This window comes from Nilaparvata lugens, chromosome 3 (genome assembly GCF_014356525.2).
Source record: "Nilaparvata lugens isolate BPH chromosome 3, ASM1435652v1, whole genome shotgun sequence".
In the NCBI taxonomy this organism is placed as follows: Eukaryota; Metazoa; Arthropoda; class Insecta; order Hemiptera; family Delphacidae; genus Nilaparvata; species Nilaparvata lugens.
The window spans coordinates 17,080,090-17,141,260 of record NC_052506.1 but is presented as its reverse complement, the minus strand read 5'-3'; the positions used below and the strand labels follow the sequence as shown (position 1 = coordinate 17,141,260).

At 33.3% G+C, this 61,171-nt stretch overlaps 2 protein-coding genes across 2 annotated transcripts; one reads left to right on the top strand and one right to left on the bottom strand.

The window, feature by feature from the left end:
* Positions 1 to 11,573: 11,573 nt before the first annotated feature.
* LOC111049887 (asparagine synthetase [glutamine-hydrolyzing]) lies at positions 11,574 to 28,829 on the bottom strand. Its single transcript, XM_039422719.1, is given in 11 exon segments — positions 11,574 to 12,254; positions 13,499 to 13,642; positions 14,271 to 14,460; positions 17,966 to 18,073; positions 18,076 to 18,142; positions 19,262 to 19,440; positions 20,358 to 20,534; positions 21,559 to 21,796; positions 23,231 to 23,356; positions 24,277 to 24,411; positions 28,586 to 28,829. Coding segments are annotated over 10 exon segments (1,491 nt in total). The 5' UTR covers positions 24,403 to 24,411; positions 28,586 to 28,829; the 3' UTR covers positions 11,574 to 12,118.
* Positions 28,830 to 29,076: 247 nt separating this feature from the next.
* Positions 29,077 to 56,416, top strand: LOC111053249 (sorting nexin-13). The gene is made up of 20 exons (XM_039423116.1): positions 29,077 to 29,327; positions 32,519 to 32,646; positions 32,995 to 33,094; positions 33,850 to 33,977; positions 34,809 to 34,892; positions 37,339 to 37,634; positions 38,531 to 38,703; positions 39,273 to 39,386; positions 40,109 to 40,238; positions 41,678 to 41,845; positions 42,718 to 42,899; positions 43,701 to 43,823; positions 44,201 to 44,393; positions 45,533 to 45,667; positions 46,250 to 46,392; positions 46,779 to 47,000; positions 48,730 to 48,933; positions 49,799 to 50,013; positions 54,087 to 54,199; positions 55,666 to 56,416. The coding sequence occupies exons 1-20, from the start codon at positions 29,301 to 29,303 to the stop codon at positions 55,890 to 55,892; spliced, it is 3,105 nt and encodes a 1,034-aa protein (XP_039279050.1). The 5' UTR covers positions 29,077 to 29,300; the 3' UTR covers positions 55,893 to 56,416.
* Positions 56,417 to 61,171: the final 4,755 nt, after the last annotated feature.

Below are 61,171 nucleotides of genomic sequence, written 5' to 3'. Positions count from 1 at the left end.
CAGAGCTCTAGCGAACGCTGCATGGGACATTTTCAAAAATCCTCAAACACCCCTTGCCGAGAAAGCACTTTAAAAAAAAACGACTGCCATGTTTGTACAGCAAAGAGCTCAATTTTTTACACATTCATAATCAGTTTGATTGAACTCTTGACTGTCGTTGGAAAGCGAACATAATATGACCCATTATAAAACTTATACTAGATTCCTTACTCGCCTTCGTAATGCTGGTGAGAAACGTTTCACTTTAATCTGACAGTATAGGAACGATCGATCAAAATGGAACCTGATCCTTATCTCATTTACTCCCTTTCGTAATAGCAAAAAAGGAATTTAGAAGGTGCGGGAAAGAGATGGAGCGAGTAAAAAAGGGAAAGCAGTAATGCTGGTTGTGAGAAGCGAGGGGCCGTATCCTCCTCTCTCTTGACCTGTCAATGTAGTATATCTTAGAGCGAAATGGATTCACTTCATCTGTCAGTAGCATTAGATGTAGAAATATGAATTCACTTTATCTGACACAAAGGAATTTCTCAAAGTGAGTCTGGCATCATAGTATAGCATTAGAGCGAATGGATTCACTTCAATCTGTCAGTATAGCATTAGATGTAGAAAATGGATTCACTTCAATCTGTCAGTAGAGAATTTTTCCCTCTCAAAGAGATTTTTTCCCTCATCTAGCATTCACCTCAATCTGTCAGTATAGCATTAGATGTAGAAATATGGATTCACTTCAATCTGTCACTATAGAGAGGAATTTTTCCTCCTAAAGGGAATTTTTTTTTTCCCCTCACCTGGGCAAGGAGAGAGAGAGAAAGATATATCTCTCTCTTTTCATCCCCCTCACCTCCACTGGGCAGGGGAAGGGGAAATCTATTTTTAGAAAAGAGAGAGAAAGATTATCTCTCTCTCTCCCCCTCACCTCCACTGGCAGGGGGAAGGGGAAATCTATTTTTAGAACCCCCCCCACCCTACAGGCGGGGGTAAGGGGAGGAGGGATGGACGAGGGGAGAGAGGGGGAGGGGTTTTCGAGCAAAAAAGTCTGTCATCTCTCCCAATCTTACTCTACTATATGCTGCCTCCCTCTCTCTCTCATGGGGTCTCCGCTGCGTTGTCTGGGGTGGTTGGTCGGCCGGTGTCATAGCTACATAGTTTTGGGGTGGTCGCTGAAGTAGGAAATTGCGAGTTAGCCGCGACTGGTTCATGGTGACGTTATTATGGATTACTTCGAGTAAATAGCCAAGTGTACTACCAAATTACCGGAATATTAAAATGGACTCTCTGCTAGTGCCTATTCTGGATAATTGTTGTGGTGTTAAAAGTTTCAAGTGTCATGTACATATATTACGAAAAGAACGTCAATGTGTCGGTATGATCTCCAACATGTACAAATTACATTAATATAACTCTTTAAAAGTTAGGTTTAATAACTATTTCCATATTGTATTCGATTTTTTTTACAATAGTGAGTTTCAAATTTTATAAATATATTATGTTTAATACTGATGCTTAGACTTCCAGTCAATACAAAATTCTGCAAATAAAAACCTGTTTGGTCTATAAGTTTGATATGATATACTTTGTTCAATTAACAAAATTAATAATTAACCAATTATTATTCAAACATGAGATCTCAGGGATTTATATGAGTTTGGGCTGTGCATGGAAGTAAGCCTCCTACATATATCAAATAAATTTATAAAATGTTCTTATGACCTATGTGATATCACTCAACACGTTGTGACTTTTTCTTTATTTAAGTTAATTTGAATAGCGCTTTTAATTAATTTCCCCACTATACGTAGAAAACCTAAAATGAGCTCGTTTGACTTATCACTCACATTCATGAAGTTCTTGACGGTCTCGTGGATTGAATTAATTATTTCCAATAATTAATTAGGCAGGCTCCTTTCGTCTCTGCTGGGCTAGCGCGTGGTCCAGATTCTTATAGATTTCTTTCTGAATTAAAGGTATATTATGGGAATTGATTATAAATTACGAACTCTTCAACAACACTGAGTTCACAGATAATTTAACATTCAATACAAATATTTCACATTTAAAAAAGGGGTTGGCTTGGCAATTTTTAAATTTAAAGGAAGAAAGAACCCTAAACTCTATGTGCGTCCTCTCAGGTCGAGATCTTAAGCCAGAAGAAAAAGGTTTTCAGAAAAATTTGTCTCTTCCTAGAATAATTTTGTAAGCTGCTCTCCGATTGGCCTTCAATTTAATAAACTCAATACAATTGGTCGCCTCAGAATCAGGGCTTCCTCAACTCTATAATAGAAAAATAAATTAAATAAAAAGTTTTTATATAATCTGACGTTATTCTTTATATTTAAATAACGATTAGCCTCCTGCTTGGCATCAGTCGGTAAAGCATGAGATTTGATATAATTATATAATTAGGTCGTAGTTTTTTAATAGGATTCAGTCTCAAAATCTTGATAGGCCTAGATATGGGCTTCTCCTATAACTCTTGTAATTCAATAAAAATAAATATATAAATATGATACTTATACTATAGTGTTGAGGAATAAAAATAAATTGCACACCATAAACGTTTCATACATATATTAACAATAATGCAAAAAATAAATCGAGGCAAAAAATATATAAAGAGCGATAAAGATATAATATAAAAAATAGAACAATAATTGAAATCAGTAAAATATCACAGGCTAAACTTTATATTCTAGATTTATGGCACGAATCATTACCAAATAGCTTTTACAATAGTGAGTTTCAAATTTTATAAATATATTATGTTTAATACTGATGCTTAGACTTCCAGTCAATACAAAATTCTGCAAATAAAAACCTGTTTGGTCTATAAGTTTGATATGATATACTTTGTTCAATTAACAAAATTAATAATTAACCAATTATTATTCAAACATGAGATCTCAGGGATTTATATGAGTTTGGGCTGTGCATGGAAGTAAGCCTCCTACATATATCAAATAAATTTATAAAATGTTCTTATGACCTATGTGATATCACTCAACACGTTGTGACTTTTTCTTAATTTAAGTTAATTTGAATAGCGCTTTTAATTAATTTCCCCACTATACGTAGAAAACCTAAAATGAGCTCGTTTGACTTATCACTCACATTCATGAAGTTCTTGACGGTCTCGTGGATTGAATTAATTATTTCCAATAATTAATTAGGCAGGCTCCTTTCGTCTCTGCTGGGCTAGCGCGTGGTCCAGATTCTTATAGATTTCTTTCTGAATTAAAGATATACTTATGGGAATTGATTATAAATTACGAACTCTTCAACAACACTGAGTTCACAGATAATTTAACATTCAATACAAATATTTCACATTTAAAAAAGGGGTTGGCTTGGCAATTTTAAAATTTAAAGGAAGAAAGAACCCTAAACTCTATGTGCGTCCTCTCAGGTCGAGATCTTAAGCCAGAAGAAAAAGGTTTTCAGAAAAATTTGTCTCTTCCTAGAATAATTTTGTAAGCTGCTCTCCGATTGGCCTTCAATTTAATAAACTCAATACAATTGGTCGCCTCAGAATCAGGGCTTCCTCAACTCTATAATAGAAAAATAAATTAAATAAAAAGTTTTTATATAATCTGACGTTATTCTTTATATTTAAATAACGATTAGCCTCCTGCTTGGCATCAGTCGGTAAAGCATGAGATTGATATAATTATATAATTAGGTCGTAGTTTTTAATAGGATTCAGTCTCAAAAATCTTGATAGGCCTAGATATGGGCTTCTCCTATAACTCTTGTAATTCAATAAAAAATAAATATATATAAATATGATACTTATACTATAGTGTTGAGGAATAAAAAATAAATTGCACACCATAAACGTTTCATACATATATTAAACAAATAATGCAAAAAATAAATCGAGGCAAAAAATATATATCAAGAGCGATAAAAAATATAATATAAAAATAGAACAATAATTGAAATCAGTAAAATATCACAGGCTAAACTTTATATTCTAGATTTATGGCACGAATCATTACCATGTGCCTTTATCTTAAAATCATATGCATTCTTTTGCATGTAGCTGCGATATGCGCTTGCTAATACTTGTCGACTTGGACAATTCAATTAAAAAATATGTGCTTTAAGATCAGCTTGATAAATTAGCCACTAATAATCCAAATATATATATATATATATTAAAATCTCCAGTACTTAGTAGATCTCTTTATATCGAATATATATTTTTTATCTCAGGGTGCAAGATTCGGCACCTGACGGAATAGGTAGAGCCATTCATCTAGTGAATTAGAGCTATAACAAACTATCGCAAATTATATTGCAAAAATTAAATATCATATGCATATGTTTTAATAGCCTAGATTTTATACTTCTTTGATTCAATAGAAATTTCTGAAATGTATTGATCTATCTTTTTCCTTTTAATAAAATACCTTTAATACTAATTTTTTACTTGCGCAAGTATTACTCTTATTAATTTCTTAATTTATAATAAAAACCCTTTCGGCGAGCTAGCTTTGATTATTAGATTAATTCGAAGCACTAGGGCGCCCATCACTAATTCAATATTTATCACTCACGTGTCGAAAATCTTCTTGTAAGCCGCTGATGTCGATCCAACTCCATGTGGTCCGGGAATATGGTAGCCGGAATCGTCTCTTCCAAGGGGTTATAAATTTATTTAAAAATGAAAATGACTTCTGCTTTACAATAGCATCACGAAGTCCTTTAAGAAATTTAATAATGTGATTTAACTTTAACTTTTACAAATTCATTAGCAAGGTACTACGCTCTAAAATATTTGGGGTCCTCTATGGTGGCATTTGGTTGGCGAGTGCTGGTTCTCCTTTCTCAATTTTTACAAATCTCATTTCCGACTTTCAAATTAACATAAAATTTGAATATCTTAGTCCTCCGCCATTTAGGGTCAAATAGATCTTACAAAAAATATCAAAATATTACTTAGATTGTACGATTAATAATTTCTTTGCTTTCGAGCCATATCGATAACATAAACTATACAAAGTTTTAACACAAAATCCAGTACATTTATATAAATATATAGATATATTTTGTATGATAGCTTTTCCAATAAAGCCTTGGAGTTAGCATATAGAGTTTGAAAATTAAAAAGTGGAGGATGTATTACAGGATTAATGTTATTATATGAAATTCAGAATAATAATAATTATTATATTCATATAAGATTTCATCAATTTGTTGAAATTGTATGTTCCACCGAGACTTATACTATACCAAATAGAATTTGTCAGAACCAATCATCATTTCATGCTAACTTTTTTCAACTTCTTGTTTCTTTGTATATACATATTTATTATCCTATACCCTTTCACTCAATTTCCTGAATTAGATTTACTCAAATATGTAATCTAATTATATTTTTTTAAGGTCACCTTCGCCGAGGCGTAGCAAGCACATCTTCTAACAACAATATTAGAATGGTACCGCCAGAGCTGTTTGACTCCTTTGAAACTTGGTATAACAACCAATTTCCTAAGTTGGGAACATGGATGGGAGTTATTCAGCAGCGACATCAGATCTCAGACAGCGGCCGCCCTACTACAGACTGCACTCCCCTTCCCTCCGATAGTGGTCGCCCAACTACAGACTACGCCCCCATTCCCTCCAACAGTGGCTGCCCTACTACCGACTGCACCTGTCATATGGCAGACCCCTGCAGGACCCTGTCACCAGATGTGCAGGTCGAGATTACTGATTCTGATGATGGGGCAAGGCTGGCAGCCAGTCGCTAAAAGGAGGAGGACCTTCAAGACTCGCTCAAATTCAGCTAGCAGCAGTAGTGAAAGTGACGGGGAGAAATTTAATTTAAACAAATTCAATTGCCCCCATCACAAATAGGAGCCCTCTACCACTGTTAGAGATTTGAGTAAGTCTGTGACTTAAAGGGTGTTGGAATCAAATTAGTTATTTGCCATGTATGGGGAAAGAGTTCTTCTCACCCTTGAATCAGGGAGAGAAGAACTCACAGTTTTCCTCCCACAATATCATTACACATATGTTATAACACAACAAAATATATCTTCCTTTAATAAAGGAAGATATATTTTGAAAGTTTAACATGTATTCAAAAATATTGTGGGAGGAACAGAAATGGTATGTGAGTACAAAAATAAAATTGTTGGAGGAGGGGAGGGGGGTTTAGAATGATGATAAATTTCGGTCTGAATGATTAAATAAATAAATATATGATATAAATGATAATTGTTGAAATAAGTATTTGAATGAAAAAATAAATAGGTAAATAATATAAATGATAATTGTTGAAATGAGTATTTGAATGTGTTGACTTACCTTATTCCTTGATTCGCTTGATGGGTAGTTCTGTATGAATCTCATGTTGAACACTGAGTGAAGACTGAAGGCTAAGTGGGAAAAGCTGGTCTATTTTATATTAGGCTACTCACAAAAAGTAAAAAAATTAGTTTTCATGTTTGAACCTGCATAAGTTTGCAAACCTGTTTTCTCCACACTGATTGTGGGTTAGTCTACTACTAGTAGTTCTGTGAACAGTAGACCTCACACAGTATTCTCATCTACAAGTATCTGATTGAAACTATAGACCTTATGAAAATAGAGCAATAGACTGGCTTCTCCACACATCTGTGTAATCACTTGTCAGCTGATTTATCTATAGCCTATATATAAAAGCGAAATGGCACTCACACACTCACTGACTGACTGACTGACTCACTCACTCACTCACTCGCAGAACTAAAAATCTACTGGACCAAAACGTTCAAAATGATAGGTATGTTCAGTTGGCCCATTAGAGGCGCACTAAGAAATCTTTTGGCGATATTTTAACTCTAAGGGTGGTTTTTAAGGGTTTAAAGTTTGTCTTTTAGCATGTATATTCTTCTTATTCCAATATCTTAAAATTATAATTTAAATGCCAATACCATATGTTAATATAGAACTAAACTAGAGAGAGTACCTCTTCAAAATTGTTGTTCTGGTAACTAAATTAAAAATGTTGTCAGGTTGGCATTAAGTTGAGTTGACTTTGTTAGGTTGGAACCAAGTTGAAGATTGAAATGCATTTATCCAGGACTTCCTAAATACCAATTTATCCAGTACCTCCTAAATGCCTATTTAGGAGGTCCTGATTTATCACGGAAAAATTGATTGGGTACTGCTACTTCAATCAGAGCTATTCCTGGGAATATTATATTACTAGCCGTCAGGCTTGCTTCACTTGCCATATCCTTTTAACCAGACATTTAGACTGGACCCCCGACTGGATCGTCCCAACATATGATAAAAATATGACATAACATTTCAAATTTGGTAGGTGTGTTCAGTTGGCCCTTTAGAGGCACAATAAGAACGGATTTGGAAAAATTTCCAAAGATACGCCCAAAATCTGCATTTTTAGTGTTTTCTCAGCTTTATCAAGAACAAATAAACATAAAATGTTCAAATTTACTACAGAAGCTCAGCTGGGGTGCAATAATGTTGTGTTAGAAGGAATTTGAAATAACGCCAAAGATACGCCCAAAATCTGCGTTTTCCAGCATTTGTTTGCGCTTTCTCAGCTATATCGAGAACAAATGAACAGAAAATGTTCAAATTTACTACAGAAGCTCAGCTGGGGTGCAATAATGTTGTGTTAGAAGGAATTTGAAATAATGCCAAAGATGCACCCAAAATTAGCGTTTTCTCATCTTTTCTGTGTTTCCTCACCTGTTTCTATAATTGATGGAAATATATTTTAAAAAATTCAGTATATACAGGTTAGCTGAGGTGGTAGAATTTTGTTCACCAAAGATACGCCTATATAGATGTTTTTCGAGATCAAATTGACATAATATGTTCAAATTCGGTACAGAGGTTCCGCTGAGGTCTACATGCAGGCGAGCAAAGCGAGCCCGCTGATCTCATTTTTGGACAATCCAGTCGGGGGTCCAGGAGGCGGAGCCCCCTGGCTAGACGGATATGGCGAGCAAAGCGAGCCTGACTGCTTGTTATGTATAATTCTATAGACTGATTTTTACTCTTATATTGGCGTATGAAGAAGGCTCCTTTTTCCTTTTATATTATCCTTGAAATGCAAAATTTCCAAAAACCTTGTATATACATCAACGTGCAATTAAAAAAGGAACATACCTGTCAAATTTCATGAAAATCTATTACCGCGTTTTGCCATAAATGTGGAACATTTAAACATTAAGAGAAATGCCAAACCATTGACTTGAATCTTAGACCTCACTTCGCTCGGTCAATGAACTGTTGCAGGGAGAGAATGGAGAGAGGTGTACAGAGGGTATCAGAAAGTTTGATATGGTTGATTATATATTCAATTACAGTTTTTGGATTCTGGTCTTATTACATTCGACTTATAGTCCATCAAAAGGGAACTATACTATTATTTTGACAGCTTCTAATTCATGTTCTGATAATGATAATTACACCTATACTTTTAAAAGAGTGTACATCAATTCTACATTACAAAAAAAATACTAATATTATTCCAATTACTCTAAATGAGAGTGTTGAAAATGGGTTTCCATTTGAAAAGTGAATTGTAAATTCAAATCACAAACAGAGTGGGATATCTTGAATAATGATAATTACACCTATGCTTTTAAGAAAGTTGATATAAATTCTACATTACAAAAGAATGCTAATGCTAAGACTCTCAATCAGAGTGTAGAAAATGATTTTTCATTTGAAGAGGAAATTGTAAATTCAGTTGAAAAAGATAATTCAGATTCAGATGCATATATTCCAATCAATTATCACAAACAGAGCAGGATATCACATTTTTTATATTTGTTTCCTGTTTAAAATCAGCTCTGAATTATAATTACAATAACTCATTGGAACTTGAAACAAGAAAATGGTTGAATAGTTTAAATTTCTTACATGATAATGTTTGCAATTTTTATAAATCTTATAGAATATTAGATAATATTGTGTTAGTGATTCCTTCAGCAATAGTAATTTGTTTGATTTGATAAATGCTACTAAAGTATTATGTCAGTATGTTGGTGCAGTATAGTATAAGAAGGTATACTGTTTATAACCAATTATGCAACAGCTTGGGATCTCCGCCACTAGATGGAGGCACTCACCGGGTGAAGCTTCAACACCTTTGGAACGACTCCTAACAGTTGAAGGGAGAGGGGAATGACTGGTCTGACTATATCATCAGCAAAATGGAGGATCAGACGGATTTTGGGGAGAAGGGGAGTAGTGTCCCCTTGATGAGGGGAACTGGTTTAGCCCCACCCCCTGGAGGGGGGGGATTTGGCCTTGGCGCTGGTCCCCGATGGCAAAGTCATGCCCATGTCTGGGTAGGCTGTTCCTGTAATATGTAACTACTTCGTCGACATAACTAATTCTGATGACATGTAGGCTGGCAGTCGGTGGCTAAAAAAAGGAGGACCGTCAAGACTTGCTCAAATTCTAGCAGCGGTACTGACAGTGACAGGGAGAAATTTAATTTGAATAAATTCAATTTGTCCCCGTCGCAAATACCGACCGTCTATTGTACCCGCTTTTAGAGATTTGTGCGAGTCGGTAACATACAAGGTTTTGAAGGCCAACTACCTTTTCACAGTATATGGAGAGAGAGTTCTTCTCACCCTAAAATCAGGGACAGAAGAACTCACAGTTTTCCTCCCACAATATTACACAGATGTAATAGCTCAACAAAATGTATCTTCCTTTAATAAAGGAAGATATATTTTTAAAAGTTAAACACATATTCAGGAATATTGTAGGAAGAGGACAGAGGAGATATGTTAGCACAAGAATAAAATTGATGGAAGAGGGAAAGGGGACTTTAGAATGATAAATAAAATTGTGAAATAAGTATTTAAATGTGTTGACTTACCTTATTCCTTGAATCGCTTGATAGGTACAGTAGTTCTGTATGAATCTCACGTTGAACATTGAGTGAAGACTGAAGGCTAAGTGAGAAAAGCTGGTCTATTTTATAGTAGGCTACTTACAAAAAGTAAAATAAAATTTAGTTTTCATGTTTGAACCTGAAAAGTTTCGTAAACCTGTTTTCTCCACTCTGGTTGTGGATTAGTCTACTATGAACTGTTGCAGAGAGAGAATGGAGAGAGGTGTATGGAGGGTATCAGAAAGTTTGATATGGCTAATTATACCGGTATTCAATTGCAGTTTTGGATTCTGGTCTTATTACATTTGACTATACCGTAATCCATCAAAAGGAACCAAGTAAGCCATGATTGCTCTCTGCTGCTACAATTGACTCTCCGTGCGTACTCTGTGGTCACACGACCATTGGATTTCAAACTGCAATCTGCTCGGTTGAGGAAGGGAACTCAGTTCCCGAAAATTTCCCCATTTCTAATGTAAGTTTTTAAGTGTTTTCAATCTATTTGTGTCTTATGTCTCCTTTTTTAATTTATATTACAAACTTTGAAGTGTCTTCTGTTACATATATATATGGAGTATTTCAGAGTATGGAGGAATTACATTTCTTTTCATATTATCCTTAGAATGCAAAATTTCAAAAAACCTTGTGTATACATCGACGCGCAGTTAAAAAAGGAATATTCCTGCCAAATCTCATCGAATTCTATCAAAGCGTTGGGCCGTAATTGCGTTACATACAGACAGACAAAAGCAAATCGAGTCGAAACATAGACCTCACTACGTTCGGTCAATAAAACTCCAAGTCCATTAGATATTTCTCAAAATGTTTTACTGATGGCAAAACATACAATAATTGTTTCATCACAATATTCGATGTTTAAGATATCACTTCAGCATCAGGTAATATATCGGATATTGCTTCCATGAAGCTCTCTGCAGATCCGAATGGTTCAGACAGGTGTTTGTCTCAAAATTGTAGGAATGGTTGCACTAGCCATTGGGTGCTCGACAATTATTTGTTGAAACACCGCCGATTTATGAATTTACATCACAATATTATATTATCGTTATTCTAATTGCATTCAATATTTATTCTCATTGATTAAATTTTCATATTATGTAAAATTTGTTGAATAATTAGCAATACCGTAATTCAATGTAAATTAGTGTATTTTAGCCAGTAATAATATTGTAGCATACATAAATAAAGAAATCTAATCTAATCCTTTTGCAAGGAGGATTGCCGGAATCTTGTACTATTTATCAAATACTTTGAATTCATCATTCCTATTTGTCTCCAAGCATTCATGTTAATTTATCAAAATTAATTTTGAATATGAATTGAACTTCATAAATAGAATAATTAAACTTATTAAGTTTCCATTATAATGGTTTTCTTCATAATCCTCTATTTTCATCACACAGTGTACCTGTTGAACGGTATGCAATACCTGTCAGATTGAAATCAATGTTTTGTATTTGTTGTAATCATCAACCTTTTTTATTTAATTAATTGATGTTCTCTTCAAATAATTCAAAGAAATTCAATAGTTTTTCTCAATAAGGGCCAGACCACATTAAGCGTTTTTCAGGGGCAAACCCAATCAACCAATCGGAGAGCTTCTTGTCCGGCTGACTCTAGAAACGCTTAATATGGTCTAGTCCTAAAGGTGGAGTGGAATGCAGAAAATAAGCATATCACATTCAGCAATCAACATTTTATTGCACATACGGCTACTGAAGCAAACACATTTTATCTTCATCTGTTGTGTTTTACAGCGTTTTTAATTGAGGTTTGAAAATTAATATTTCAAATAAAAACGTAATAATATTTTCAATCAGATGAATTTTATTCTTACAAATTCCATGTTCTAAGAACACTAAAATCAATTTTGCATCATGAACTGGATTATGATGATAAAGCAAGTTGTACAAAAGTACAATGAAAGTCATCATTATTATAAGACGTCATTTAAACTCTCTTCTTAAGAAAAGTTTCGAAATCGGAAATCACAGATTTTTAAAGCTTAATCACTTTTAATTCAATGTTATTGAATTGATCGACTTATTAGATTAGTGTAACTACGAGTTATTATTTTATAATCTCTCGCTATGAAAATGCAACATAACTTAATTGAACACAACTTGGATTCAAGTTATGGAAACTCTGTTAGCACCATATATGAAGAAATAGTACAGTATGAGTTGATGTGCACAGAGTTGATCGTGTAAAGCTTTTTCCTGATGCTTAACTGCCATCGTCTTTGGCAGCGTAGTGCTTAATGAAGCGCGCCGATGGGTCTGAGACATTGGTCCATTTCGGCATCCAATAGTAGGGCACCAGCCAACCAGCCTGGTCGTGGTAGAACTTTTCAAATACTTTCCTGTCAAAAAGATAAACACTTACGATTCGTAACACGTAATGATTCAAAGGTAATGGCTGTAAACAACATCAGCTACAACAATCAATAGTGTAATATTCGGTAGCCCATTTGATTCATAGTTCTTTAAACACGTAGAAGTATTTTTTAAATTTTAAAATTATTTTTGTGTATTTTGAATAATTGTAAATTGAGTGTGTAATAGAAGAATGTTAAGTGACACATAGCTTAGCTACATTGGACTGTTGTATAAATTAGAATTGGAACCGTTTTGGGCGTAAGCCTATGGTACTTTTCTGTAAGTTGTGTAATTCTGAATAATTTAATAGATAGTTTTAAAATGTTGCAAAGACAATCCACAACGACGCGGAATGATTGCGGCACAATTCTGTTAAGTTGCATACAGACTTGCGCTCTTCATCCTCTGATTATACCTGTATCGGTAAAGACTAAAGATACAGTAAGATAGAGAAAATATAATAATCATATGATGAAAAGCGCAAGGCGAGCGTTTTCGACGCATAAGGGCCAATTGATATGAAGCGTTTATGCACTGGCGGAGGACGAGCCAGCAGCTCTCCGATTGGCTGATTATCAGCTGAGTCTCGAACGGCAACCCTGCATCGGTGTGCGCAAGAATATACTCATTTTTGGCATACACAACTCTGTCACATAGCATTTTTATTGGTTTTAAACCAGCTCAATTCCTGGGGACTAATCTTGATTTAGGGCTAGGTCCTTGAGATATGCTTTACTTATCAACAATCATTTTAGTAACGATATAGATATAGTGAGGTCCACGTTATAATGGCAGTGGATAAAGATAGAAGAATAGCGATGCCGATTCTCTGCATTAATTAATTATATTTCTACACTATCAAAAACATAATTGGCATCGTTGTGGACCTAGAAAAGGATAGTACCACCGGTTATGTCGAATGATAGACAAGGATAGCAAAACCAAAGTTGATCAAATACTGTCATTATAACGTGGACCTCACTATAGTATTGAGCTATCGCCAATTACATTATTCTGTTTATGGCCTTCCTATGATGAATGAATTTATTTTCAAATCAGAAGTTGGTCATGCACCACAGAGAAACAGAAAAAAGAGGCAAAGAATGAATGGCGAAAGTTGCACATCGACATATAAAACCGTTTCGAAGTTATTCAATTATATCAATAGATAAAGCAACATTTTATACAATAAAATGTATACAAGAATTTAATCAATAAAACTACCCACCTGTAATAGAAAGATTCTTTCGTTTTTGGAGTACAATGCGGGTACAACTTTTCAGCAGAATTGAGAGCATCATTTGGCACCTTGGGATCTACGAACTCTTGGATAACCTGGAATAGCGACTTCTTTATGCTCGCCACTCCATCACTGTGACAAAAAAAAATATTTATTCATTATTACAAAATAATCCATCATTGTAATGATGTTGGAAAATCATAAACAGACAAACCCTTTAATATTCCTCTCCCAAATCATACAAATGAAATAACTTACAAACCACTGCATTCATATTGAATCCTCATTTTTGCCTGTATAAAAGACAAAATCATCAATCAATTATTTGGTCTTCGTGAAAAATCAATCAGAAAGTAGATTCAAATGCAAGAAATCGGAAGTTCCTAAATGTAAAATTTCTAAAACCATATCTAAATTCTAGAGATATTGCATTTTAATTTAGATACAGTAAGGATACAAACATTACTTACGTTAATATGGAGGTCAATAAGTTGAATGGTTATAACTATAGACTAAATTATTGTCAATGTGAATTTTAACCAAGTTTCCGACCTCCTTAAGAAATTGATAAACTTACTGTAAGAGTGTAAGTTATATAATATGAATCATTTATGTCAAAAACATGAATTGTAATAACAACGTCAAATTATTCAAAATTACAAATCATTCAATTCCAAATCATGAATTCCACGCATAACTTGTAAATTCATTATACATTTTGTATTACCACAAAAGAATCACATGTCGAGTGAAAAATTACCTGAATGCTTCCTTGTGTCGCCATAGAATAGAGTCTGGAATGAGATTCATTTTATCAAAAGCAGACCTCAACAGGAATTTCTCAACGCCATCGCGGGGCTGTCTTACTTCTGCTGGTAGATTCAGATAGTAGTGTGTGAATTCTTGGTCGAGGAAGGGGACTCGAAGTTCTAAACTGTAAGTTGTAGAAACATTTCAGCCACTAGAGTATCGTTAATAACTTTATTTTTTTATTAGTTTTAAGCAATACATGAATACCTGTGAAATGGAGTATAGTTATTACTTGTACGGTATATTGTACAATTAAGACAGAATTATTGGTTGACAAAAACTATTATCAAATGATTTTTAATTTTCGATAACTCATTTCCAGTTTTGAAAAAACTTTATTCGTTCACTCATTTGAAGTAAGTGAAATTTGACTGAATATCATGATCGTACTAACGTTTTTAATACAATCAATTTTATTGCTGAATTCAAGTTTCATGATTGTTCGTGAGTTGCAGAATTATTTGTAAGCATAAGATTTGTCTATTCAATATTTGTCTATGAATCATATACTATATAATATATCATATCATGTAGGCCCAATGTCATGCCGACTTAAAAAACGCCTCGTTTGGCTTGGCCCTTGTTGTTTGACACAGACCCATATTGAAAATCAAAGGGTCATTTTATTTCTTATAACATGTTACGACTTATGTATGTCATTTTCGAGTGAGTCACTCAAAAGAAATGTAATAAATTGAAAAAAAGGTATTCGGATTTTTAATTTGTATGCATTTTATCAATAATTATTTGTTAGTTGTTTATTTACTCACAATAAATATTGACCCATACAAATTCAGGAAAATTTTCAATGAGCTGCTAAAACTAACAAGAGTCAAATAGGAGACAAACCAGTCAAAGAGGGTAACTTATTAATCAAGAGAAAGCACCTACTCCCTCATAGAACACAAGATATCAAAAACCATGGTAGATACGCAAGCTTTAACGAAAGTAAAATCTGTTTTATCCTTGTTATTAACAAGATATTGTTATCAATATATTGACTGCCATATGATTTCATTTAACGAGACGAGTATTCTTCATATGATATACAGTTGGAATAAAATGTGTGATCATTAACATAATGATCTTCATCACTGATCTAATGTAAATAACTTATAATGCGTTTACACCAGAATTTAAAACAAAAGTTTTCAACATAAGTTAATAATATTTTCTTTTGGCTGCTAGTTTTGTTATCAACAAAAGTTAATAATAATAACTCTGTGACGTGTTTCGTCTGCAGCTGTAGTTATTAGGGAACAGCTGTATAGTTGTAGGGTAGGGATTGCTGGCGAGGGGGTTGCGGGGAAGATAGTTACCTGTTATTAACAAAAGTTAATGCGATAAAAAGGCTTTTGTTATTAACATAGCACATTTCCTTTGATCTTTACCGACTCTAGATGGATAACATAAATCTTGTTAATAACAAGGAATTTACTGTTAAAAACACGAGTTATCAACTTTTCTTAAGAAATTTTTTGCGATTCAGTCAAGTTGACAACTTTTTATTAATAACTCATGTTATCAACGCAAACTTAACATGATGTTATTGACTTTTGTAATTAACATCAGTTAATAACAAAAATGTTAAAACTTGTGTTATTATAACTCCGGTGTAAACGCAGCTTTTTATTTTGCTTTAATCTAAAACAATCTTGAGTCACTAAATTTAGTAATAACTTAATTGAAACACACAGTGCGCAGGTAAACTGAGATATGGATAAGAGTTTTTGATGAGATTTTGTAATAAGCTTGGTGTAAGCGCAGCTTTAGTATGCAAAATGTACCAAAATGTTTGTCAAATGTCTCTCAAATGGATATAATTTTTATCTTGTCTAGATGTGATTCTAATTATAATGATAAATGAAACAATAAAATTCAATCATTAGAGCTTTGAGGATGCAATTTTTATGTCAACAAAGAGAAGCAAAAATGTATTAGGCCTACTTACTATTTTAGTATCCCAAATAACAAGCATCAATGCATGCGGCTTCTACAAGAGTGAAATTTGAAACAAAGCATTAACTGGATTTAAAGACTCATGATAATGCCCAATGCAGAATATGATCACGTGTTTAAACGTGGCTTATCACTAATGATTGAATAATTTTTTATCAATGTTTAAACATTTTTCTAACCTAAAAACAAATGCTGGCTCCAGCTGTACAAAATTCAGAGACACATGGAAGTTGCCGTCTTTGCCACCACATTTTCGAAGCATAAATAAACAAGAGTACCAACCTCTAAACAATCTTCTCTTATTTATTGTGATATAACTATTGGAAACTGTTCATTTCAAGGCGATATGAAGATTTTTTATTTTCGATTTTTACAGCTCTTATTCGAGGGAATGATACGATTATCAATAATTAGTTCTGTTCATTAAGTAAACTAATTCTACAATTATCATTGGTAGCACTGTTTAATCAGCTGTTTTGTGTTGAATGTTGATCGCAGGTGGTAGAAGAGACAAGAGATCACAACTCAGTTCTGTTTGTCTTTTAAATTATAGAATTCTAATTTTAAAAAACTAATTCTATTCTCACGTCGTTTTGAAAAAAGGTGCTATAAGCCAGGGGGTGATTCCTCACATCAAAAGAAGAAAAAAAAGTTAAAATTAAACATAGGTCCGAAAATGCTTGGTTACCAAGTTATACAGAGTGAAGATTTCGTCTGAATTTCAGTTCCCTGCCCTACGGGTATTTGTTGACTGTTAATTAAGATGTTGAATTTAGCATACTTTATGTAAAATGAACTGAGAAATTGAATATAACCATTTCCAGACCTGTAGCTACAATATTTTTTTAGATATGTGACAAAATCAGCGAAACTTGGCCCCGAAAAAAATTCTTAATGTTTGAAGCAGATTTACTATGTTAAATGTACAATAAACACAACATTTTTTCACAGAACTTGAAAAAATTTAATTTTGAAGAGAAAGATGTAAAATAAGTCTATAATAACAAACGGAACCCTTCAAAAATAATAATTAATTACATACAAATCGCATGAAAAGAAAGCTCACAGATTTTGTCTATTTCTGATTCGTTTTGTATGTAAATAAGGATTATTTTTTAAGGTTACGTTTGTCTATTATAGACTTATTCTACATATTTCTCTTTCGGACCTATGTTAATTAGAACTTTTTTCTTCTTTTGATGTGGGGAATCACCCCCTGGCTTATGGGCAACTTTTTTCAGAACACTGTGTATACATTGAAATTCTGATGATGATGACACAAATACTTGAAGCAAACAATATTTTACTTCTCACAAAAAAGCTAGAAGCTTTTATATACGTGACCAGGAAATCTTTACAAATCTTTTATCATTCGGAACTGAATTAATTTAGTTATATAAATTTTTCTAATAAAAATTATTATTTATCGATATTTTATTGACCATTATTGAAGGTCCTATTAATGTATCATTATTTATCGATAAATTAATAGGACCATGCAATAATCTCTTTCTCCAACTCACATATTATTAACTTAGAATAGAATAATAATCAACCAATACTGATACTTCAAACTGTCAGCATTTTCTATCAATATAACCAATGCTTCCCATTCAAATAATGCTGTCAGTTTAAAGTAGATCCCACAATAGTATATCAGTGGTTATCTATAATGATGTTGCTTACCAACAGAAGCCCTAATTGTTGTGATATCAGCAGTTTCCAAGTGGAAGATGACCTCATCCAGAACACTGGCCACATCTTCGGCCGAGAAGCTGATCTCATGATGCTCATGCCCAGATGAGCGGCTACCTGCCGCGCCGCCAAAATGTCTGGACTTTCACCCATTCCGATAGCGAATGTCTGCAAAAAAAGACAAAGGAAATACAAGGTTATACAAGAAACGGTGTTGTTTTGCTCTTAACAATAATTCATTCTCTTTGAACTCTGCATTTCAAAACGCGCTGATAGAACTCGGGAAATCGGAAAACTTGGAATGATTTTACACCAAGAGGACACTGACATCATGGCCGCTCCAACAGAGTGGGAAGGTTTCAGCGTTGGAATAGATGAGAGCACGTCACAGTCACACCAGACGCAACCGGACATTTTGTACATGAACAGAGCTTTTTTTCTTCAATTGTGTTCTGTCCGGCCTGATGTTACATCACCCTTACGAGGCCAACATTGGAAATCTTTTATAATGTACATTTGAAAATATCAACTCAGTTTTTTTTATTGACACGGAAAGGTTATCTTTTGACGGCATCATCATCCATTGTGATAGACAAAAGGAGAGAACAGTTTCTATGATTGCTATTGGCAACTAGATTAAGGCGAAGTCCCCCTTATACACAGACCTGTAGTCTTGTAGGGGTTTCCTTTATATCATTGTACTGTAACTCATTTCTGTAAGTAAAATTCTGGGAAATAAATTTATTTGATTTGAATTTTGTGTAGGTTTTCAGGAAGTTGAGGTCCTTTTTATAATAGTATATTTTTCAATATAATATATTCTACATCTAATTAATAAAACAATATTGAAACTCGAAGTACCCTTTATTATTTAAAATATTACAACGACTCGTTTCGACCATAACTTAGGTCATTTTCAAGTTGAAACATTTCAAATATTTTAAATAATAAAGGGTACTTCAAGTTTCAATATTGTTTTATTAATTTGTAAAAGTAGCCCATTCAAGTGAAGTGTTTTCATTCTACATATATTAGATCTTATAGAAAAATCATTTTTAAGATCTCATCATTTTTTTATTATCATGATTTATAACATGAATGATTTTTATCATTTTTTTCAACCATATCATGATTTCATGATCTCATCATTTTTTGATCTTATAGAAAATATAGACGGGACATAGCTGACTCTATCAGAGTTACCTCCAGTGTTATTTGAACATAGTGGCATCATCAATGAGCGACGATTATCTTGGGAATAATTTATTACGGAAATGTATGATTCACCTGTATTTTGTATGGGATGCCAGCTGCTTTTGATTCTTGAACAAGAATGCCGGCGATTAAGCTAGAATCAAGACCACCAGACAACAAGCAGCCGATACGTCTCTCCGACATCAGGCGTTTCCTCACTGAAGCGCAAAGGAGAGTTCTGATGTTCTGGCAAATATCATTTGGCACCAAACCTGAAATAAATTCATCATTTTAAATATACGTACGACGTTTCAAGGTCCCCGAAGGGAAATAAATCCTGGTTGTTTTAATGAATTCTATAAGAAAAATAGTAAAACTATTGAGCTGAATTATTTGATCTTAACTCATCTTTTAAAGTATAGATATATATTCAATTTCCAATAATAATCCCAAGGTTATAACTGTTCAATTTGAAAAATATATGATAGTTCGAAGGCCAATGAGTACTTCATGGAAACTTTAATTTATTTAAATATTATTCTTCTTGGTAAAATAAAATTAATGCAAAATTTGAAAGAGTAGTAAAACTTGAAAACAGAACGCAAAAAATTATATTTGAGAGCATCAACGTTTCAATATTAGATAAGTATATATAATATATAATATATTTCATAAAAGAACATTAAGAGCTTGAAAAACAATAAAATATTATCAAAATTGATTTTTTTATGTCAAAAGTTTTTAAAAATATATTTCATTTCATAATTTGAAAACTAGTTCAGCTTGAAATAACATGAGACAAATTCAAGTTCGTGAAAATGAAATCATTGAAACAAAAGAAAACGTGTCAATTTCACTGACCTTGATCATCAACGGCAACTTGGAAATTTTCTATATTGTTGCATGAGAACAGATTATCAGTTTCGCTAGACTGATTAATCATTGAACAATGGAATTTTTCCACTAATTGGCTCTAATTCATGAGTCAAAAGAAACCGTTTTGTCTAGCACTGGTTGATAGGGATTTTTTCTGATTTATTTTCTCATTAGTATTTAAAAAATACTTTAATAACACAAAAAGAATCTAATGAATTACCGATTGCTAAAAAATTATATAATTCAAATAACAACTAGTAAGTTAACTTGTTAGATATTATATCTGTATATATACTTGAAAATGGTAACTTACTTGAAGGATTAGTGTACAACTGGAACTTCGGCTTCATTCCGACGGTGTAATACCTCTTCTCACTGACCAGAGTGCATTTTCCATCTGGGTTGATTTTGTATTCTGAGTAATGACCTGGTGGATACTGCTCGACTTTGAATTTACTTTTTGGGATCATATTTTCCAAGTTGATAAGACCTGAAAAATAAAAAACAATAGTAGTCAAGAGATTGTTACTTCAATAGTAATTGGTACTTTTGTAATTTTAGAATAGACACACTAATTAAGAATCAAAGTACCCTTTTTTAAACTTTTTTTTATTTCTCATAACATGTTTCGACTTATAATGTGATTTTTAAATTAGTCATTATCATGTCGAAACATGTTGTGAGAAATGGAACAAAGTTGAAATACTGCATTTTTATGTTTAATTTTTTATTACTCAAACAAACTAAGATAAACCTTCAGTGATTCGTTTTGTTTTTTCTGTGGTCGGAAGATGTATCAGGGACCGAAATTCGTAAACAGTACATTGTAATAAAACACTATTCCTGTAAATTTGCCCAAGATTTTGGCCCCTGAGCACAATCAAGTCTTCAAACCTTTCGACCACAAGAAACTCTTCAATGAACGATGCTTTATTTAGTTGCAAGTAGAAAGTGAAGCGGCATTGACAAACAGCATTACAGTCATGTAACAAAACTAGCAGCTTGAAACTTGCACAGGTTTCAACACAAATAAACATCAGTACGAACAACATGGGATAAAAATGTACAAGGTACCTATATTTATTTTGTCACATTGAGTTCAATAATAATAATATTTGTGGGAAGGAGCAACAGGCTTTATTTAGCCTGAGGATGTGATCACATTGGATGCGTATACATGCAAGTGCACGCTTGGTTATGCATGACCAAGCGCGCAGATGAGAAACAAACAATGCAAAGAGCAATAGGAACATTCACACTGAACGCATGCAAGTACTGGTTGCGTTCAGTGTGAGCAGCTGCATGTTGTGAGTCACATCGTGTTTGTATGGCTCTTTCCAGATTTTGTTTTCCGGCTTATGCACATTCTGACGCGCACTTGAACATACAGACAATCAAATATGATCACACCCTAAAACTGTAAAACCTAAACCTAACCCCAATTCACACAACACAGTAAAGCTGGAAATCATATTGACTTAGCCTCGTATTATTAAAGGCCATTATTACTTTACCTTTGGCTTCTGATGAGAATCCGAGCACTCCGTCGTCAGCGACCAACCGGAAGAGCGGCCTGACGCCGTACGGGTCTCTGCCCGCGTACACTTTCTGCGCTCGCTTGTCCACCAACACAAACGCAAACACACCATCCAAATTCTCCACCACCTTCTCGATCCCATAAGCATTGTACAACTGTAGAATGCATTCTATGTCACCTTTTGTCTCATAGTCGAAGCCGAACTGCTCTCCCAGCTGAAAATATTCAATAAACAACAATAGAGTTACTTGTTTTGAACATTTAAAAAAGTGTTCAACATTAATGAATCAGGAAGTGTTTTTGTCTGTGGTGGACCCCTGCGAAAGGTCCAACATACCGTGAGATTCACTTCTTACTGACAGTATTCTTCTTTTAATAAGTATTATTAATGCTGCTCATTCAACCAACACTGAAGTTTAAAGTGAACCTCACATTAGTTTCGCAGTGAATGGCATCAAGGCTGTGTTCAGATGGACCGATTTATTTAATGTGCCGATATGAAAACGGAAGTGACTAGGCTAAAAACGTTTTGTCATAACTGGGATCAAACAAATCTCTAGGCTAATACACAAGCGCTTTATACACTACCCTACGGTCAATCCAACATTGTTAGAGATCTATGTTGTAGTATAGTATATATTTTCTGACCAATCTAATAATTTTTAGGAGAAAAATATGAATATAATATATAAATATCATTCATTGATAATAAGTTGATAATTTTATTTTCACCACCATTCAAATAAATATGTGTTCTTCAACAGAGAATCGACTAAGTCAAAACAAATATAGAAAAATATATATAATAAATGAATAAAATATAAATATCATTCATTGGTTATAAGTTAATAATTTTAGTTTCACCACCATTCAAATAAATATGTGTTCTTCAACAGAAAATCGACTTGATGGACGGTTCGGTCAAAACAAATATATAAAAATATAAATATAATATAAATATCATTCATTGATAATACGTTGATAATTTTAGTTTCACCACCATTCAAATAAATATGTGTTCTTCAACAGAAAATCGACTTGATGGACGGTTCGGTCGAAACAAAACTCAATGTGAGGTTGTCCGGGCTAAATAATGACACGATTAACCACCCATCTTCGATGTATTTAGTTGAAAATAACAATTTCACGGTAACATCTATTTCAGTTAGTGTTCGATTATTATGTAATGTAGGAGTGATCCGTGGTCTAGTGGCTTGCGTAGGCGTAGCAGCCTTGGTGTCCAGGGTTCAAACCCGGAAATAAACAAAAAATTTTAACCAGACCACTCTTGGTGGACCATTCAATCGGATGGGCTCGTTAAACTGTCGGTACAAGATAATATTAAAACCGTCGTAAGGCCCATTGACGATATAAATTATATATTTAGGCGAAGTTGTACTTCCGTCAGGGACTCCCCACCATTAAATACATACTGTTATTATTATAGTTGTGTAAGTTGATCAAGAGAACTCAAACCAAACTTGTTCTGCAGCTGTTTCTTCATGTACCGTGACAAGTGGTGTTGGTAAACAAATTCCAACACAAAGAATGCATTTGATGTACCTATGAATTTATTTTAACCATTTTGTCTCAAAACAAGAGTATCATAATTACAAAATATCATGCACTAATTTTTAATTTCAACTTACAGCTTTGTGGTTGTACAGCTCTCCGTTGCAAATTACAGACAAATGCGGGGCTTGATGCAGAACCAGTGGCTGCATGCCATATGTGCTGTCAATAATTGTCAACCTAACAAACCCAAGGAAGCCGTCCTGCAAATTCATAAACATTTGATAAAACCATTGCAATGTACAGAGAAAACCCCACAATAATGACGTTTATTCTTAATTTACTCTCAGAAATTTTTTTAGAATATTACTTCTATACAACTATTGTTGTGGATTGAAGTTTCTATTTCGTTTTAATAATTGTACACTATAATACTGTAATTGTTGAGGGGACTCATAAGAAGTAACCGTGAGTTGTCTCAGTAGATAAAATTGAATAGTGGCAGATTCCTCGACATGTTTTATTATTTGTAAGTTCAAGTCAATCAATTGTATCATGGTATCTGAAAAGGCTCCATACTATGAGACTCCATACTTCTAAGTGTTATGTGGCAATAGCCTTTACACAAATGTGCAATAATGACCATATTTAATGCATCCAAACTGATTGAATTAAATAAAATATTTAAAAAATGAATAATCGAGAATAAAAAGTGATACATTTACCAATCGTAAATATACGTAACGCTAGACTTCACAATATTAAATTTTTTTAACGATACCATGGAGAAGTAGATTAGTATTGTAAATTAATTTGAACAATTAGTAAAGACATGTAATCAGGATTCACAGCACTTTATTGGACAGTTAAAATTATCATTTTAGCTACTGAAATGTGATATAACAATACAGAATGAGATGTGATAGATCTACACTGCTTTACATCTTTTTATATTTGAGACCATTACCCACCTATGGAGCATATCTAGGAACCGTCTTCGTGAGAAGATTGTTCGTAGCCGTCATATCTCCCAATGTTAAATCTACGCTAATTTGGTGTGACAGATTGACCAACATTAGGGGATACGTCGGCTATGTCTTCCGAAGACGTATTTCTAGCTATGCTACGCTTGGTGTGTGATGGCCTTAATTGGGTGTTAGTTGGATAAATGAAAGAGAGTTACCTTAACTTCTTGATCATGCTGAACACGCCATGCGTCCGGACCACGGTGTTTTATCTTGAAAAAGGAGTCATCGCAGTGAGCAATCGATTTGCTCTCGATTCCAAATAATGCCCAGATTCCGCACATGCTTTATGTCTGAAAAATAGCAAATTGTACACATCAACTTATTTAATTATATCAACTTGAAGTTTTGTTGAAAACTCTTTCACTCTTGACTCTATAAACTCCAATCACTCTTGGATTCTCCAACATAACAAATTTCCAATGAATGCTCGGAAATTACTCAAGTAGCTGCTTCTCATGCATTGAATTTAATCCAATAAAAATCCATTATTTAATGTAACTAATTCTTAGACGCATTTAAAAAATGATGATAGATCATGAAGTTTTTTCAATTTAAACTATGACATAAAATTTATTCAATAGCCTACTGTATTGGACGAGAAATGGCAAACCAATTACGAGCATTATAAATTCACCCTAAATAGTCAACTCAGTTTTGAATAATTTTCCAATAATTTAATATTTCACGAAAAAACAACAAATTTAAAGAATGTGTGTAAAATTTATTAATAAACTTATTTTTTAAAAATCTTTGACGGATCGAAAAGCTTATATTTTACATTAATTTATATTTTATAAAATATAAGAAGAAAAATTGTACCATTAAAATTAATACTGAATGGGATGTAATTATGTTTGACAATATCATATTTTATCTTCTTAATATAGACAGCTTTTTCTCTTACCATTTTTGTTTGAAACTAAGAGAAGCAAGGATTTTCCAATAAATTATTGTTAGCTAATTTTTTTATATGACTGATTAAATGTCTACCATTTTATCAACCATAAAAAATATAGCTATAGTCACCTATGACCTCAGTTTAAAATACAGTATTGTATTTGCTTGGATGGTAAACATGTCTTTGATTGAGACGTCAAGTTTAATGCCATTGATAATAATATCAACATGTCTTTGATTAAGGTGTCAAGTTTAATGCCATCGATAATAATAGAAATTGGTTATTCGATATTATTTTGTAGCTATAGCATTACGTATAAAATAAGTATAAAGTTACTTTGTAGCATCGAATCATGAAATGCTTTCATTCATTCTATTGCTTTAGCACGTGATATTTCACGTATTTCAACTATAAACCCCAAAAACTTGTTTGGAAAGAAATAAATTACATTGGTAGGAGAATGCTTATGTCTATCTGAGTTATCATTTTTTTTGTCGAATGGATTTTTAATATATTCACTTTCTGTTTCCCTTTTCAAGAGATGAATCTAAAAAGACTCAAGAGAACGTGAATAGTTGAGATGATTTGATCCTTGAAGAGGATTCTTGTTTATTTTTGCTCGAGAGTAATTTTAAATGTTTACTTAATTGAAACCTTCACCAATTTTTATAGGGAGCATAAATTTCCTAAAGAACTCATTGCAATTATTGATATTGTCACAATTATCTTGAAGTACCTTCCTTCCACCAATATCAGCAAGACAGGTTGGATTGCGTTTTCATCTAATTTAAGCATAAATCATCATAAAGCACTGCACCAACCGAGATCAAATACCTTGAATCTGCTGATCATTCCTACATTGTACAGCGCGGAGTTCAAGGTCTCGTTTTTATGTAACCATTGTAACTCATATTATTTGATGTTGAAAAGTTAATTTTTCGAATTTACAGCGAAGTGATCCTTAGTTTCAGCTACAATCAATCAGTTAATACAACCCATTGCAAAGTGAACTGCTGGCTAGATTAAGCTCGTTGATGGAATTGAGATATTTCAGATGACCGTGAACTACAAGGTACTAGGTACAATACAATTATTACTATTAGAAAGCCTTGCTGTTTGCTGACGACATAACTCTCATTGCACAGGATGAAGATCCACAATTGGCTGCTGAGCTATTGGAGGAGGCGAGCACATGGTTTAGAGCAAGCAAACAGTGTATGAATGGAGAGAAGACACAAAATGTTCTGTGCACCCTGAGGCATGGTCCTCCTTTTGGTAAGCCAGAGGTCAAGATCCTTGGGTTCATGGTAGCCTCATCACTAACATGGGACCAGCACATCGATATGATATGTAAACGACTCTCCAAAGTAACATATATGATATGAAAATTGAGAAGTCATGTTCCAAAGGATAAACTTGTTACTGCATACCATAGTCTGTTTCAGACACATCAACTATGGGATTGCACTTTGAGGTCATGTAAGTGGATGTCAGAGAATTCTTCTGTAGAAGTAGTTCCCATTTTAACATAATCACCATACTTGGAGCATTGTCGCCCGCTGTTCAGGAAGCTGGGGATACTTACTGTCTTCAGTAAATATGTGCTGAGCACCCTTGTGCTTCTGAAAGACCAACTTCACACACTCCAAGCAAGAGGCCAGATCCACAACTACTCAACAAGAAGGCGAGTCAACATTGACCTTCCCTACTCTAGATTGGCTAAGCTGCACACCTGCTATCCAATGCGCGCATTAAACATTTTCAATAGACTTCCACTGCTGGTGCGAGAGTTGGATGAAAAAGTTTTAAAGAAAGTGCTCCGAGAAAAACTGATTAACCTCCCTCTCTATTCCATGAATGAGAAGGAGATTGTAAGCTTTGTCTGCCTCTTTGATCGGCTATCTTAAGACAAGTATAAATATTTTAACTTATGTGTTTTATTTAATGACAATTTCTATCCATCAAGTACACTGGTCACATACGAAAGAAAAATTTAATTGAATATTTAATTCTCAAATACAAAAACATTTGAATGTTTATGTCAAAATGTCAATCCTTGTGGAAATTGTGAAGAAATATTGTATATAATATGATTTCAAATTGGCAATTCATAGGCCTATAATTACAGTGGGGTGTCAGAGAAAATAGCTTATCTCTTTGCTATAATATTTATCAATAAATCTTGATTGAGTTAAGGGCTCAAGGTGTTGGGTCTGTTATTAATTTGATAGCTTCTGCTCAGATAAGTTGAAATTCATGGATCTTCTACACCCATTAGAAGAATGACCACTTGGTACATGAAATTAGGAAAGTCAATTAGGAAAGTCACTTTCAGTAAAGTTTTCTGAGTTGATCTGATTTTAAAATTACTACATAGTCTCAAATATTATTGTAGTAAGTGTAATTATTGTCAATACATTAAAATTAGTGAAATGGATTAGCATGTAGTCTTAAGCTGTGTTTACACCGGAGTTAATAACACGAGTTATTAACAAAAAGTTATTAACTTGACTGAATCGTCAAAAATTTCTCTTGACAAATGTTAGTAACTCATGTTTCTAACAGAAAATTCCTTGTTATTAACAAGATATTGTTATCAATATAATTGACTGCCATATGATTTCATTTAACGAGACGAGTATTCTTCATATGATATAACAGTTGGAATAAAATGTGTGATCATTAACATAATGATCTTCATCACTGATCTAATGTAAATAACTTATAATGCGTTTACACCAGAATTTAAAACAAAAGTTTTCAACATAAGTTAATAATATTTTCTTTTGGCTGCTAGTTTTGTTATCAACAAAAGTTAATAATAATAACTCTGTGACGTGTTTCGTCTGCAGCTGTAGTTATTAGGGAACAGCTGTATAGTTGTAGGGTAGGGATTGCTGGCGAGGGGGTTGCGGGGAAGATAGTTACCTGTTATTAACAAAAGTTAATGCGATAAAAAAGGCTTTTGTTATTAACATAGCACATTTCCTTTGATCTTTACCGACTCTAGATGGATAACATAAATCTTGTTAATAACAAGGAATTTACTGTTAAAAACACGAGTTATCAACTTTTCTTAAGAAATTTTTTGCGATTCAGTCAAGTTGACAACTTTTTATTAATAACTCATGTTATCAACGCAAACTTAACATGATGTTATTGACTTTTGTAATTAACATCAGTTAATAACAAAAATGTTAAAAACTTGTGTTATTATAACTCCGGTGTAAACGCAGCTTTTTATTTTGCTTTAATCTAAAACAATCTTGAGTCACTAAATTTAGTAATAACTTAATTGAAACACACAGTGCGCAGGTAAACTGAGATATGGATAAGAGTTTTTGATGAGATTTTGTAATAAGCTTTGGTGTAAGCGCAGCTTTAGTATGCAAAATGTACCAAAATGTTTGTCAAATGTCTCTCAAATGGATATAATTTTTTATCTTGTCTAGATGTGATTCTAATTATAATGATAAATGAAACAATAAAATTCAATCATTAGAGCTTTGAGGATGCAATTTTTAATGTCAACAAAGAGAAGCAAAAAATGTATTAGGCCTACTTACTATTTTAGTATCCCAAATAACAAGCATCAATGCATGCGGCTTCTACAAGAGTGAAATTTGAAACAAAGCATTAACTGGATTTAAAGACTCATGATAATGCCCAATGCAGAATATGATCACGTGTTTAAACGTGGCTTATCACTAATGATTGAATAATTTTTTATCAATGTTTAATCATTTTTCTAACCTAAAAACAAATGCTGGCTCCAGCTGTACAAAATTCAGAGACACATGGAAGTTGCCGTCTTTGCCACCACATTTTCGAAGCATAAATAAACAAGAGTACCAACCTCTAAACAATCTTCTCTTATTTATTGTGATATAACTATTGGAAACTGTTCATTTCAAGGCGATATGAAGATTTTTTATTATTTTCGATTTTTACAGCTCTTATTCGAGGGAATGATACGATTATCAATAATTAGTTCTGTTCATTAAGTAAACTAATTCTACAATTATCATTGGTAGCACTGTTTAATCAGCTGTTTTGTGTTGAATGTTGATCGCAGGTGGTAGAAGAGACAAGAGATCACAACTCAGTTCTGTTTGTCTTTTAAATTATAGAATTCTAATTTTAAAAAACTAATTCTATTCTCACGTCGTTTTTAAAAATTGCGATAATCCTATATTAGTCTTAATTCCAATAATTTGCTAGCTTAATTTTCATCCTTGTGTGATTTTATGATGGTTATGTCGGATGTTGTGTTGAGATCTTATGACTTGGATGTGGCAATATTGTGAGGTATTTAAGCTTTATTAATTTATCATAAACATGCCAATATTATTAATCTATTGAAATGTAGTCAACAAAATTATTCATTTGCCTTATTACACAATAACTTTACTTGCGTTTCCTTATAAAGTCGCATTCTTTGTGTGGTTATGAGACTACCAGTTTGATTAACTTATAACTTATTGTAAAAGTTGAAAGGAATTCATAACCAGAAAATGTTATACATTGTTTCAATTACCTTATACCTTAACAATAAGGTTGTTTTAATATATGGCTAAACCTTTTTAATTAATTACTCTTATTCAAGCTTTTAATTAAACAATGGCTATTTTTATTTAAATAGAATTGTAGCCCTGGTTCCTGTGTTTTACTTATAGACTTAGTAAATCTATACTCACACCTATAGTACTCATATAATTTACTATATCACCCTATACTACTACCTCATCTATAATAGGTACTTAATATTATACCAGTTTACTAATGTCAACAAACATGTTTGAAATTATAATGTTTTTTTTTATATTATATCCTAGCCAAATCTCTCATTTTGTTAGATTTCTCCTCATTTTGTTTGTATTTATAGAAATAAAAATAAATTCCACGTAAGTTATTTATCTCTATTGTGAAGAATTCTTACTTTGACTTTTCTATGGTGAAGTAGAAAGATGATATTAGCTGGTGTCAACTGAATTGCTCTAATATACGTTGGGCAGGTTGTATCATTGACTCTATGATTATGTTATTTTTTTAAATTTTTGCGAATTGCACAGGTAGGGGCTTGTGCTTTGGTGGGACAGGACTTAAATTCATGTCCTTCTAAAGCACAGTGACCACAAATTGTGGATTTAGCCCTGCAAATCTTAGAAACATGCCCTACAGCCATACATTTGAAACAACGTGTTACTGATACATAATCTTTTACTCTACAAGAGGTCCAATCTACATAGATACGCTCTTTATTTATTATTTCTCTCCGGATATCGGGAGAACATTCAATTACCCAATGGCTGTGCTCTTCCCCTTTTGTCCTACTTTGAACAATGGAATAAAGTCCTTTTCAAATCTATCTTTTTCAAGAGTGATGCAAAAATTCCTATTATAAATATTAGCAAAACCTACTCTTATTAGGGTATTCCGCCTGGTTTCTACTCTGCTTATGATTATAGCAAGCTTGTTGCAGAGCGAGTTGTAGGAGTAGAAGTCCACTCTCAAAAGTTTTTTCTTCTCAAAAGTCTCACTACCCCACTTTATGAAGTCGCTATAAAGGTCAGTAAGACTTCCGACGTCCTCCAAAAGGCTTTCATCTTGTATGCTGGTCGCTTGATTCAAGCTTATTTGGCTCAAATTTGGCAAATTTATTGATGAATTCCCAGCTTCATCGTCCTCTTCAAACTCTGACGCCAGAAATGATGGAAGTTTCGCCGGATTCATTATCACGAAACACACAAAACTTGAGTCTTAATAGTTTTCATAATATGAACTAATATTCACTCGGAAACACGAAAAGAACACAACGATATTATATACACAGATTGCTGATTCCTCAAAACTGTAAGCTAGTTATAACTAAAACTAAAAAACTACAGAGGCTAGCACTACGGTGTTTACTCTAACGCTGTCGAATCAAGACTGAAAACTGATGTTATAATCCGTTTAACACGAGCAAAGCTCTGGCCCGTAGAATTCTCAGACATTCCTGTCAATGACGCATACTTGATGCATTTATATTGCCATTCTGATTATGACTTTAGTTCAATTCTATATACAAATTTAGCAATCACGGTTCCACATCAAAAATTCCAGATCCGCTAATAGTAGGCAGTTATTTCTTTCCAAGGATTTGATCACATTGAATGCGTATATTTGCAAGTGCAAGCTTGGTTATGCATGACCAAGCGTGCTGATGGGGAAAGAAAATCTAGAATTTAGAAACACTCACTGAACGCTTACACTTGCTGGTTACCTTCAGTGGGAGCAGCTACACGCAAGTCACTACGTGTTTCAATGTCACTTTTCAAATGATGTCCTTGGCTAATGCATGAACTGATGTGCACTTGCACATACACGCATTCAATGTGGTCACACCCTAGAGCCAGAACGTGGCTCATCGTTGAATGATGATGAGCCTTCAACAGCAGCCTGACATGACAATAGATAGGCTGACATGAAATAACATTCGTTGCGATGACACTTGGAAATCAGTGGTTTCCTCTCAAGTGCCATAAGGACTAATGACCCGCGACGCGCTCGAATACTTGCGCACACTGGTGTCTCAGCCTGGTGTTCTGAACGTGACAATACATGATGACAACGATATCTTACACACTTGTTTTCCCCTTCTTTATTTACTTTACTTTTCATGTTCGTCACCTTCCTTTTTACATTGTCGACTTTTATTAAAATTTAATTTATTGGATGTTTGGATATGTCAGGCTGTAATCCAGTAAAATGCCTATCATGAAAATGAAATATATTGTGCCTTTTTACAATAATTATTCCTGTAGTAAAATTTCTTCAAACTGTGCTTTCCTCATAAGTTACACTGATGCTTCCTCTACAAATAATGCTGACAATTTTAACTGACTTATGATGTGAAAAAACAACCTAGTTTGATATTTCAACATTTCAATTATTCCTTAGAAATATAGCCCACTTCTATAATATATAAAGGAAGAAATTGGCTTAATCATGTATGGGATAGGAAATACACGTTTGACGCATTATCACTTGTGAACTTATAACTAACAATTTCACATGAAGATTTTGAACTCACCGAACGGATATAGGCTTATTTTCAATTTTATGAATCAATTAGTTTAAATGTAATAATTGGAACAAATATATTCAGTTTTGATTCAAAGTTTACTCAACAATAAAAGCTTAACCAAACAGAGCTTTCTCCAAGTAAATCCGTGTTTGGTAGCACGCGTGTCTCATGAATGAAAAGTTGCGGGTTCGTGACCAATCAAAATATTTTTTCTTTTTTTGCAGAGAATTTTAAACTCCGATGAAGATTATTCACGTAATTTTGACAAGATAATAAATAATTATTATATGTCTTATGTTTCCTGAAAATAAGGAGATTGCATTTCACTAAATAAAAATTTCCCAGTGCAAAACACCTGCTAGTAGGCTATATTATATATTCTAAAAGTTATTAGTACGAAAATTGAGATCTAAAATAGTATTTTTTGCAGATAAACTCAATGCCTGGGTGGGTAAGCAGCATAGCATGGGTTGGACTAACAGCTGGTCTATTTGCTTCTTCCTTCGGTCTGATAGCATGCGTCTCTTCTATCGTTTCAATAGTACTCTGTGTTCTTGGGTAAGGTATTATTTAATTATTCGTAAACTAATTGAACTCATATAATCTTATGTATTAGTGTGCTTTTATTCTTTGTATATATCTAGTAATAAATAATTTGAATAACTCAAATTATTCATCTTTCCAATGTATTAGAAGAGGGTCCATCTTTTATTTTTTTTAGCTCATTAAAGAAAGTTTTTTGAATGTACTACACTCCATTGACTAGAATAGAATAGCTTAACTTGATATCTTTTTATTCTATAAAACTGTAAAATAAACTCTTCTCTTACTTAATCACTTTCATACTAATAATATTCTTCGATTTTTTATTGATTGTAATATTTTTGATCCCCTATTATTTTTCAGTGGCATAACTCTAGTTTACTTGAAGCATGGGAGAGCAATACTCGACTACTTATCAAAGGCAGATGACACATGTGAATTGCAGCCTCCTGGACTTTACAAGGTAGGATAATTTTTTTTTGTGAACAGTAGTAATTTTGCATTGTTGAAATATAGACTGAAATCTAGTAAAAGAATTTCATCTATTTCTGTAAGGTTCCTTGTAATATTTAAATACTTACAATCTGTTCGTCCAGTGTGTGTGCATTTCTTTAATCAACTGTTCCCATTTCTAGAATTCTATAAAACAGTTCCTGATTTTACTCTTGAAAATAAACTTTATAGATGTTTCGTGACTATATAGAAAAGCTATAGACTATTCAAATAAAATATAATGTAAGAAAAGCGTATTTTCTTGCATATTTTACAAAAACAATAGATGCACTGGTTTCCCCACGCCTCAAAGTTTATCTAGCAATGTTCGTGCTAGCACATTTTCCTTATTTTATAATTATTTTATTTATATTATCATGAATACCCAGTTATTTTTGCTAATAATTAGTTGATCTATCAAACTGTTTTCTCAAACACGGAACATCAAGAGAGCATAATGTGTTTGCTCTCTATTAACGCACTATGCAACCTTTGCACTTTAAATATCATGTTAGCTATTAATTCTCATGAAGAAGTCGTTCAAATCTGAAGACTCGAATATAACATTTATCGGAATATAAGTATTTCAAAAGCTGTTTATGAATAAAGTGTTGATAGTAACCCATTATCAAAGATGAATTCTTCAAATATAATTCAATAATAATTTATTTGTTCCATATATTATCTGTCTATATAAAAATCATGATCCTGATTGTTTGTTTGAAGGTTTTGGAAGTGCTGCAAGAAGGGGCCAAGAAAAGGAAAACCGATAATCGTCTGACTGGATCTCAAGTTATAGATGAGCAGTTGCATGAAATTCTGGAATTTACCATAAGGGATTATGTATATCCATGGTGAGATATTTTTAGATATTAACTTCTTAAAATATTTGACCCAGCTTTCAATATCTATCTGGCCTGTACACTTGCAGGATGTTCTTTTAAACTTTTCCACCGAGTCCCAAAACTGTTTCGAGTCGCGCACATTTTCTAATATTATCATAATACTCGGATTTTTTAGTTTTACACAAGTGAATGTACTTTTTGTTTTCCTCTACATAACTTTGTCTAGCTTGTTGACTATTCACCCTCCTAAAAAGTCTAAGACAGGCAAAACTTCTTTTTCTCGCTTTATCACATTCCCAATCAAATCATATCTGTTTCACATGTTTATTTTCTCTCTTAGAAATTCTTTCATTGCTACCTGCTGCTTCATAAACGATTTTGATTTAGATACTAATTATTCAGATTTCATGAACTAGAACGATTTCTATGTTGTTTTCTTTGGAAAAGGTTACATTCGTAATAACGCTCATTTTTAGCTTTCTATGAAGTGGTTCGTTTTTTTTATACCATATTATTGTATTACCATGTAATGATAAAATTATTATTTTAAACAAAATCTAAATAATCATGGTTATTACTATTGATCAATTTAGACATTTTTCTTCATTTATGCAGATATTTATTCTTGTTCATAGCGGTTATCGACATAATCATTTTTTGTGGACATGCTTATAAACCCTAAGTCTCTTTTCTTCAAGTTTTACCTGAAAAAATGAGAATTATTTGATTTGATGGAACCCTACCACAAGTATCACTGAGTAAATTTTTATCTTGAAGACCTGTGAAAATTGACTTGAAGAATAAGTTAATTCGAAACCAAAAACCTTTTTGTTTATTCAGGTATGATGTGGTCAGTGCTGATGATGATCTTCCTCATGAAATACGAGTGGCCGCTCATAAATTGATTGTTACATTTGCATCCAGGTATTTACTCGCTCAGTTTTTTTTTAAAACTAATTGATAAGTACAAGAGTACTTTATTATAAAATTGTTTAGATTACATAATTTTTTATTATATGTGAAGATAAACACAGTGGCGTAACGTACACGCCCGCTGCCCCCGCGGCGCGGGGGGGCCCGGGCTAGGGCCCTGATGATATGTAGGCTAATATAGGTTTTCTGAAAAAATAAAATTACCAGGTCTAGGGGGCCCGGGTTAGGGCCCGAAATGATAATTATATATTGCATACTTTAAAAAGAAAAATTAAATAATCATGGAAGTAACTTTTGATAAAAAAGCAGAAGTTTTATTGTGGAAAATGACTTGTTTCATTCATTGTGTAAGAAGAAATATGCAATAGAGCAATGTCATCAGTCTGGTTATAAATTAATATCAAGAGAATACAAGTAGAAAATAATTAATAAGGCAAGAAAGAAAAACAATCATTGTTCAAATCTACTCCTAATAATAATTATAGTTACATTGACAGAGCTTCAATAATTGTGTGCTGGTAGTGAGCTTATTGAAAAATTAGGAATGTTGTTTGTTTACAATAAACATTTAAATTTATACATCCGGTGAGATAATCCAGACTGAGACTATTCAAACCACTAATTTTATAGATAAGATTTACTTCTTTTCTCTCTGATTCAAACAAAGATTGTCAGAATGGTTCTAAAGTAGATCGTTATCTTTATTAATAAATAAAGAAATTATTTCCCCAATGAATTCCTGAATACAGGGTCTGTATAATAAGTAACCGGACTGGCCTCAGGAATTTTTTATGGGCAAAATATGTTCAATTTTTCATTAGAAATCTTCAAAGTAGTCCCTATTGGAGTCGATAACAGGCTGATACCGGATTTTCAAATCCCTGAACGCTGCCTGGAAGTCGACAACCTCTATGCTGTCAAAGAGTTTGTGCCCGGCCAAACTGTAAACGACCAGTACTACAGAGAGGTGCTCCGTCGACTAACCGCCCGGGTTCATCGAGTCCGTCCGGGGATTGCCGATTCGTGGATGCTCCGTCGCACACCTCTCTGCTCGTCACCGAGCAGTTGGCCAAACAGTCGAGGGTAACGTTGCCACATCCTCCTTACAGCCCGGATATGGCACCACCGGACTTCTTTTTGTTCCCCAAGATCAAGAGACAACTTAAGGGGACGCGGTTCGGGACTCTGGAAAACGTTCAACGTGGTACGACGAGGGCTCTAGACAGCATAGAGGTTGCCGACTTCCAGGCAGCGTTCAAGGATTTGAAAATGCGGTATCAGCATGTTATCGACTCCAATAGGGACTACGTTGAAGATTTCTAATGAAAAATTGTACATATTTTGCCCATAAAAAATTTCCTGAGGTCAGTCCGGTTACTTATACAGACCTGTTTATGTTTATACCTTATAGTGTGGCAGGGGCGCCGTAAATATAAATACTATATAATAGCTAACTGAATTCATTCCCAATTCCCATTCGCATTCAGTGGTTCAGTTCCTCTCAGCTCCTGGATTCTATATTTGTAGCTTAAAACATAATTCTTGACTTGAATTGTAGAATTCAATCGAGAAAAAGTTTTATTTCTTCAACTAAGCTATGTAATTCACTCATGAAGGATGTACGTTCACATTAGAGTTTAATGCTTATGGAGAAGGGGGCTGGAGAAAGGTGGTACGATTTTAGAAGAGGGGCCCGGAATTTATTTTGCGGGGGGCCCGGTTTGGAAACGTTACGCCACTGGATAAACATGAATGAATGAATTAATTTATTTATTCTGCCAAAAACAAAATACAAAAAAGTTTACAAAAAAATAATATAAGTATATGCTACTGCACTTAAACCAAGATTTATTTAATTTATTAATCAAGTTATAATTAAAACATTTATTTAATTAGATATAATAACGAAATGATATGATAACAATTCATGATACATGATATTTTACCCTAATGAAATACATTAACCTCACTTAATAGAACAAGATTTCGTGAGTGGCGCTTCATGTAGTAGGTTCAAAGTATTACATAATATAAGGAAAGACATGCAATCTAAACTCGAATGTTCTGAATTCAAATATGATTCATGTTTACATTCTTCGAACTCTTTTAATAATCATAGGTACTTGATAGTGCAATAATACATTGTACTTGATAATACAAAATGACACGAACAACGCTTCACACAGTGGGTTCGAAAAAATGCTACTCGATTGAACTGTATTCATTTATGGTTTACATGAGAAACATGATTATTGATGCAACTCAATTGTACTGTATTCATTAAAATTCTTAGAGCACTTATGATAAACATTATTAGACAGTTTTTTATTACTGAAATGACTTCATTATCTATTTATTGGATTTGAAATACGCTTATATAAAAATCACAATAAATGTGGCGCATAAATGAGTTTATGTTGACGATTTCGTTGTGTAGAATGAAAGAGGTGGACTGGATCCCCTACTTAACGACACGACTGGTAGATGACGCGGCCTCACACCTGCGGCTGTACCGGCAGGCGAGGGCGCGCATGAAGCAGGGAGGGGGTGGGGGGGCCAACGAGCATCGACGCCAGGCCAGCGGCGACCATCGTTGGGCCAACAGCTCCAACGGCGCCTCCAAGTCCGCCGAGCCCCCCGACTTGCAATCTGCATTCTTCGATCTCGAACTAACCATGGAGGAGAATCTCATCTGCAGAGATCACGTGTGTTTCGATAGTGAAAATGAAATAAGTGAGTTATATTCATATTTCAAATTTATCTGTTCTTTTTTTACAAATTCATACTAACAATAACATAACATCAACAAAAATAAAATTGTTAACAATATAAAAGAACTTCAAGCTCACAAGATTAAAAAATCCATTCTCAATATGTGGCAATCAATTATAAATTCAGATTGAATACAGTTAAATTCTGTTTTTTTTTGTCCTCGAAACCTTGGAATTGATTTGCTATCAATATCAATAACCATCACGATGAATTCATAAGATTCAGTGGATTTCAGTAAATGATAAATTAACTATTACCATTTAAAATGGACTATTTCCATATCAGATCAAAAAGCCTCCAAAGATTTTGAAATTATAATCATCTGTAGATGATTGTGCTATCGAGTCTTTGCCGCCTTTATCACTTGGCAACTGCAGAAGTATTTTTATAGATCTGGAAATTAAAAATCTAAGTACCCTTTTTTTAAACTTTTATTCACAACATGAAAATGTCATTAATAAGTTGAAACACGTTGTGAATAAATCTTAAAAAGGGTACTTAGATTTTCAATTTCCAGATAAGTAAAAATATCCCTCACCAAAAAGTTTTATAGATTTTGTAGTTTTATTTATATTATTTCTTTGCAACTTTGATTTATTCTCAAAACGTTTTGGGATAACTTAACCTGTTTCAAATTAAAATCTCACAGAAATAATATTGTTTGCTGATGATATGGAAAAGTATAGAATTCTTGGCTCCAGTTCCATTCTTACTCACTTTATGATATAATAATAAACTTAGCTCCTTCTTATGTACTTCCCCATGCTCTCTTCTAACCAACCAAATTTTCTCAATGATATTTCGTACTACTATCCAGTTCTTATCAATCTAATAGTAATTTCAATTTTTTGTTACAGATTTTGTCCGGGAAATTTGTGAAGTAGTATTATTTCTGATGTTGCCAGAAGAAAATTTTCATTGTAAATCATTGCGCTATCTTGTGAGAGAGCTGCTAGTCAATTCTATTATAATGCCTCTCATTGAAATGTTCTCAGATCCTGATTATATTAATCAAATTATAATTTGGCTGGTGAGTAGAATGAATTTTTCCATTATAAGTAGGCTATGCTAGTATTTTGTTGTGAATACAAATTTCTATTTTTAAGGAACTTGCCTTCTTTATAGAGTTACTAAACTTGTTATCAATTTTAGACAGATGTCTGACTAGGCTAAGGCTCGATTTCATAAAAATAGAATCTAGGTTTGAGTGACAGTTGGTTCTAAACGAACATAAAACTAAGAACATATTACAAAACTCAAAATCATCTGACTATCGCTCACACACAGTTTTTGTTTTTGGTGAAATCGGGCTCAAATATGTTGCTGATATCTCAAACTAAGTTTGAGAGCCTGTATTGAGACCAAAGTAAGGTAGAAAAGAATATCCATTTTCATACTGAAATTTTAGTACTGTATTTGGATTGATAAAAACAGTTTCTGTAGCTAAAAAAGTATGTTTTTCGTTTATATTTCTTGAGCTTCAATTTCATCTCAATTGAATAAATAAAAAAGTCCATCCACTAATTCCATTGTTGAAATGGTATATTATCATTCTGTTCATAACATATTCATCCAACAAAATTATATTTTTTCTTTCAGTGCCGAGACATTCCAATTACCAGTGAGGTATTTTTAACTGCTCTTAGATTAAATGATAATTTAGATGAACTACATGCAACAAAAGAGTTGCTTAGTAAAGAAGTTGCCACGCTGGTGAGTGATTACAATAATAACTATTTATTTGTTCATTACGATTTATTATTTCATGCATATAGAGCTCAATTGATCAATTATTAATTAATGCCAAATTCAAATCCATTTGAGATAATCAAGTTTGTTGATATTTCACTTCAATGATCCACATTGGAATGAAAATTTCATTTGAAGTTTTGATTTTAAATGAGGTTGGTAAATAAGTAAATATAGTATTTGATCCACATTATTTTTTGTTACCTATGTGATTGTGTTTCATTGAAGATCGAGTAGCAATGACAAATGCAAACATCAATTTTTCCCGTGAGACTGTAAATGTTTGTTCATCTGCATCTTAAAATGCAAATAGCAAATCTATACGATTGTCAAGTTTATTTTTGTATCATGTCTATTAAAGTAATGCCTTGAAAATAATCACTATCTTGTATTCTCTTCTTAATGATCTAACTTCACATCTGTGCAAATGACAAAGCTTTTTCTCTAAACTTTTCCAAGCAAACATTTTTAGAACTTTGAAATTAATAGTTTAATCTAATAATCAGTAGATGAGAATTTAAATCATGCAAGACCAACCTTGTCTCCTCTATTTATGAATAAAAATTGAAAATATATCATTCATTGAAATTATTAGGAATAGATTTTATTATGAGAAACATTATCTTGTTCTCATGTTAGAAATTCAATATTTTTCAATTATTGAATGTTCAAATATTGTTTGACAGCGATCAAGAGACTCGGGTGGAGATGATGACACGTGGGTTAAGCAACAACTGGGCAGTCTAGTCTTTGTTGGTCGTGTGATCGACTCTCAAATAAGTCGACTCCAAGAAGGCCTGGACAACGATTCAGCTGGTATTCTATTAAATCTTTCCAATTCATAACAATTTATCTTGAAAATTTGTATTCATCTTTAGAATAATACATTATCATTTATATTCATAGTATTCTCAAATACTTCCGAAAAGACAAGTATTATTTCTGCAATCTCAAGTTGAAAAATAATGTATATGAACAGAGGAGAATGATTTTTCTATTACTGTAATTATCGAGGTTACTGAAGCTTACTTTGAATGATTGAAATTGTTATTTGACAATTTGTTTAATGTTTGTGATCAGAATCGGTCTTATTTTTTGTAAAGCTCCAGTGTTGTCTAAAACTTGAAAAATTTACCTATAAAAAAGTTGAAATTGGATACTTCAGAAGAATATACCTTATTCATGTTCAAAGTATTTTCCCCTTCCTTCTGTTATTATTCAAACTTATACGTTAGAAGTCAAGGTTATTAGAATACGTAATATTCTGTTTACTTTGGTGGAAGCTTACTCTAATGAAGCTTATTCAAAGATAATTAATATTTTATCTATATATATATAAAAGCTAAATGGCACTCACTGACTGACTGACTGACTGACTCACTCACTCACTCACTCGCAGAACTAAAAATCTACCGCACCAAAAACGTTCAAATTTGGTAGGTATGTTCAGTTGCCCTTTAGAGGCGCACTAAGGAATCTTTTGGCAATATTTTAACTCTAGGGTAGTTTTTAAGGGTTTAAAGTTCTTCTTTTAGCATGTATATTCTTCTTATTCTGTTAATTATAATTGAAAAATGTCCATACCATATGTTAATATAGAACTACAGTATAATCTAGAGAGAGTACCTCTTCGAAACAGTTGTTAACTGGTAACTAAATTAATAATTTTGTCAGGTTGGCATTAAGATGAGTTGACTTAGTTAGGTTGGCACCAAGTTGAAGATTGAAATGCATTTATCGCGGAAAAATTGATTGGGCACTGCTACTTCAATCAGAGCTATCCCTGGGAATATTATATTACTAGCCGTCAGGCTCGCTTCGTGCGCCATATCCGTTTAGCCAGACGTTTAGTCTGGACCCCCGACTGGATCGTCCTAACATGATAAAAATGCTCAAATGAAAAATGCAGGCGAGCGAAGCGAGCCTGCTGATCTCATTCTTGGACGATCCATTCGGGGGTCCAGGGGGCAGAGCCCCCTGGCTAGACGGATATGGCGAGCGAAGCGAGCCTGACGGCTAGTAATATATATTGACAACACACCTGTGCCTGTATTGGCAGTGTCAATATATTATGCTGTTTCGTTTTGTATTTATTTTTTAAAATCTTTTGTATGACTAAATCCTGCTTTATTGTAGATAATTTGGAGCAAATATTCGAATATCGGAGAAAAATCAGGTCACAAGTAGTAAGCTATATCATAAATGTTCTTGAATCGAAACTGACTGAGTTACTGAATAATGTCTCACTTTTACAGGTTTACCATCTCATATAGATTATTCAAAACTGTTGATGCCTGGAGTGAAGCTGTTCAGTTTGCCACTGGATGTCTTATTGAAAAACAATGTTGCATTGTCTTTTTTCATTGACTACATGACTTCGATTGGGGCGCAAGCTTATCTTTTCTTCTACCTCAATGTTGAAGGTTTGTCATTCCCATATTGTTGTTAATATTGGTTGTCTCTGCCAGCTCCTTACTCCTAGTCCGGAGGCTAGTTCCTACTCCCTTTGATACTAGAATGATTTTTCATTTTTCCAATGAATTATCCTGGTATTAAAGAATATTTGAAATATAAATAAATGTTTTGTACTAAATACATCCATTTCATTTATTGGTTGAAATTATCAGCTTTAGGTTAGTAGTGACAGATTACTTATCAATGTTGTTATCATTTAATATACAGGCTAAGAAAGGTTAGACTATATTGCTTTATTCGTGTAAATTACTTTATAAAAACATAAAATGTACGACGACTAATATACCATGAAGTCAGTTCAACTAAATAATATTGCTGATCTGCGTTGTAATGTTCATTTTCAGTTTATTCAGAGTATAATGAATATTATTAAATCCTTCCAGATAACACCAAAGAAAATCTGGAGGCTTTGAATACTGGTAAAATACTTGTAACATTCGTTCCCTTTGCGAAAATGACTTGCTTACATTACCGTAAACAAAACAATACTGCATATATGTTGTTACCTGTACACATTAAATGACTATAATGTTTTTTATACATAAATGGTGATGCTATTTTGCGGGAGTCACACACCGAATATGAAAACCACCACTTTTTACAGACATGTTTATTTTTATGTGCGCGACATAATGAACGCACTGTATTACAATAAATCTATCTTACATTGAAAATATAAAAAAATGGATACGTGAATGAATCAATATAATTGATGATTATCTTGTCGATGGTTTCTGAATCGAGAACATTCTACCATGTTGAGTAAATGAGTGAAGCTGAAAATGATGCCAATTTATATTGTGAATGCTTATATTGATAGGATGGCGAGTATCTGCCGAGCAGCAGTTATCAGATCTAGCGCTGCAGAAAATAAAAGCTGAAGATTCGGTGGAGAGAGGAGTGGACGCTTCTGCTGTAGATGATGTAAATAACGATGAACAAACTTTGGAAAGGATGCGTGAGGCAGCGTATAGTATATTTGAACAGTATTTATCAGATAAGGTAAGAAGTGTTCGCTAATCGTTGAATAGCTATAATAGACCAATTAAATCTCACTAAATGCCAGAGGAGACATGCAAAAATATGCGAGCAACATGAACCTTGTAGGACTTCTCAATTTCTCATGTATTGATTACTCCATAAACTTGTTTTAAATAGCTAAATTGTGATTCCAGCTAATGAAATTATTACCATTTAAAAATATGATAGAATATTGAATGAAAAAGACTAAGAAATTGTAAAAAAAATATGATAGAATATCCAATATTCCTATGACTCATTCGAGTTTAAGGGAGACCTGTTGTGAAATCCACTAAAAGTAATATTAATGACCCGAGAGCCTAGCTTCAATGTTTCAAATGTGAAGTTTCATGTAAAAGCTTCAATCACTTTTCATAAAGTATTAAATTTATAATTTTAAATGTTTTTCTTTTCATAGTTTCTTTCTCAATAACATTAAACCCAAGCTTATTGAAAGTTATTAGTTATGGTATTCAGTACCTCTAACAATAAAAAGTTTCTTAAAAAAAAACTAGAAATTGGTAATTTCGTTTTATATTTATCGAATCAGTGAAATACTGGAATATTGTCTTAAATTCTCTCGAGTCTATAAATAATAATAAAAAATTCGTGATATTTTTAGACAATATTCTAGTATTTTATTATGGATAAATATTACTATAGCTCACCAAAAACAGTAAATTTATTTAATTACTTTAATTTGAATCAATATTCCATTGATTTCATCAATTCATGTATACTTTGACCAAGTCGGGTTTTAAAAGTGTTGTTGATTCTTTGCAGGCTTCACCAAGACTGAGAATAGATGAATTAATAGTTAAGAAGTTGTTGCTGAGGATAAGAACAGAAACTCCTCATGAAACGTGGTTTGATGATGTACAGGCAGCTGTTTATGAGAAACTTCAGGTTGGTTCAGTCGAGATTAGTTATTCATGTCAATCAAGTTTGAAATCTGAAGAAATAAATTCATTATAATGAATCTTAACTCTCAAAAGATTTTTATACTCCTAAATGCCCTCCTCTAATTATTATTATATTCACATTGAAAACACATCTTGGGAAGCAGTTGGCTGTGTGGTCACACTGATGAGTTATCGCTCAGATATGATGAGGCCTTCTACTCTCTGCTGTTTTTGTGTTAAATTACCAGCTCGCTAGCGCAAAGTCCAATTGTGTCCCTAAACTTTTAATTGTGCTTCTTTTCATGTTTTGCTAAGTGTTATCTTCTTATTGTTGAATTATGAAATGAGTTTTTTTAATATAGGACTATTTTTCTATTTCAGACTGAAGAGAGGTTTCTGAGTAGCTTTCGGAAAAATGTATTATATGTGAAACTGCTTGCTGAGTTGGAGCTATTGAAGGATCATGAATCTGGATGTAAAAGCGATGAGGAGGACACTGGATCGTTGGAAGAAAATAGTTTGGGCTCAGAAACTGCTAGTCTTTCATCTCTCACACTTGAACCCACAAAAGATGGTAAGTGAACTTGATATTATTTTCTATAAAATGATTCATTTCATAAACTCACATGTCATATTTGATGTCTGTTTCAAGTTACTTCCGATTTAAGTAACTAGAAACTACATTTCCATCTATCCATTATCACTCATATTAGTACAGTAAATTTGTTAACAATCCGCTCCTTAGATATTCAGATGGTAGAATCATTTTTTACTATTGCACAAAGAAATAGCAAGTCATCAGTCCAAACGTCAATTTTCGTCAACATGACATTCAATTATTATACAAGTATTTTAAAGTTCTTCAAACAGGAAACAGATCTTCTGTAAAGATAAATAAGGAAATATTTTTCTGTTCAATGAAATTGAGTGTTCCAATTGATAATTTGAGTCGACTAGACGATGTGCCGTTATGAAACAATAATAGAATCTAATTAGGAATTCGTAGTAAAGAGAAAACTTGAATTTGAAATTGGAAATGCTCTTATGAGCTGTGAGGATTATTTCTCTAAAATACTCGTATCTAAAGTCCATGAGAAATTACTTTTAACACGGCTCTTTCTCGATGACGGAGTGGTCCGATGCTCTATCCTCCAATAATCTCTCCCACTACCTAGCAGCATTCTCTTTCTTCTGTGTCTGTGTGAGAGAGCTTTGTAACGCGTCGCGCCCACTCCCCTCCACTGGCAATGTTCCAAAGTCGTATGTTTGTGTATGTTACGGAGATGTGTTCATTACAAAGACCTGAAGCGAAATGACACGGCGCATCCAATTGTGCGCAGTATTTCCGTCTGTGTCTAACTGTGGAAGGAGAAATGGGTTTCACCTCTTCATGTTAAAAGTAATATCTCACATACTTTAGTTCTCTGTACTCCAGAGATTGTTTCTTGATTTCTTCTCGTTTTTCAAGTGCACTATGGATAGTAAGATCATTTGTGCTTCTGTTTTCATTTTAATTTGATTCTTTATAATCTATTTATTTTTCTATTCAACTCTCTCTACCATAACTATATTTTCTAATCACTTATATGATATTTGATCACCATTTTTAAATGTAATATCAGTATTTAGTAACTTCAGTGCTGATCAAAAAAAAATCATGTCCGTTGATGAAAACTACAATAAAAGAGTTGAACTAATAAGCAATTGTTGCAGGCCAGCAGACAGCAGAGATGCTGTCGATCCCTCCCACCGCGGCCGGCAACCTGAGTCACCCACCGAGCCCCAGCCATTCGCCCGCCGAAAACAAGCAGGGACCTTTCATACTCCTAGCTGAAATCATTGAAACAGGTACATATCATTTGAATCCACAATGCAATCATTAAAAAAATAGTAAATTCGTATGGCTTTTGTTGGTGGGGAGTCCCTTGCGGGAAGGTCCCACCGCCTGAATATATAATTTAAGCCGTCAATGGGCCTTACGACTGTCAATGTAATCATTGATCACACAGTTATTAATGCAATTGATATCCTGTTGAAGTAAAATAGTAGAATGCTTGGTGATCATATTTTAATCCACAATGCAATCATTGATCACTGCTGAAGTGAAATAGTATAATGTTTGGTGATGGAGCAAACTCATATCCGATTGGATAATTGTGACTCCTTGAATATTACAGTTTTGTTATGTGTGATGTTGTCGTATTTTTCCATAACGAAAAATACAAAAATAATTGTAAATGCATTAGGTTTTAGTTGTGTGGTATAAAACTAGTAAACATGAACTATGATTCATAATTTACCTATCTTATCCACTTTGGAGAAGATCAGGGTCTTTACTGTGATGCAAAAAATTCATTCTACACTTGGATATAATATCTATATGAACTTTCTGATTATCAAGCCTCTAAAATCTTGTTACTGATTTTTCAGGTGTTGTTAATGAAAAAGGTAAAACCTTTGGAATCTATGCACTGGCAGTTACCAAAAGATATGACTCAGGATTCAAAGAATCCTGGCATATTTATAGGAGATATTCTGATTTTTACGAACTCCATCAGAAAATACGAGAAAAAGTAAGTATATATTGTTATGAATTACTTTGAGTTATTTTAACTGAACCTAGTTTTTGTAAAATATCACAGAGAGCAAGTTTGACAGTAAAAATTGCAAGAAACATGCAAATGTGCCTATAGTGAGATTCTCGTTATATAGTCAGCCCCTGATTAATATTAGTTTGTCATTAGACAAAGAAGATAGCACTATCCTTCCCATCGTCAAATTGTCTATTGGCTTTTAAGAAATATAAATAATCAAATTATTTCATTCAATTATGAAAATGTATTGTTCAATCATACAAAATCGACGAATAAAATATATTTTATATAGAATTTATCATTATTTAATGAATTTTTCTAAATTACCTCTCTAAACTCTTCTTTAAAAATAAATCTCATCATAGTTTACAGATCTATCAAAGTTGGCGTTCCCGGGAAAGAAAACATTCCAGAATATGGAGCGGAAAGTTCTGGAAAGAAGGATGCGTATGCTGAACGATTATCTGCAAGCGCTTCTTCAGACCACTGTTCTAGCATCCCATCCCAGTCTCAGAGGAATGCTCCTTTCATTCTTCGAACCAGGAGAATACGACAAGGGTGTGACTGGTGGACAGATCACCAAGGCTGTAAGTAAAAACTATAGTATTTGATTTCAAGGTTTGGTAATAAGAATACAACAAAGGTGTAACTGGAGAACAGATCACCAAGTTTGTAAATAAAAACAATAATTTTTGGTCTCAAGGTTTGGTAATTTCAATCTGGATCATATAATAGACGGATTGAGCATTATTTGCATCCACCGACACAAGAGAGATGCGCAATATAACTAGCGGAACTTATATGAATAATAAATAAATATAAATAAATGGCTATTTTAAAAAAAAAACCTAAAACCACTACATCAATTACAGAAAATATTAGATAAATTACAATTACACACAATAGTTAGTTGCAATAAAAATTTCTTATAATGTGTCCTCTACATGCTTAGTGTTTCCTGTGTGGAAATTGACCTACTCCACTATGGCGTACCATGTTCTACAGTAGGTTTTGTTTTTTTTTGCGGATTATTAATTAGTTAGTGTTTAGTAAGTCATTAGGTGGTTAGCCTCAAATGTCGAGCCTAGTGTAATTTATGGTTTATATATGTTGTGTCAGAGAAATTTACTAGAGCATTATTAAAACCCCGTTTTAAAAGAAAATGACATACAAAATTATTAAACAGATGGAAATCACTGAGATATTGCAATTATTCAGATATTTTTTTTCCAATTCAATTTTATTTTTCATGTTATGCATCGTATGTAATACAGTATTAACACAGGTCATAAGCAATTCATCGAACAATACTCATCATAAATACATTACAAATGTCAGCAATATACATATAATATATAGTCTGAATAATTAAAACAAACAAATTTAATATCACAGATGGAATTGAAGTTGAATAAACTAAAACAGTGGAATCAAAAGTCTCCATTACTTGAAAGGTAAAGATCATACAATTAATTAAGAAAGTGATATTTTCGAGCTCAAAATTTAAGTGATTTTATTCTATATTTGTGAATATTTGAAGTTTGGTTTTTGTTTTAACGGAAGTTTCATTATCAATCTATCTAAATTTGAAATTCTTTGTTTTATTCTGATTCATAGTTTCAGATTGAAGATTTGGTGTTGAAATTGAAGTGAACATAACCTACATAATATTTGGATGATTTGTGACAAAATCAGGAAATTGAAGAAGTTTTGGGCAATAGCCTGTTTTTTTCTTTTCCGACTATTGTATTGTTCGCTCTATCTAATAAATAAATAAATAAATTTAAAGTTCGAGTTTTTACTCAACCACAATATTGTAATTACTGAATAAAAAATACACCAATGTCATAAAAACATCTCTCACTCAACCACAATTTTAATTTTCTCTTGAAGATTATTTCAGAATTCAGTTCACGAATTTCAATTGGAATAGCATTATACACTTTTTTGGCCATATGCAGTGGGCTCGCCTCAAAAAACGAGGTTCTATGGGCATCCAGTCTCACGATCTCCCTGTTGCTTGTGTTGTGAGAGTGAATGTCTGCACCAGTCGTCCAGCCACTTCTCCATTTATTGTGATTTACAGCATTTAATTTGGATTTTCGTTTTATAAATTAAATTTACAACAACCAAATCAAATCGAATTCATATGGATGGGACACTCCTCGGTTATGGGACACTCCTCGGTTAAGTAGCTCCAATTTTGTGTAAAATTATTATAATATTACAAATCAAAGCTCTTATCCGGTCATTCCTGAATCGTCGATGACTAGAGAGAAATGTATAATAATTAATGACTTTACATGATATTTGCAGTTTGACAGCCTTTTGAATCCGCTGCGGGTGGTGAGCCAGGGAGTGAAGGCGGTGAAGACGATGCCCGACAACCTGCTGTCGACAGTGGATGGCATGATGGACGGAATCAGCAAAGTGCTGCAGTACAGCGGCGTCAACCGGCTCTCCCGCGAAGACTCCTCCGACTGCGAAGCCATCAAAGTGGGCGCGTCTATTGATGTAGAGGTTAGTGCAGCAAAGTCATAGTTCAACACTTCGAAAATTTCTCATGTAAACACGACAATTCCCATCAATATGCATTAATCAAATTTAAAAAGGGTACCTTGATGTTATTTTTAGGGTACCGGTAGTCCTTTATAACAAATTCAATACAACAATTTTTGTATAAAAAGATAATAAATTGCCTTAACCTCTTATTGAATAGTATTGAAATGATTTTGTTCTACCATCAACTACTGAAACGAGTTCGGGCCCATTACATAGTAATGTACATGCACAGCAACGTGGTTTGTAATTGCGTAAATAGAGTTTGACTTGCTGCTACTTGCTGGCTGATTATGAGCAGGATCGTACATGACACCTAAAAACTCTCCAGACCTGAGCAAGCCTGGTTGGTCATTCGATATTTATTTCATTCCATTGATTTTTCCCGATCGATAAAAATCGGTGTGACTGAGATAGATAATTCATGACTATTGGACTGGTCACTTGGCAAGGTGTTGCAACGTGGTTTGCAATGTCGTAAAATGGAGTTTGATTCTTGCTTGTTGGTTATGAGGAGAATTGAGGATTGTTCACGACTAGACACGTCCATTCAAACACATTTAATGAGATGCCTCGTCACCTTCAAAGCAGCACCCCGTGTACCTCAACTTATATTGTGTGCGTCCTTTTTTCCAGGGTTATTCACACTCGAATGTATTGCTCCAATATAGGCTATCGTATCGAAACGATAATTATATGGATATCAAATTTTGAATTTAAGTTGTATTCAGAAACTTGTTATCCATATATTTCTTCATTGACAATAAGTCTTATCACTGATTACCTTGGACATGATCTTTTTAAAATACAGATTCTCTGTTTTCAGACTGATGATAACATTCCATTGAGAATTATGCTTCTACTGATGACAGAAGTTTTCGAATTGAAGTCTCGAAACCAATGGCTGAGGAGGAGGATCGTTACCCTGTTGAGACAGATCATTCGCACCATGTTCGGAGACATTGTCAATCGCCGTATTCTAGATTACGTATTTCTAATGACGTCTCCTCATCAGGTTGCAGACTATCTTAGATCTTTCAAGTAAGTTCATTTGATTATAACTCATTCTTCTTATAGTTTCTTTGGTCATTCGACGTTACTTGAATATGAGTTATACTATATCATCCTAGTACCTTATATTATTATCAATCGATCAAAACATTACGGGCCGGTTTCCGAGGGATTTAACTAAGTTCTAGACTTTGCTGGAGTCAGAAAATTGGCTTTCCGAAACTGGGCGTAGTCGCAATTTTATGATAATCTTTATTTTCTTATTTCTATAATTTCAAAAGTTTTTCCTTGACTAAATGAAACATTCCTAAATAATTCAAAATAGCTGAAACTTTACAATAGGAAAATTCTCCCTTTATTTTATTTTGTGTTCAATTTTCTAGTTTTTCAAAATTTAATTTAAACGTCGACTGCGACTACGCCTCGTTTCGGAAAGCCAATTTTCTGACCCCAGCTGTTTAAAGTCTAGAACTTAGCTAAAACCCGAGCTCGGAAACCGGCCCTACGAGTATGATTATTATTCATATTTCAAATTCAAAAAGTTATTTATTTCACAAGTCTTACAAGCAATCACAGTGGTAGCCTACATCATAAAATAAGAATACACTTTACAATAAAAATAAGACAATGTAAGCACCACAGAAATGACAGCGATATACAAATATATATTAAGAAATATTTACTCTCGCAGAGGCATTACTGCCTGTGTGCGAGAATGAGTCTAAGGTAGGAATAGGCATAATATAAATATTTCGCAGTACTTGACAGATCGGTTAAGCTTGTTGACATTTCAATAATAGTGACACTAAACCCCCCCCCCCTGAGAATGAAACTACATTAAATGTAAATGTAAATTTCTCCCCCTATCCCTATGCCACCCCCTAGAAACCCAAGAAACCCCTTCCCGCCCCCCATAAGTGACGTTCCCCCCATCCAAACCCAACAAACAGACGAAGAAACAGATCACCCACAAAGGCGTGAAAACGCCAACACACACACATACACACACACACACACATACACACACACACACACACACACACACACACACACACACACACACACACACCTCAAAAAGAGAGAATCAGGAGATTCAGAAAAATTCATATTAACATGAATAGATTTATAATTGATTTTATTTACTTGAACAATTCAAAGAGACTCCTTTTTTGGGTTACTTTTTCAATTGACTCTGATTTATGTCACTGTTTATCCTGTCCAAGAAGCTTGCTCGTGACATCTCTTTTTACTCTAACGGCCTTCTATTGACCAACCTCTTCTTTTAGCAAGGATGCTGTCTCTAATTTATGGAAAGTTTTCCTTCAAAAACGTCTCTTACAATGAGTGCCTTTCTTTACTTTGGTAAGTGTCCTTAAACTCTAGTATTTCTGGACATAGTGAATAGTAGCTGGAATTTTTCAAGCCTCCTGGAATTCTGAGAAGCACGGTCGCCTTAATCCAACATTCCTACGAAAATGTCAATCTGTGTAAAGATCAATCTCTGAAAAGAATATCTAAGTGGATTGACTATAGATGGTATTTTTTAGGAGCATCAACTACTAACTACAAGTAATATTGCTAAAACTCCCACTCCAAGAACCGGGTGAATGATGACACTAGGAACCAGTGAAATGGCATAGAGAAAAGATAGCATAAGAAGATATCCCATGGTATAGGTATTTTATGTTCCAAAATTCAAGCTAATTTCTTGTTTACCCAAGCCGATTACTGTCGACTACTGTCTGTTATTACTGTTTTGGCCGGGAGAATGTGTGAGAACGGCACAGTATGAGAGACTACCAGCGTCCCATAGCTTCACCAAAAAGTAGTACTGGGACTATCAGCTTGAGTTAACATTGGAACTTGAAACATAAACGCCCTATAAGATGGGATATCTTCTTGTGTGCTATCTTTTCTGTAAGGAAATGGCTTGTGCCGAGAGTCCTTGTAGTGTTAGATGGAAATAAATTGTAATTTCAAATGTTAATTGATGAATATTTATTATTAAACGAAAATCCCAATGCTGTAAATCACCCCGAAGACGTCTGCTACTGCAAATATTGACAACAGGGTAAACAGCTAGATGGAAATTTTATGAGCGCTACTATACAAAAATTATTTGTCAGCCCGGAAAGCGAACCCAGTGCAGCTCCTAATTGCCGGTCAGGAATGCTTACCCTTACACAAAACTGACAATCTCTGGATAGTAATGTTGTTTATGAATATAATTTTGATAATTTTTATAGACATATTGTACTTGATATTTAATAGATAAATAAATACAATTTTATTGTCAGCAAGCCAAAAAAGCACAAGACAAAGTCACACAAATAGAACATGAAATAGACAGTCACACATTAAGAGACACATTGTTACTATTACATTGCTATTTGCTATTGCTATTTCCAAATATTACAAATAACAAAGACAATATTACAAAATTAAGCAGCTAGTTCATACGTGCTAACAATAAGAGTTAAGGTATGCTGATTCTGCTCTCGTAAAATTCACTTAATTTATAAAAATGATTTTTTGCCAGCCAATCGTGCACCTTTAATTTGAACAGTTTTAGGGGTGTTTGTTGGAGGTGTATCGGTAACTTATTATACACCTTTTCCCCAACTGCTTCAAAACTGTTTAAAGATTTAGACAATCTTTGGTATTGTTTCTGTCTATTGTAATCTTCTGTCTATTGTTTCTGGTATTAACAGAGTGAACAGTATTTCTTAATTGATAACGATGCAGATTCTCCTTAGTGTATAACAAAACAGAATATATGTACTGATTTATTACTGTCAGAATTTTATTATTCATGAATAAAGGCCTACAGTGTTCTAAATAAGGTGATTCCGTGATTATTCGCACGCCTTTTTTTTGTAGCGGGAGAATATAGTTAATTTCCCCATAGAAGAATACCATAAGACATGAGACTGTGAAAGAAAGAACAGTATGCTGTCCTTAAATATATTTTTGGTACCGTATTAACAAGGCTTCTCAGCAGATAGATCACTCTACACAGCTTAGTGCTTACATATTTGACATGAGGCTCCCAAGTGAATTTTGGATCTAAATGTACACCAAGAAATTTCATACTAGATCCGTTGAGAGTAGCTCCGTATTTCAAATTGAAATTGATTCTTTCTGCCTTATCTGAATTCAATACAAAGCTATTCGCCCTGAACCAGAGAGATACTCGTTCCATCGTACTCTCCGTCTCTTGGATAAGGCCTCTCAAATCATTATTGGTGTGCAAGAATGTAGTGCCATCTTCGTAGAGCACCGTATAAGACCCTATGTAGGCAGGCAGATCATTTATCATGACAAGAAAAAGAAAAGGGCCAAGTATTGAGCCTTGTGGCACGCCTGATTCTATATTAACAATGAAGACTTATTATTATCACTGCCTACAGTCACCAATTGCGTACGGTTCGTTAGGTACGACCTCAAAAGCTAAGGGCAATGTGCCCAGCTCCATAATACCTCAACTTGTCAAGCAGAATCCCCGAATCCACACACTCGAAAGCTCGACTCAAGTCACAGAAGGTGGCTTGAGTGAAGCTTCCCTGCTCGAATGACTGCAGTACCCTTCTCGCCACTTTTTGAAGAGCATCCACTGCGGACCTTCCCCTCCTAAAGCCAAATTAACACTCATTCATTAGTTGGAACTCCTCGAAATGCTCAGATAACTATATGTACATAATCGTTTCCAATATTTTGGCCAATACCGGAACAATAGAAATAGGTCTATAGCTACTTGGGCAGTTCTTGTCACCTTTTTTATAAATGGGCACAACCCTCGCCTTCTTCAGCTCTTCAGGGAACACTCCTTCCTTAAGACACTTGTTTTAACAGTGAGTCAGAGGCTCCACTATACTATCAATTATCTCCTTCAATAAATTAACAGATACTCCATAGACGTCCCTGCTACTCGAAGACTTGAAACCTCTTACTATACTTATAACCAACTCAGGCAACACCTGACAGAAATTGAAACATTGTGGCAAACTTGGCCCCTTGATCAAAAATAATATAATTTTATATATTTTTCTCTTGACTGTTGAAGAAATGATAATAAGTAATGAAGAAATGTATTTGAATTTCAGACATTCATATTGGCCTCACGGAATGAAACCTGAGCCGCGGTTGCCACGTGATGATGGCGTACAAGCTCGAACAAGAGTGGCAGCTAAGGTCGCACTTCTGTCAAGCTTGTCAGGTAAATTATAAGCAAATGCAATAGTCTTCTTCAAACATACATTATTCTGCCATTCAGCACTATTGTTTACCAGTAATAAAAACCAATTTGAGTAATATTTTACAATAAATCATTACAAACTTTCATCATCACTATCAGTATGATCCAGTTGTAACAATGCTTGATTTTATTTATTTATTTACAACAATACGGGAGCATACGGGAAAATCCCAAAAATTGCTCCCCAATAAAAACAATTACGATAAATCACTTAATAAAGAAATTGAAAATTGAAAGAAAGAAACAAGGAAAAAACTATTTTATATTAGTGAAGAAAAAAAATGTTATGAGAAACTAAATATACTGAATACTAGAGACTATACTATATACTAGAAACCATATACAATATGAGAGGAATCAAGAAATTACAAATAACATTCCAAGAATGATGTGAATTATATGCTGAGAATTACGAATAAGAATGAGTTGAATGATAACAGAACTAAGAATAAAAGTGGTCAACTACTTAATATGCTACTCTATGTAAGTTGATGAGGTCTAGCGTGGGAAAATAGGTGTCTACATTTTAATCAAACATAGATAAGGAATTTTACAAACAGCTCACTATTTTACCTTGAAATTTCAACTAATAAATTATGTAAAGCCACCGAAAGGAATGTTATGTAATAATAAGATTTAAAAGATATTACCCTCCAAGAAGAATGATCCATGCTTATTTATGCATCTATTTATATTATCAACGCATTGAATTTGTTGGGTTTGTACTTCTATCGGTTGTAAAAGTATCAGTAGCTGTTCTAAAAATAAATAATGTAACAACAAATCTATGTCCAAAATTCCTCAGCAATCTGTGACATATTGTTAGTCCTATGTTTTATATTTTTCAAGTTTTATTGGTCACTCGGTAAGATCGTGAAGTGGTAGTGAAGTGGTGAATGTCTGATTGGCATAAAATAACTATCTGAGACATCAATAAATCTGTATTTTCCAGTGAATTTCTACTCTGAGCAGAAATAGAACACCATTGCTTCTTATGGGAGCGTTCACGCACTGTCAGACTGCAAATATATGAACGAGTAATATTTTGTTCATGCTCAGCAGAGCAGAAATTCATTGGAAATCAGTTATGATTTATATCATCTTGAAGAAGTAAGACCTACATGTTCCTTGAAACATATCCATCAAAATTTCAAATCTGTGTGTAACCTTATCTAAATTTGGGAGAGGAGTAGCACAAGGCTACCGTATTTTCTCTCCCTATCATTTTTGATGATGTACTTGTTGTATGAATCAATAAAGAATCAATCAATCCAAACAAATTTATACAATATTTATTTATCTCTACAATTTAATCTTTTTAATTATATTTATTGGAATCTTATTTATAACCGATGCATAAGAGTAATATGAGCATCACATTTTATAACCTCAGAAGTATTGATAAGAATCTGTTTCCTTATTTTCAGATGAAATAAAGCACATACTGGGAAGTGAAACGTCTCGCAGAGGTTTACTGTCAGTGTTCTCCCTCCTCCAAAATCGAGTTCTGAACAGGAGACTTGTGTTCGTACTTTTCGAGGGTATTCTTGTCACAATGTTCTCGCAAGACCATCCACTGGACAGCATTTTTCGCCGCTTACATTCCAAGTCACCCCGTGTATCGAAATCCCTCCTCCAACCACACCGACGGTAATATTTATCTCAATCTGAATAGTTTAGAGAATCTCAATCTGCCAAATTGTATCATATTTATCATTATTTACTGCAAAAATAGTTGTAAATTGTATCATAAATAATTGTAATTACGCGAAACTCAATAATCATGTATGTATGTAAAGCATGTAACCATGTAAAAATATCAAGATTGTATCATAAATATCAAGATATATCTTAATTGAACGAGTCTAATGTAGGAAAAGTGTGACCTAAAGAAGTATTTGTATTACTTCAAATTATAGTAATATAATCGGTTCATGAAAATTTGTTGCTATTTGCTGTATCTTATAACACATTTTAACATTATTACATTTGTTGGATGAAATATAAATGTACTTTGCGTGTGGTTGATATTATGAACCAATTTCAATACATTTCGATTACACAGTATACTAAGTACTGCATTATTTTGAGAAAATAATTCCTAGTCATAAATCATTGAAAAATAAATACCTTAACAACGAACAAGGCTCCAATAGTAATAAATAATCTGGCGATTCATAAAAAAATTCCTAAGTATTTTTGAAAAGCTGCTATCATAGCCACCTCTAATACAAGGCCCTGGCCTACGATATTACAACGTCGCAGCGTAGGCCTAGAATCTAATGCATGATTGGTGAAAAAGATCAGCTGGAATTTTCTAAAATCTTTTTCACCAATCATGTATTAGATTCTAGGCCTACACTGCGACGTTGCAATATCGTAGGCTGGGGCCTTGTATTAGAGGTGGCTATGCTGCTATTCATAAAAAACTTCTATTAAAGTTCAATAACCGCATAGATATAATTGAATCATGGTATAACCAGTTCCATCATGGATGTCCTATTTTTAATGTTAATTATTGATAATACATTTTACTAGTAAATACGACCAGGTATCTAAATTATTATGTTCAATGAAGGTTTTCGTCTAATATAGCTGATTCACAGTTGGAAATGTTCAACATGTACTACATACGATCTTACTAGGACTTTCTAAGCTATTTTTACAAAATCAATTCTATTTATTATGATGAATATTGGATCAATATCGAGCGATGAATGCATTTATTAGTTCTAAGTTTTTATTCGTAAATTGATAAAAGGCCATCTTGAATGTTTCTTGAGAGGCGTTATAATATTATAATATACAATAACTATTTTTTATGACATTTTCATTGGAATGTATACTTTTTTACAGTAAAAAATATATCAATTGTCAGCAAAAATGTTATGATTTTCAGATTTAAAATTATATTCTTGGAAAGAATCATTCCGGCTTCACTCGATATTCAGTTTGTAAGCGCTAAATAATCAACTCATGTGGTATATTTTCTGTATTTTACACTATTCAAATTATCGTATAAAATGAGATAGAAAACTTTATTCAGGTCGTTCCTCAATTCTCATTTTTCTCATTTCTTGACATGAAATGATTTTTAGAAAAATGATATTTGATTTATCGTATGCCATTCATGTTACTTCCTTCATCACAATTAATTTTTTATCTCTCCCTACTAATTATAAGTCAATAATAAAAATAAGCTATAAAACTGTATACAGTACTTATTGAACATTATTATTGATCACAGTAACATTATCATTATGCATCATTAACAATCACGATTTTGGCATTCAAGCCAAATTATTAAATTCCAAAAGAATGAAAACTCTTGAATATTTTTATATTTTTCCATAGATATAGGAATTTGACATGAAATTACGAATTTGGTATATGATAGAGAAAATTGATTGGCTTGAAACAAAAGTTTTCTTTCATTGTTCCTATGTTATCTACTCAATTAAATTATTTAAAGTATGCATATTTCTCCTAGGAATAATATTGTCTTCAGATTCCGCGTTGAATAAATGTTGTATTTTCAAATTCATAATATCAAATACCTTTGGTAACACTGACTTCCGATAATAAAACTAGTCATGAAATATACAATAGGATCATGGTGGGCAATCGTGTTAATCAAATAAAATTCAAGAGTAGGCTTATCTCTTGTTAAAGAAGAAAAAAATTACATGTTTGTTTGTGACATAAGGAGCAGACTTGTTCAATATTGGGCAAGGATCTAAAAGCGCTGGGGTCACACTCGTATTTTTAGGAATCTATCTCTTTGGTTAACAGCCGCTGGACTGGTTGGCAGCAAATTTCATACTTATAATTATTGAAATACTTGGAAATTTTATTTAATATTTCCAAGCACTGTTTACTAACAATCTAAATAGAGGCATGATCTGGAAGCAAATAATTTTTTACAAGTTTCGACTGGCCAGACACCAAATTGACAGAACTCCCCCGTATTCAAATATAATGATCGAGTAGCTTTCAAACGGCTCAGGCCACTTAATTTATTGTAATACCAGATTCGTGATTACTTGTCAAATAACTATAACAATCTGAAAATTTAACAATCTACACCACATTTCATCACATTTGATATTGCAAAAATGTTTTTGTTTGAATACGAGAATCAATAATTCATATTAATGACATATTCTCAGTTGATCTTAAACACGTGTCCACTACTATGAAATTAATGTAGAATAAATTATACTTTAATCAACAACACTATTGAACAAATTTGAAACAATGAAGTATCAATCTAAGGTACAGTATCAACTAAAAACAAAATAATCCGAAATTAATACAATATAATATTGTGTATAGATTTTGTAAAATTATACTAGCAAATGCAATCAATTTGTCTTTATAATAATATTATTCTCAAAATGACATGCTGCTATCACATCACTTTAGTTGTATCTCCAGAAAATCTTTTAATTGTGTAAATTTTAGATAACTATTTAATAGTAAATAATTATCTGAGCTCTACAGAGTTGAAAAGTCGAGTTGTTAACTACAACAATGTTGTTTTTACGATTTTATCGCATTGACCATTAAATCAATATTGTGGTGTAATATTTTGTAAAAATTGTATAAGATGAGTACCTAATGATTATTATTTTATTGATATACTTTCATGTTTGTTGAATCTCTTGTTATGTTTTGAAAAGTTGATGTACAAAATAAACCTTGATATTATTTTCAATTGTGAATAATTTAAAAGTCTGAAATATTCTCCTTTGATCCTTTGTGAATGGCACCTGAAGAGCATAAGTTTACAAAGTCATTACTCTTGACAGAGCGACATTTACTGTGATTATTGACTGTGAAAGTCGATCATTGATTGTATACTAAAGATTAGTATACTAGATTATGAATGTTTCCTCTGCTTATAGTTTGTCAACTTTTTATTTTGCAGTTACATCTCAGCCAGAATCAATGATCGGTGTAAACATATTTTGTCATAAATGATGGAGTGCCAGTATCTAAATATTTTTCTTTGAACGAATTATATAAAAAGTGAAATCATGCTTTTGTTGTGTAATAAACATCAATTTGTCATGAGATACCGTATTATATTGTACGCTGTAGCCTACGGTATTAAGGAATGCTCTAAAATGTTGGTCTTTTTTCACTTTGCAGCTCACATCTCTTTACAAACGTGACCATAATACTAAATATATTATTCCATAATATTGTAATAAACATCAACTTGTCAAGAGATATTATTATACTGTACGCTGTACGGTATTAAGGAATGCTCTAAAATGTTGGTCATTTTTTTCACTTTGCAGCTAACATGTCTTTACTAACGTGACCATAATATACTAAATGGATTTGGGAAAATCATTGTTATAGGCTATAATTAGATCATACTGCCCAATACTCAATCAATGTATTAGAAAATAATCAATCTTTGGCTGCAGGAAGGATAACTGTTTTCATTAAGGTAAGAAATTCCACCACGATTCTGGCTTTAGATTTCAAATATTTTTTAATTAAATTTGAAATGACTTACTATATTTTGCCCGGTGTTTGATGGATATAATAATGACTAAGTAATTACTAAGCCACTTGAAGTTATCACTCACAGCCTTCTTTTGAGAAAGCAGAATAGCTTACGGTACAGTATCACAACTGCAGATCAATGAATGCTCAGTTTGCTCTGGCAGAGCCCATGTTAGATGAAAACAAGATGCTTCTCCAACAATATAGACTTGAACCTGCGCAACAGGTGGATAACTTCTTGCAGACATTATCAGTACGCTCGGTTCACTGTAGTTGACAGAATCCAAGGTCAGGGCAGTGGACTGTGAATGATAGTTGGTATAAATACCTACAAATAAATCTTTGAATTCTGTGCATAAAAATACTGATAGCTTGAAGTGTGGTAAGTACGCCAATAAAAGACTAAATGAATCAACAATATAAGATTTAATAATAATAAGATAATAATAGGCAGATGGCCACATACAAAAAACATTGAGTCAAATATCTTGGGATCAATAAGATAATAATAGGCAGATGGCCACATACAAAAACAATTGTGTCAAATTTCTTGGGATCAATAAAATAATAATAGGCAGATGGCCACATACAAAAACAATTGTAAGTAGATTAAGTCAAATATCTTGGGTAAATTACAACATGTGAAAAAACGTAGAGAAATACAAAATTTAAATGAAATTAGGTCAATGACATTAATGACCATTGAAGCCTGACAATAATCGAAAAGGTAGTATTAATGATACCTGAAATGAATATAAATTGAGTGCTATAATGAAGGTTATTGCTGTGAGGTACAATATTAATGATTAAAAAATGACAATAAGCTGTAAATAATGCTCAACAGGTAAAATACACAAAAATATATGCGGCATAGGCCTTCAGTGATTTGAATGTCAAGATAGACATCAATCGAACGATAATTAGGCATCAGCGGCCTTAGAAAATCACTTGTAAAGCCAAGGGTAGCTGTCAAATCCAATGAATTAATGGGCGTCGGTGGCCTCAGTGAATTGAATGTCAAGATAGACATTAATAAAACAAATTAATAGGCATCACTGGCCTTAAAATATCACTTAAGAGCTAAGGATAGCTAATAAATACAATGTGAAGATTGTCCAGGTTGAATATAGGCGACATGGGCCTTCAATGAATTGAGTGTCAAGATAGACATCAATTAGAACGATTAATAGGCGACAGTGGCCTCAGAAAATCACTTGTAAAGCCAAGGGTAGTTGTCAAATCCAATGAAATAGTAGGCGTCGGTGGCCTTAGTGAATCATGTCAAGAAAGACATCAATAGAACGATAAGTAGGCGTCAGTGGCCTCAGAAAATCACTTGTAAAGCCAAGGGTAGCTGTCAAATCCAATAAATTAATAGTTGCTACTATTGAATACAATTATATAGGCGTCAGT

Coding starts and splice junctions, on each gene's coding strand:
- LOC111053249 (XM_039423116.1), top strand. CDS start 29,301: ATGACTTGGATGTGGCAATATTGTGAG. Junction 33,095..33,849: donor AGCCTCCTGGACTTTACAAG/GTAGGATAATTT, acceptor GTTTGTTTGAAG/GTTTTGGAAGTGCTGCAAGA. Junction 45,668..46,249: donor AGCTGAAATCATTGAAACAG/GTACATATCATT, acceptor CTGATTTTTCAG/GTGTTGTTAATGAAAAAGGT.